At 38.1% G+C, this 72089-nt stretch overlaps 3 protein-coding genes across 3 annotated transcripts in view; all 3 read left to right on the top strand.

Annotated features, from left to right (window-relative positions):
• The window catches only part of LOC142440445 (olfactory receptor 2G2-like), a 9317-nt gene extending 3262 nt beyond the window's left edge, over positions 1 to 6055 (top strand). Inside the window, exon 2 of the mRNA XM_075542882.1 lies at positions 5903 to 6055. Coding sequence (XP_075398997.1) covers positions 5903 to 6055 — 153 coding nt within the window. The remainder of the gene's footprint in view (positions 1 to 5902) is intronic.
• Positions 6056 to 10925: 4870 nt separating this feature from the next.
• LOC142440444 (olfactory receptor 14L1-like) lies at positions 10926 to 15235 on the top strand. Its single transcript, XM_075542881.1, is given in 3 exon segments — positions 10926 to 10966; positions 14289 to 14969; positions 14971 to 15235. Coding segments are annotated over 3 exon segments (987 nt in total).
• A 28818-nt stretch (positions 15236 to 44053) lies between these two features.
• LOC142440442 (olfactory receptor 8U9-like) lies at positions 44054 to 44977 on the top strand. The gene has a single exon (XM_075542880.1). It carries the CDS (start codon positions 44054 to 44056, stop codon positions 44975 to 44977), a length of 924 nt encoding a protein of 307 aa, XP_075398995.1.
• The last annotated feature ends 27112 nt before the right edge of the window (positions 44978 to 72089 follow it).

The following is a 72089-nucleotide window of genomic DNA, read 5'->3' as shown; positions in this document are numbered from 1 at the left end:
TTGGTGTCTGTGCCTCAGCCTCTGGTGCCTCTTGGTCCCACCCTGGAATGTGCTTCACTAGTGAGTCTCTTTCCTTTATGGTTCAGGGGCTTTTTTTCTCCTCCCCTGTCCCCTGAGATGGTTCTTATAAAGAGAAGAATGGCTTTGGTGGAATTGTGGGTTTTGTCTTTCAACAGATCATACCTCCAAGAAACTAAGAGCGATGACTTGTTTCACACGCTCTAGTGAGGGGATTCAATCTCACCTTAATCCTGATCATTAGTGTAGCAGAGAACTCTCTCCAAAATGGGATGATAGCTATAGGCAGAGACACTAGAATCTGTAATACAGCAAAGGATTATTGTTCGATGGACCATAGTAAGTAATTGATTATAATTCACCTTCTTTCCAATAAGATTCTGACTTAACCTTTCAAGTTTCTGCTGTCAATTTAATTCCGCAGAGTCAATTATTTGTAAAATCATGATTTTCTAGGCTGATATGCTTTACCATTTAAGGTTAACTATTATTTGCTTCAAAGACCTTGGGGGACAATTTTTGTTTTTAAAGTTCAAAGTTTGAAGAACACCTCAGAGCCATAGTTTCCATCTTCACTGTGCCTGGCTGGTTCTAGAAGACTTAGATTACATTGACAATTTAGATTCTTTTCCATATTTCCCCACTTTTGTTCAGGATTCTTCTACAGAATATTTGTCAAACTGCTCAGCAATGACAGCTGAGTACTATCTACTTCTGGCCTAATACATTTGGAGGCAACCAGATACCCATTCATTTCTTCCACTTTCTGTGTATACTTCTTTCTTTTCTAGTCCAGGTAAATGGAAATAAAATTGTTGAATCTTGGATGACCATAAAAACGTTAAAATTAAAAAAATTTCCCATTAAAATTTAATCAGTGTTTTCAGTAAATACACTAATACATAGAGGCTTGTTTTCCATTACGTCCCCCTAACTGGTCTTTTATTTCCTATATTGGTAGTTTAAAGCCAGAGGCAATGCAGAGAAAAAGGACTGGCAATGTGTTTGCTTCCATAGAGATTGTATTAAAGAAAATCCTACAGAAGAGTTCTGCACTTGGCAACAGGGACAGGAAGGCAGAAGGTAGCAGACAGGCTTAGAAAACACAACTCGTCAAGGTGCCATGAATAGGTGACTCATCTCAAGATTGCAGATAAAAATTGGCAGATAAACAAAGAATGGAGCAAAGTATACTTAGCAAATGGTGATTAAAAAGAAAAGCAGGGCTTTCAATCCTAATCTTGGACAAACTTGATCTCAAGGTACCAGACATAGCAAGGTATCACGAGTGGCACTATATAATGCTCAAGGGAATAGCAGACTAAGAACCAGTGAGCATAATAAATACTTAGGCCACCAATGAGAGAACCACAAAACTTGTCAATCAAATGCTCCAAATGATGAAAAAAGAAATCACAGGCTCAACAATTTTAGTTGGTGACTTTAATACACTACTCTCTGGGAAAGATAGATCTCAGGGAAAGAAGCTTAACAACGAGGCTACAGATCTAAACATTATGATTAGACCACTTAACCTGATAGATATTTTCAGAGAGCTCTACCCAAATGTAAAAATTCACATTCTTTTCACGCTCACACAGCAAATACTCAAAGATAGACCACATGCTGGAACACAAGTAGAATATGTGTAAATCCAAGCACAGAGAGATCATACAGAATTCTCTGTTAAACTACTATGCCATAAGGCTGAAAAGGACAATGAAGAAAACAAGAGAAAACATTTGGAGAGTGAATAAGTCTCTATTGGAAAAGTTGTGGGCACTGGCCCAGATCAGAGATGAAATTAGGACATTTTTAGAAACCAATGAGAATGAAAATATCATGTACCAAAAACTTTGGGACACAGCAAAGGTAGTTATCAGAGGAAGTATGTTAGCAATACATGCACACAAGAAAAATGAAGAGAACCTTATGATCGATATGCTGACACAAAACTTACAGCAATTAGAATAGAGTAAATAGGCCAATCCTACTATTAGCAAAAGAAAAGAAATAATAAAAATCAGGGCTAATATTCATGAGAGGAAAAACAAGAAAACGATGGGAAAAATTAATGCAGCTAAAATTTGGTTCTTTGAAAGTATTAACAGAATCCATAGAGCACTGACAATCCCTTCCAAAGAAAGGAACAAATTTAAATATAAAGGATGCGGGATGAAACAGGAAACATACAAGGGACCCTAATGAAATCAATTGGATAAATACACAGTACTATGAAGGCCTGTACCCCAATGAATTCAACAATTTGGAAGACATGGGAAAATTTTGGGGGAAAACAATCCCTCCTTAGACTATCCCAGATGGATGCCAAAAACCTCAATAGGCCCATAGCAATAGAAGAAGTAGATAAGGCTATTAAGGGATTACCAACAAAAAAAAAACCCTGGCCTAGATAGCTTCACAGGAGAATTCTACCAAGCATTCAGGGAAAAACTGACACCAATCCTACACAAACTCTTTCAGAACATAGAAAAAGATGGCAAACTCCTGAACTATTTCTATGAAGCTAGAATAACTTTGATACCTAAACCAGACAAGGATCCCACAAGAATTGAGAACTACACACCCACATCCCTAAGGAAGAGCAATGCAAATATCCTTAACAAAATACTGGCCAATGTAATACAAAAGTATATAAAACAAATAATTCACCATGACCAAGTGGGATTCATACCAGGGATGCAAGGATGGTTCAACATATGAAAGACCATTAGTATTATTCACCACACTGACATGAAAAATTAAAAGAACTACATGATAATATTGATAGATGTAGAGAAAGCATTTGACAACATCCTACACCAATTCCTGTTTAAGGCAGTCAAGAAGATATGAATGGAAGGAAAATTCCTCAGTATAATACAAGTTATGTATGAAAAACCAAGAGCCAAGGTGGTGTTCAATAAAGAAAAGACAAAACAATCCCATGGAAAACGGGCATCAGAGAAGGATGCCCCTTGTTTCCACTCTTATTTAACATCGTACTGGAGGTCCCAGCTAACAACACACATCAAAGAACATACGTCAAACGTATTCATTTGGGGTCGGAAGAGGTGGAACTGTCCTTATTCACAGATGATATGATTTTATATATGGAAAATCTCCAAAGCTTCACAAGGGAAGTGCTGGAAGTGAGAGGGGAATATGGCAGAGTGACAGGATACAAGACCAACAAACAGAAGTCTATCGAACTGCTATACATATTGGACAAGATCAGTGAAGAGGGGTTCAAAAAGGTAGTACCCTTAATAATAGTCAAGCAAAAATTGAAATATATAGGGCTATACCTAACTAAAAAAAGATTTATACAAGGAAAACTACAGTATACTATTACAAGAAACCAAGAGTGACCTTAACAAATGGAAGAATATCACATGCTCCTGAATGGGAAGACTCAATATAGTAAATATGTCAGTTCTTCCCAAAGCACTATATAAGTTTATTGCTATCCCGATACAAATACCATCATCTTTCTTCAAAGAATTGGAAAAACTGATGACCAATTTCATATGGAGACGGAAGAAACCCAGAATTAGCAGAGAACTCCTCAAGAAGGACGACAAAGTGGGAGGGCTTGCTTTACCTGAATTTAGCACCTATTATATAGTCACAGTGGTCAAAACAGGGTGGTATTGGTATAACGACAGATACTTAGACAAATGGAAAAGACTGATAACCCTGAAATAAAATCATCAGCTTATAAGACAATTGATCTTTGATAAGGGTCCCAAAACTGTCCAATGGGTAGCAGAGGCCCTCTTCAACAAGTGGTGCTAGGAAAAATGGGTTTCTACCTGCAGAAAAATGAAGCAAGATCCTTACCTTACTCAATATACAAGAATAGACTCAAGGTGGATCACAGACCTTGAGATAAACCCCCAAACATTTAGGGTCATTGAGATACTTAAAGTTTATTGTGCCAACCTGGCCAATAAACACATGTGGGGTTAATTGAAGGCCGGAGAGATAAATGGCTCAGTGAGCCTCACCTTATCAGTTCTTGGGTCTCTTGCTTTCTGATCGCCAAACCAGGGTGTACCTGCCTTAGCCAGTTCCCTGCTTCAGTTCTCTGCAAGACATCCCTGAGGAAAAGCCACATGGACCTACCCTGATGCAGCCCTGGGTGCTGCAGCAGCCATGTGGAGACCCCTGGCAACACCGAGATGCTTACAAATTCACTGACTCGGCTTCCCTCTTGTAGTTGGCATCATTGCATGTGTTTCATGACATGGAGGAGGACTTTGTGGATTGGTGTCAGACATATGGGATAATGGTGGAATTGTGGGCTTGGGCAGCACTGGGTTTGGATGTGTTCTTAATGTGTCACTTACCTTTTTTTTTTTGGAAGAGAAGTATCTGTTTTATCATGATCATTGTGGCTTTAGGCATCTTCATTGAGAATATCTGGAAATTAGCATTTCTCCATAAAAATACAAGAAAATATTGGATGCTGAGAAAAATAAGGACAGAGATGGACCAATTGATTTGTGGATGATTGTGAAAGTAATGGTAGACACCGAGGCTCATGCCAAAGGAGCTAACAAATGATTGACTTTGAATCAATGATTGAAAAGAATGATCTGCACAAATCTCACAGAATGTATCGATCAGAAAACATACCAAAATCTCCCCATAGTTTAATTCAAAAACATGTAAAACTTTAGCACCTAGTAGAAATATGATAATATTAAATCATAAGGAGATTTTTGTGTATCAGCCCCACAATCAAACAGTCCAAGGGGAGGCTGTGTAATTGAGGGGTAAAGTTAAAGAGACATCAGACAAGATAAAGCATGCAATTGTTCACCTCTGGGATGGCCGTAATCTTAGCAGACAGGTCTGCACAGAGAGAGAAATTATGTTTCCAACCAAGACTTATATATTGTGCGCTTATCTTTTACATAAAACTCTCTCTCATACATATGAGTTTCTGTGGATTTGTTTCTTTAATGTACCTAGACTAACACATTCATCTATGAGGGGATTGGCATAAACTTTAGAATTTTGGCTCAGGGAATACATAGACTATTGGAAATAAAGAAGGACATAAGCACAGAGGAGGCACACATTGAAAAGTGGGATACACGGAAGATAAAACACCTATGTATTCTGCTAGCTACAAATAGAAAAAAAAAAAAACAAACTAATTGCCCACTGAGGAGGTAGGCAAAGGACCTGAATGGAAATTTCACCAGGGCAGAAATCTGATTGGCCAATAAACATATGAGAAATGTTCCAGATCATTAGCCATAAGTAAATGCAAATTAAAACAACTACGAGACACCACCCAATACCTTCAAACATAGCCCAATTCAAAATATCAGAAATTAACAAGTGTTGGAGGGGCTGTGGTGAGATAAGAACTCTGCTTCATTGTTGTTGGTGCAGTAGGCATGTACAGCCATTATGGAAATCAATTTGTCATATCTAAAACAGCCAGAAATCACACTACCAAAAGACCCAGAAACCACACCACCCCCACCTCACCCCATCACCCACCTCCTGGCCATATACTCAGAGGAGGCAAGACACAAACTGTGGCCAGACATCTGTTTTCCAATGCTCATTGAAGCACAGTTCACAATTTCAAGGAATTGACAACAACCCAAATTTCCATCAATAGACAAATGGATTAAAAACTGTGTTACAAACATATCATGGAGTATTACACATCCCTAAAAAGCAGTGATATATACATGAAGCTCATCACTACATGGGAAGAATTGGAGGAAAATATACTAAAAAAAGTAAGCGAAACATAAAAGGACAATTACAACATGAGTTTGTTGAGGTAAGTTTAAAAGTGAAAAAGGGGCATAAGCAAAATGCTACTATATAAATATATTCCTGGGGTGAGGCCCAGGTACTGTGGCAGGGGTCAAACCCAATTCATGAATGCATATGGCAGTCAATTAAAAAGGAGGAGAAAGAAAAAAAAAACATGAGTAGTTGGGGAACAGGGCATGAAGCCACACAAGGGGAAGGCATTCTTTATATCTCCACAGGAGGGGGATAGAGGAACCAAACTTCAACCCACTGCACCAAGATGTGAATGCAACATACTGGCACGAAGCAGGGAACCAATAGAGAGGTCTGAGGGGCCGGCTACAATCCCAACTACATGGATAGTGACACCCCCTACTCCACTTCAGAGGACAGCACTGAAGCTAAAGCTCAGGGAGACGGGTGCATCTGATCAGAGCACAGAGGAGCAAACCAAGAGGGAAAGGAACACATCGTGGCTCACCAAGCCCTGAGGATGATATTCCTGCTCAGAGCAGCCAATGCACGGAGAGGACCATAGGGCCAGCCCTGCCATGAGACAGGACATCCCTCACTGACTTACAGCACTACGGGGACAACACTGGAGATGCACTGTGGGAATTGTGCCTGATCTGATCCTATCACACCAGGGCAAATGCTAAAGGTGTGCAACAGAGCAGCAAGGAGAAAAAGCGATGAAGTCCCTGTGGAATACCAAAAGTAGACTTTGGGACCAGGATGTGGCACCCAATCAATCTCTACCGGAAAACACTCCTAAAGTTAAAACAAAACAAAACAAAAAAGCCTCTCTATAGGCTTTTCTTTTTTTATCGTTGTTTCTTTTCTTGTGTTGTTTTGTTTTCTTGTGTTGTTTTGTTCTGTCTTGTTTTTGTGCTTATTATTGTCTCTGCATGTCTATTTTGAGGAGAAAACAATAGAACCGATGGTTCCTGGGGGACATGGCAGAGGGAATGTTGTGGGAAAGGAAGGGGGGTGTCAACAAACCCAGTGACAAGGGAACAACAAGCGATCCAAAATCAATGATGAGGGCGGCATAGGATGCCTGGTGGGACTTGACCAAAGGCAATGTAGCCGAGAGAAAATACCGAAACCAGAATGAAGGCCGAACATGACAGTGGGACAAAAGGAAAGTAAAAGGAAATAGAGGAAGGACTAGGAGGCAAAGGACATTTATCAAGGTCTAAATAGAGGCATGTATATATGTAAATATATTTATATATAATGATAGGGAAGTAGATCTATGTAAATATATGTATATGTTAAGCATTAAGGTAGTGCACAGAAATTGGGCTTCTACTCAACGATTCCCTCAATGCAAGAACACTTTGTTCTAAGAATTCGGCATTCTGTGATGCTCACCTTCCAGACAAGGTCGCTGAATACAAAATGGGTGCATAATCAAATGTAAAAAAAGTTAAAAAAGCAAAAAAAAAAAATAAAGCAAAGGTATAGTGTCTGGATTGTTTAAGGCTTGACGATAAACAAGCAGCCATGTAGCTGAGAAGCATCAAACTCCACATGGAAGAAGCTCATCAGTTGTGTGATCATGAGGTGTCGATGGGATCAGGTATCAGGCATCAAAAGATCCAGAACAAAAAGTCATAATAATGTTACTGAGGGGGAGCGAGGAGTGGAGACTCAAAGCCTATCTGTAGACAATTGGACATCCCCTTACAGAACGGTCACAAGGAAGAAATGAGCCAGTCAGGGTGCAGTATAGCACCAATGAAACATACAACTTTCATCTCGTTCTTTAATGCCCCCCCACTATTATGACCCACATTCTACCTTACAAATCTGGCTATACCAGAGCACATACACTGGTACAGATAAAAAGAGCTGGAAACACAGGGAATGCAGGACAGATAAACCCCTCAGGACTAATAATGAGAGTCAGAATACCAGGTGGAGAAGGGAAATGTGAGGGGAGATAGGGGGAACTGATCACAATGATGTTCATATAACCCCCTCCCAAGGGGGATGGACAATAGAATAATGCGTAAAGGAAGACAGTGGTTGGTATAATAAATGAAAACAATATACAAATTATCAAGGCTTCATGAGGGAAGGAAGGTGGAGCAAGGGTAAATGAGCTGATATCAACAGCTCTGGTAGAAAGAAAAGGTTTTGAAAAAGATGACAGCATATGTACAAATGTGCTTGACACAATGAATGACTGTATGGATTGTGATAAGAGCGATATGAGCCCCAAACAAAATGATTATAAAAAAAAGAATTTGTTGTGGATCAAAAAGATGCAAACCTTTAAAGCAATAATCTTTTCTCTGCTTATTACAATGTTATTTATTGGTCCACTTTTGAAGATTTTTGTTTTCTTTCTATTGAGTTGTAATCCATGCTGAAGGTTCTAATTATTGAGTTTCTTTCAATATATATTTTGAATGTATAATTTACAAATCATATGGAATATCATCCAAGCATATTCTACTTACATAAAAATCTAGAAGTATGTATGTAATAATGCTCTTGAAATTGTAAAATGTAAGTGAAGATGATCGAAGTAGATCTAAATAACTGTAGAGGTATAACTTCATTATATTTAGGAAGAAATATAATGTTATAATTTTTCACAAAGTGTTCAATACCTAAAAACATAATCCTACTCAATATAGAAAAAGGAAAATAATGTAGAAAGCTGGAATTAGCAAGGGCTAGAAATTTGTAGATCTCCCTCCAGAGGAGATCATATATTTTCTCTTATATGATGACCAGATATTGTTATTTTTTTTGTTTGTCCTTACCAACCTACAAAAGTTGACATAGTATGGTATTGGCCTATGGGTTGACTGACAGTACCTCAAGAGAGAGTTCAGAAACAGATCCAAACAAATGTACACTTTTTAAAGTATTGAGGATTAGCCAAAAAGAAGTAACACTAATTATTTTGCAGGATAATTGCTTATCCATCTAGATAAAATACAAAAATTCAATACCTAGCTTTCAATTCATACTTTACATCATTCATAGAAATCAATTGTAGTTGGTTTGGCTCATAATCCTGTAAATCATTCAGAAATTTAGAGGTTTTTACATATAGTTTTTTAAAGATAAAACTCTAGAAGTCTTAGATTATATAGAATATTAGATTAATTTTTCAATATAGATGCATCTTAAACAGCAAAAGATAAAATGGAAATTAAAACAGAACCCACAAGTAACCAAATGACATGTTAACATTAAAATAGATTAAATAAAACAATTCTTTATTTTAATATAATAAAGATGAGAAAAGTAAACCACAAAGTGGAAAAAATATCTAAAATATATCCCAATAAAATTAATTTTCATAACATATATACGATTCCTACATAATAATTTTAAAATTTAAACAAAGAAAATATTTGAACAAAAAATGGAACTCAAAATGGTCATTCAATCTATTTGAAGAATGAAAAGGGAATGCGAACGTGTGAGAAAGTTGCTGGATCATAGTGAGAATATTTCAACGTAGACCCATGTTGGCCATTTTCACTATTAATAGCAAAGAAATACTGATATATGGTGAAATTTAAGAACAAGAATAGCAAAATAAAATTTTCAATTTAAAATTGCTTTTTTATATACTAAATAACGTTGGTTCAGGAAGGACAAGGTAAAGCAAGAATATAATCATGAGGTAAAATTATTAGAAATGAAATATTATGAATGACAGTCTAATCCCAGGAGCGCTAATTGATTTTATGGCTGTTTTCCAAATGCTCTACCTAATTGAACCTCTGAGTGTGTGGAGAATTAGACTGTTAAAGTAATTCCCTTTGTACTTTTTATCTTATGTCAGATTACAAAAAAAACAATAATGTTCTTGTGACCCATTGGGATTAATCAAAACTGCTTTGTAATGTGTTGTCAAAGGACATATTTGAAATAAAAATAATCTTGTCTTCAGAGACCTTAGAATTGGAAAAGTTTCTCTTGATATATCTTAGTTACTAACCACTATTCTATTACAATTACAAAGATTGTTAATCTTAGCTTAATTGAAACAACATGGGGTAGCTCCATGTTTATCTTTCTGTATCTGAAAGAAAATGAAGATATTTATAATTATGATTTAAGAATGTATTTATATGGGTGCATAAGAAAATGTGGTGAAGAAAGCAGATGGTGCCTGGCTATCAAAAGATATAGCATGTGGGGTCTTAAAGGCTTGAAGGTAAACAAGCTGCCATCTAGCTCAGAAGCAACAAAGCCCACATGGCAGAAGCACACCAGCCTGTGAGATCATGAGTTGTCAAAGGGATCAGGTATCAGGCATCATCAGACAAAAAATTTTACCATAGTGAATGAGGGAGGGGAGTGCAGAGTGGAGACCCAAAGCCCATTTGTAGGCCACTGAAGATCCCCTGGCAGAGGGGTCTCAGGGAACAGATGAGCCAGTCAGGGTGCAATGTAGCAATGATGAAAAATGCAACTGTCTAGTTTCTAAATGCTTCCACCCTACCCCCCCCCCCACACACACACTATCAAGATCCGAATTCTTCCTTGCAAGTCTGGCTAGACCAGAGGATGTACACTGGTACAGATAGGAACTGGAAACACAGGGAATGCAAGGTGGATGATCCCCTCAGGGCCAGTGATGTGAGTGGCGATACTGGGAGTGTAGAGGGAGGGTGGGTTGGAAAGGGGGAACTGGGATCTACATGTGACCTCCTCCCTGGGGGATGGACAATAGAAAAGTGGGTGAAGGGAGACTTCAGACAGGTCAAGATATGATAAAATAATAATTTATAAATTATCAAGGGTTTATGAAGGAGGGGGGAGCGGGAGGTGGGGGAAAATGAGACTCTGATGCCAGGGGCTTAAGTGAAGAGCAAATGTTTTGAGAATGATGAGGGCAATGAATGTATAAATGTGCTTTACAAAATTGATGTGTGTATGGATTGTGATGAGTTGTATGAGCCCCTAATAAAACGATTTAAAAAAAAAGAAAGCAAGAACAAAAAAAACCCAACAACTGGCACACAATAAGGATATAAAAATTAAATAAAAATATTACCTGATACGTACATTCAGGTAATTTGAAGTTCTTACTCAGAAAAATAAAGTGGAATTGGAAATTTTGAGCAAACTAAATTTGTTCAATGGCCAAGTTCAGCAGAAATCAGCCCATACCATGCAGTAAGTTTTAATTAAGTAGTATTACATAGCTCGGGGAAATAAAATTTTAAACACATTACTTTGTTCAACCAGAAACTGTATGAACAGAACCACATATCATTTTCTGTTCAAATTTAACTGAAAAGAATTATGAATTGTTTTAAACTGTGCACACAATTCTTCTGTGTAATAGTTGTCTTGGAATCTGGACATAAGGAAGTGCATTAAATATTGATAATACCAAGGAAAAAGAAAGGAATAGTGAAATGGTATGTATGAATTGTGATAAGAGTTGTATGAGCCCCTAATAAAACGATTAAAAAAAATGTCTGAATGCATCGTAGGAATTGGATGTGTCCATGTGCTTTTTCAGTGATGATATTACATGCTTTGAATGCACACTTGTGTTGTATAAAAGAGATGTTCTGTGCACTTTTGAACATATTTGCATTTATATTTTAAAATATTTTCAATTATGCAATTACATTATTTTTCTTCAAACTTGTATAATAGTACTCAGTTAAAAAGTCTCAGGAGAGATCTGTAATATCTGTCCACATAATTAGTGTTGACATTTTATCTGACTAAGAATCTCAACAAAAGGGAGAAAGAAAAATTAATTTTGTCAGTAGTACTTCATTGAACTGTTGTTAAAATAGTCTCCTCAAATGTGGTTAATTACTTTTCTTGTTCACGGACAGCATTTTCTCATCCACTTTTTTGAATCTATCTCTCTAACCCTAGGCTGTAGACAATTAGTGAGAACAAACAAAGGAAATAAGATTCTCCAGTCGACAGCCACCAACCACTCAATTGAATCTTTATTAGTTCTTTGCCTGTCTGTTGACTTACCCTGTAGAGACAAAAGGGTGAACTTGTTGAACCCTTTCTTTGAAAAATACATAAATATGATAGACAAATAACAGTGTAATACAGACAGTCAATGGTAGTATTTTTTAAAGAAGAAGCAACTGATTGATGAACACTGCCTGAAAGTTTTATTCAATAAATACTAATATGTAAAATTTCCAGGTTACTTTTTAAACCTGTAGTGGCCAGAAAGCAGCCATGACATTAGAGCGGCAAGCAGTGGAGGAAGAGTTGATCTATAACAGGTAGGAAGAAGGCTTTGGATGTGATGGAAATGTTTTGAGTCCAGATTGAGACAGTGGTTTCCTGCATGCATTACAGTTTCAAAAACTCAACAAATTGTTCAATTTAAATTAATACACTATCTTATGTAATCAGTAAGGGAAAAATATATTTGAGAATTTGGTTTAACACATTACATATATCTGGAGCTAAACAGAGATGTTGCCATTTTGCTAGAAGAAAAGTAAAGTACCGGGTGAAGTGGGAGCTAGATCTTAGGAAAGATTTGTCATTGAAATCCCTTACACATTTTAGATATTCTATGTTTTATGTCAGTGTTGAAACTACTCTGAAGACAAGGACGCACAGCAAAAACGATTAGACAGGCTTGGATCAGCAGTGTGTATTTCAACCAACCCACTCCCATACCGTGATCATACTGTGAAAAATCTTGCCCATTTATCTTGTCCTAGGTGGTTCTCCTTTTAACAAATGTTATTCTAAACATTATGTGGCAAAAATATGCAAAGATTAACTCAGATAAACCTTTCCTAACAGCCTCTTTTAACACCTTCAGGTGACCTTAGAGAGCTTCATCCACTATACCAGGTGGAGGCATGTAGAACTCTCCATCTTTATCCACCAAGACATCCTTCAGAATGTAGTAGGAATAAGCTTGGGAGACTGAGATTTTGGGTATCCTTTAACTGTGGTTCTAGATGGAGTACTGGTTGTAGATTTAGCCCACCTAAATAAGCCTATCTGGCCTGTGAGGACCAGTAGAAGGTAGACTCTTTGAAGTTCCACAACTAGTATACAAAGTGGACCTCAGAGGGAAGAGTCATTTTCTCTGTCCAGACAACCCTCGCAAGTAAGGGGATGCTCAAAAATAGATCTTCATCTGCTCCGGTGTTCTGTTAGTAAGTTGTTTTGGGGTGTAAAAGGAACCCCCAATTACAACTTAAAGAAGATACTTATTAAATCTTAAACAAGAAAAAGATGAGGGCGGCCATTAGCACAAGGTCAAATGGCACCCAAGAGTTTGCATGTATTTGAAGACTTACTGTTTACATTGAGAGACCTAAATACCTTTTGGAGTGTCTACATAGATTCAACTTCCATTTATTTCTCTCACCATTGAATTGCAATTGAAAGGTTTCCCCTGAGGCAGTGTTTCTTACCACTGTCCTAATAGTCAATCCATGGAGGGGAAGTTTCACACTGAGGGCCTCAACTAGGCATGTCTTGGGTGTTAATTGGGGTGCTATAACCCCATGATCATGAGTCATACATACCTTGACAAACATGACTAAAAGGCCATGAACCAATTTTATAAGCTTCCTATCTGTAATAGTATACCAATCCCAATCTGTAATAGTGTACCTATCCTCAGATAGGGCAGTACATGATGGTCTCATTCTCGATTCTGTAGTTCTGACTGAAACTGAGATAAATTGATCTCAGCACAGCTCACGATTTTGTGATAGTTTCTCTCTCTCTCTCTTTCTTTCTTTCTTTCTTTCTTTCTTTCTTTCTTTCTTTCTTTCTTCCTTTCTAAATGTCATATTTAGGTAGCCCAATGACTGTGAATCCTGGGAGGACATTATGGCCTCATGCTGCTTGTTTCCCTCATTTAGATAATTTTTCATTTTTTGTCTTGTTTATGATGTAATAAATGGATCTCTATAATTTATATTTGGCTTGGTGTCTCTTTTCCCTCTAAAACAGGCTATAATTGCTATTTTACCAAATAAATATGGTTAAGATTAAGGTTTCTTTTCCAGATCCATACACCACTTTGTCTTTACTTTACAAAGATTACAAAAAATGATGATAAACTTTGCAATTTTACACTATAAAGCAGAAGATGAAAGTAATATGTATAATATAAAAGTTGGGGAGTATTAGTATTTTATTCTCCATGTATACATGCAATCTTCCATTTTTTACTACTCTTATTATTGTTGATTATTTTATTCTTATTATCACTCCTCCTTTTACTTTTGTACTTTGGTTTAATTTCTTCTATATACATTTTATACCAGGGTACATTTATTAAGAATATACTCTGTAAAAAGTACCATATTATGCTAGTAAGATTCAGATTTATATAGATCACATTCATATTTGCATTTGAGTGATATCTTCTGTTTCACTGATTAATTTGCTTCAAAGATAGCAATTTAGCATATTTAGTAGTCACATTTAGCATATAGGTATCTAAATTTTTTCATCCCCTGTTCTTTTTATAGGAGAAATGGAATAACCACAAGTTATACAAACAGAACTGAAGTTACAGTATTTCTTCTTATGGGATTTTCAGACACTTTGGAAATTCAGATAATACATGCTCTTCTATTTTTATTGCTCTACCTGGCAGCTCTCATGGGGAATCTATTAACCATCATGCTTACCACTCTCGATGGTCACCTCCAAACCCCAATGTATTCCTTTTTGAGACATTTATCTTTCTTAGATTTATGCTATATCTCTGTCACGATTTCAAAATCTATTGTCAATTCCTTGACCCATAATACATTGATTTCTTCCTTTGGGTGTGCTCTGAAAGTCTTGTTTTTCATTGACTTGGCATCGGCTGAGATAGCCGTCCTGCCAGTGATGTCCTATGATTGCTATGCGGCCATCTGCCAGCCCTTACATTATGAAGTCATTATGAAGCAAAGTGCCGGTGTGAAGATGATGGTCATGTCCTGGCTCAGTGGCATGATCTGTGGGTTTATGCATGTGGTGGCAACATTCTCAGTGCCCTTTTGTGGGTCCAATGTAGTCCATCAAGTTTTTTGTGACAATCCACAGCTCTGAAGCCTCTTAAATTCCAAAGTAATCATCACTGAAATTGGAGTCATGGTTTTCATTACAAGTCTTATAATAGTCTGTTTTGTTTCCATTACTATCTTTTATGTGTCTATTTTTTCTAATGAAGATTCCTTCTAAAGAGGGTAGATCAAAAACTTTTTCTAACTGCATTACACATCTCCTGGTTCTAACACTCTTCACAATATCTGATAGCATTGGCTATGTTAAGCCAATTTCAAATTCTGCCTCAAAGTTAGATCTTCTCCTGTCTGTGTTCTACACGGTTGTACCCCCAACCCTGAATCCTATTATCTACAGCCTGAAGAACAAGGACATGAAGCAGCTCTTAAGGCAGTGTGGGAGGCTTCATGGTGAGTTTGACTAGAAATGACACAGAACCCACACACTTCTGTTTCTGATCAAGCGATGTGTTATCTTAATGAACTTCATTGATTGCTTAACTCTGTCCTGTTTTTACCCTGAAATGTAGCTGTCATCTACAGATGGTTTCCATGTCATTTTGATAGTGGCTACCTAATTGGTTCCAACTCATGGTAACCACATGTAAACATAGATAAACTTGGCCCAGACCTGTGGCATCCTCATGATCTTCAGTATGTTTGAGTCCATTCTTCTTACTCTGGTGTTAATCCATATCATTGAAGGTTTCCATCATTTCCAATGGTCTTCTTGTTTACCGCACATATCATTATGCATATAATTAGTGATGAATTGTCCTAAGTCAGTGGTTTGAACTTTCGCATTTTCATTTCTTATATTGATTTTATTTTCCTGCCAGACCATAACCTCCATAAAAACCAAACTCACTGCCATTGAATTGATGATGACTCATAGTTACCATATACAACAGGGTAGAATTAACTGCCCATGAGGAGTTCTGAGACTACAATTCCTTACAGGAGTAGAAAACTCCTCCTGTTTCACATGGAGCAGCTGGTATTTTCAAACTGCTGCCCTTGCAGTTAGTGACCCAACACATAACCACCACACCTCCAGGGCTTCTTAGTTGGGTGAAAACTACCCCAAGAGGCACTAAAAGATAATCTGGGTTGGGAGATATTAGAACTTGTACTTTCATTGTTGGGGTTCACTGTGACAAACTTGACTCACTGTGAAATGTAGTTTTTGGAAAAGAGGAATAAAAGGGAAAATGAGAAAGCTCTGGGTTTTGGATGGGATCACCAATACCCAGGGGTAGCTCTTGTGTTGCAATCTATTACCCAAAGCAGTTCTACTCCTGAAGAATTGGCTTGTTGGATGAATATGGAAATATGTAAGGATAAGGAAAGGCCAAACCATATACTTCCTTGGTTTGTGTTATCAATTGTAGCTGCAATGGAAGAGAAAAGGACTGTAGGGATGAGTTGTAGCACTGATTCATGTCCAGAGCCAGTTCACTCAGAACTATGACTGCTAGTCTCAGGGCCAACTCAGAAAGGGGAAAAAGCTGCTTGTGCAACAGGAAGTGCTCCTAAAACTCACAGTCACCACGGAGGTAATTCAGGAAGGGAAGAGGGAGAAGTAAGAAACTACTGAAACTGGTGTATGAAGTAAAGGAGTTGTTTCAGTTTGGTGACTGGTATCAGCTTCTTCTGGAGGAACTCTTCTAAAATAGTTTGTAAGAGTGGTGAATTACCGGTCAGTGTTTTTGGTTTTGAAAATTACTGAATGGAAGAGTATGTTTGGGTTGATGCAAGAACAGTCACAAATAATAATACTAGAGCCATTTACAAGTAAGGTTAACCTTGAAGGGACAGCCAGGGTAGTGGACTGGATGACATTTTCATGGAGACTTGTTTATCCTGAGAAAATGCCCCTGCCCTTCCTTAAGCAGTCACTGGAGCATTCCAGAGGAAGCAGCTAATGTGTTGCTATGGAAGCAATGCTAGAATGGCTTTATGGTGACTGGGATATTCTTTCAGTGACTATGTCCCTTACATAGGCCACAAATGGTACGAAAATCAAGAGAACCTTTTCTACATGGGCATCCATGTAACTTTCTACTATGAATCAAAGAAACAATCGTAGAAGCCGTGCTAGATTTGTTGGCATGGATTCCCCCCATGGAGTTTACAGATGCAAGAGCATAAGGGTAATTAATAGGAGAATGAAAAGGGAAAATTGTGAAAGAACTTATCCTATAGGAAAAAGAGTCTTAAGTGACTACTAAGAAATGGGATGAATACAGCATACATCAATAAAGCTGATAGAAAGGTTCTAATACAGCACTACAAGAAGTTAAGTGGACCAATGGAAACTTCTGCTCGCCCCTCAGCGTTCCTAAACTAAACCAAACCAAACTCACTGCCATTAGGTTGATAGTGACTCATAATGACCCTAGAGGACAGGATAGAAATGACCCTGTGATTTTCTGAGACTGAACACTCTCCCTAGGATCAGATGGTGGTTTCCACAACTGCTCATCTTGTGATCAGCAGCCCAGTGTGGAGAAACAAAAGCAGAAGGACTAAACAAATCCATCTATTCACCCAAGCTGAGAGGTATGTGATGCTAATCCCCACTTGGGACTTTGGGAAGTAGAGATTCAGCTAATTGATGAAAACAAGGATATATGAGGCAGCCATGGTCTTCTGGTCCAGTACCTAGTACAGGACCTGAGGCCAGATGAAGATATGTGGGTAAAATGGCCTTGTTAGGGCTCCTAAACACAGGAGCCCCAATCCCTAATTCTGCCCATAATAATAAGATTAGACTCGGGGATATGAAGATACAACAATTGATGGTACTAAATTGAAATTGGGATGAGAAATGGGAGATTTAAATTGATCTTGTATGAAGTCATTCCCTCTTCCTTTCCTGAATGTGGGGAAAGTATGTCTAATTAAGGAATGCTTCCTGTACCTGATACTGAAAAATGAAATATGCAAGTCTGCCCTTAGGCCAGTATTGGTTCTACATACTAAATGGAAACCACGAAATTGCTGTGATGCCCTTAGATTGCTAATCTGAAATAGTATATGATACCTGGTGGACAGAAGGAAATTAATGCTTTGATTAAAAACTGCTGTGGCAGTTACATAAACTCTTGTCAACTTGTGAAGGGGTGGAGTGTAACCCTCAATGAGGTTATAGCCATTGAGGCCTCTGTGTGGGCATGACCTTCTCCTGAGCATTCTGGGAACTCCTGTATTCTTCCTTGGAGGTGGGAGAATTCCGTCTTCATACTGGAAAGCCACATGGAGCTACCATGATGCAGCTAGAGCCCTGGAGCTGGAGGAGCCACGTGTAGACCCTTGCCAGCACTGAGATGCTTCCACGGCAACTGGATCCACAAGAGTTTTCACCTACCAGCCTGTGATCTTCTTGCATTCAGTGCCATTGCATGTGTTGTGTGAGTCTGAAGAGGAATTTATAGACTGTCATTGGACATATGGGCTAATATCGGACTTATGGACTTGGTCTGGACGGCTGGCGTGTTTTCTCAATATACAAATGCTCTTTTATATAAAGCTCTTTCTTATGCACATATGAGTGTCTATGAATTTGTTTCCTAGTCAACCGGGACTAACAAACCTGATAAATGCTGGAAATAGTATCTACAAATTCCCTGTGTAATAGTCCAGTTTGGTCTGTGAAAAAGGCAGGCAGCCAATGGCCTGAGCAGTGCATGTGTGCCCACACACAAGAGATTCCCACCTTCCACCTGCCAAGCAAACCTGACAGAGAGGGAAAGCCTGCCTATGGACTGCTTGGATCCCCACTAGCTGGGGAGATGTGGTTGAGGGTATTGGCCATCTTTATTGGCTGTGTTTAAGCACAACTGTATGATGTCATGAGCCCAGGTTTTGTGTCCAGGTTTGGTTTCCCTTGAGCTTAGGTTGTTCTTATTTGTATGTGCTCCATTTGGATCTTTCCATAGGTGTCTAATTAGTGTGCCTGATTTCTTCCAACACCTTTGATGGGGCCCTATGCAAGCATTGGGGAGCCGTTCCCTTTAGTCCTTATTCTGGCTACCTAACAATGTCAAATTGAGTTAATAGCTCATTAAAAATAGTGAACAGCATACAGTGGATGCTTTTAAAGAGAAGCACACTATTAACAGTGTGTGTGAGAAACTAGGAGTCCATAGGAAGTAACATCAATTTATAGAGGTACATGTGAAGAGCCTGCTTCCTGGAGACCTATATCCTCTTGCTTCCTCTTAACTCACAGGAAAAGGGAGGGTACTTCATTATAAGTACTTGACAACTAAGGGACAAAGGAGTAGGTGACTCTTGCCTCTTGCATGATAAAGACACAAGATAGCTTGATTGCTGTTTGAGACAAGGGACAAGGCTGCTTTTAAAGTAGTGAGAAGTCAGACATCTGTAAAAGACAGTTTTGCATCAGCATCTTTAAGGAAGGCAGTGGTGGGGAGAACTCTTTTTATCTGGATAATACATTTTAGGATTTATCTCTATCTTGGAACTGTAAAAATCTCTCGTTATAGCAGGTCTTCCAAGACCCATGTTTACTAGTGTAGATATTAGACTGGTCTAGGTTCTGTTTCCCAAAAGTGATGCATTTCATTGATGATATTACGTTAATATTAAGCATAGAAAAACAGGCTAGGTCAGATTTGAAACAGTGGTGGCTCATATGACCAATGAAGGCTTGTTAAGAAATCCAGCAAAAATCCAGGACCGTGCCCAAAGAGGGGAGTTCTAGGGACTAGCTGGGTTAGGGCCACTTGTGACATTTAGCAATCAACTAAGAACAAGATATACTACCTACCTCTAAGTTAAATAAGAAGCCCAGCATTTGGTTGATCTATTTGGATTTTTTGGGGGGGACTGATATTCTACTTCTGGGAATATTGCTAGTTCCATTCATAAAATTACTCGAAGGAAATGGAATTTGAATGGAGCAATAGCAGACTGTGTCCACAAGAAACAGTCTCACTCTCCTTGCCTTTAGGTCCTTAAGATTCACATTCAGACATGATTTCAGTGGTGTCTGCCACATGCATTTATGTGGACTGAAACTCATGGCAAAAAGAAAAGAATGCTGCCCTACAAAGGCCATTGCAATTCTGGACTAGGAAGCTTCCAGAAGCTGCAACAGGATGCACACAATTTGAAAGGCAATTGCTTGCCTGATCCTGGGCAAGAATGGATATGGCCTCAATGGCAGAAGGATATAAAAAAAACCCTGAGACCGAATATATCCATAATATCTTACATGATGGAGAAACAGTCAAATAAGGAAAATTGTGCTCAAAATAGTTCCATAATAAAATGGCAATAGCTCATAAAGGAACAAGCTGTTTGGAGAATGCAGAGTGGAATCCACCACATCCATGAACATGTTTCCCCCTTTACTGTAGGTCTTACATAGAACCATCTGAGGATCAGCCAGAACTTATTGCCGCATTGGTAGTGCTATGTGACCAAATTTCATCTGACCTGCAGGAGCCCACTTGGTCCGCAGATGCATGGATACATGTCAACTTGCACAGAGGTGGAGTTAGCCTGCCAATCAGACCATGACCAGTGAGGCCTCTGTGCAGGTATGGCCTTTTCTGAGGATTCTGGGAACTTCAGTAATCCTTCCTGAAAGGCAGGGCACACTCTCTCCTTGTTTCCCTGTGAGACATTCCTGTTCACAAGCCACATGGAGCTATGCCGATGGCACTAGAGCCCTGGAGCTGGAGGAGCCACATGGAGACCCACGCCAGAGCTGAGATGCTTCCACCACCACTGGTTCCAGAAGACTTTCCACCCACTGGCCTGTGATCTTCCTGAATTCAGTGTCATTGCATATGTTTTGTGAGTCTAAAGAGGAATTTATAGATTGGTATCAGACATATTGGATAATATTGGACTTATACACTTGACCTGTCATGGGCTTGGATGTTTTCTCAATATACAATTGCGCTTCTATATAAAGCTTTTTCTTATACACATATGAGTGTCTATGAATTTGTTTTTCTAGTCAACCTGGACTAACACACTCAGGAGCAGGAGTGCAGGGCCTGCAGTGTCAGCATAGGCAACAATCTTCCAAGGGCATCAAAGAAAGGAGGCTTAAGGTGGTGAAGGTGACAGAGCATGGAAGTAGGAATGGCAAAGGAGAGCAGGATGGCAGATACATGGGGATGGTCATATATAGAGTTCCAGTAGCCATTTTGTCAGAGCACATGATCACTGACATTTACTTGTGGACCTGGGTGAAGTAGGCCACAAGTTCACTGCCAGAGTGTCACCTCTGACTCACAGCAATTCCAAAGGGCAAGGTTGAAAGGTTGTGTGGACCTTCACATCCATAGCCTCCAAATCCATATGGGAGCAGAAGGCCTCGTTTCCCTCCTATGGAGATGCTGGTGGTTTCAAAATGCAACCCCTAAGGCCAAAACTTAGAAGTCCAGCACCAGGCTGTTCCACTGCCAGGGCTCCTCTGCTTAGGTGGTGAAAAGTGAGGTCTGAAACAAAGGAGTTGTGGAACTTACATAATCTAGTGTCAATTTGGGACTTGGAGGATTAAGAGTGAAGGGGTGGAGTCTAGTCTGTCAATCAGGTCATAGCCAATGAAGCCTCTGTGTGGGCTTGACCTTCTCCTGAGATTTCTGGGCACTCCTTATTTACTCCTTGGAGTTGGGAGACACACTTTCTCTTGGCTCACTCCCTGAATCTTTACTGAAAAGACACATGGAGCCATGCTAAAATGTGTAACTTTTGATATTTCAGAAGACTCCATCACTATTCAAAAGAGTGACTCAAACATAAGGCAGAACAAAACAAAATTCAGCCTCTATGCTGGTCTCTCATAGAAACCCACCAGACATGTTAAAAAGCATAACCATGATATTTTGCATAAAGGTTAGCTAGCTGGTATCAGAAATTCACATGAGGAATATAGGTCATCATTCCCACAGCTGCCATTGTCACCTTGCTGAGAAATGGGTGATGTTATGTGGATCAGTAACAATGCCACAATGTTCTCTTACTGAATCTCAATGGACACTTTTGTGTTTTTCTTTATTATACAGTCTTTAAAAAAACATTTTATTAGGGGCTCATACAACTCTTATCACAATCCATACATATACATACATCAATTGTATAAAGCACATCTGTACATTCTTTGCCTAATCATTTTCAAAGCATTTGTTCTCCACTTAAATGTATACAGTCTTTTAGATTATCTAAGTTTTGTATTAAACTCCCGTTCCAAGATTTTGTTATATCATTATTTTCCAATGATAAATTACTTCAGTGATGGTACCACATCACCATTTTTCCCCAATCACCCTTGTCATAATATTAAGAAATTATTTTTAATACTAAGAAACTATTAATCTAGTTGCTATTTCTATGGATTTATCTCACCTAAGATTCATATAAAGAAAATCATTAAAAACAAAACAAATAAACACCATTCACTAACAAAATACCACACAGATTAACTTCAATTTAAAGATATCAGAAAGTAATACAAACCTGAACAAGTTGAAAAGGGAAGACAAGTAGTAAGACGTAAAATTTTAACTTGATTTTACCTATAGTAATCCACTCTCCAAAGCACCTGTCCGGGGAGAAAACTATCACATCTTTGGGTAGTAGAACAAGGAATTGTAATGAAGGGTTAGTCCATGTTGGGGCTCTCTGAATGGATGTTGGGCTTTCACTGTCATTAATAGCTTTTTACAAACCAGGTACTCAGAATTCAGGCTTTCAAAGAGTCTCCCCCATCTGATGTTGGATTTTATTGTTAAACCTGTTTTGATCACATTGGCTGACGTGTTTCTTCCAGTTGACACCTAACTTAGATGGTGCTTGTTTCAATATAAGCCTTTAAAGGCCCTTTCTTATAGTTGAGCACACTCCAATTTCTTCATGACACTTTGCGATTGTAGCCATATTTTCAGTAATCACTTCATGAGGGCAAGTATTGAGCCTTGCCACATCATAAGAACTAATTGCTCTTAAATGAGGTCTTACTATTAAGTATAAGCTCAAAATCTATTTATATATCTATGATTTATTTATGTCTCTGCTTTACTTGAGAGAAAGGATTATCAGTTATTGGAGAAATAATATAAATAATTTCCATGGGACATTTGGTATTTTAAATAATAATATTAATTTAGCCAATGATATACAAGTTAAAATACTGTTGTGAAAAGGAAAGCATACATGTATACAAAAGTTTTTTTAGATTAAATTGCATGGATTGTTGATTTGTGCTTAATTAAAACCCTTAGTGAAAACTATCCGGTGACAATAAGTATAAATACAAATGGTGCTTTGTGTGAAATAGGTAAAAGGGCATTTTCAGTGTCATCAGGTGTTACTCAGACTTTAGTGAAGAAATAAAGCTTTATACTATAGATAGATCCCCACAACTTGTGTGCCCACTTTTCATACAGTGATGACTTGGGTGTTGCTGTGAGGCTGTAGCTATATCACGGGTATTTAAAATGCCAGCAGAGTCACCCATCAAAGCTTCCAAACTAAGAATAGACTATGAAGAAGGGATAGACTATCCAGGGAACTTAATCACAGAACACCAATAACCCTGAAAACAGAAAACCTAATGAACAATAGCAGAGCACTGCCAGAAATAATGGCAGAAGAATAGCCCCTCAGGTTGAGGAAGAGCTGACTTTTCTGAGCAGTGTCAATCGTAAAGACACACAGGGAGTGAAGTCTTCAGGAGAAAAGCCTTGTGGACCTCGGTTTGCTCACGGAAAAATCATGGCTTGTGGCTCGAAATGAGTAGAAACAGCTATGGAGATCAATTAATAACTGGAATTTGAAATGTACAAAGTATGAATCTAGGAAAATTAGAAGTTGTCAAAAATAAACGACATGCATAAAGATGGAAGTATGAGTGAGCTGAGATCACTGGTGTTGGCCATGTTGAATCAGAAAAACATATGGTTTACTATGCCAGGAAAGACACATTCAAGAGGAATCCATTGCATTAATTGTCCAAAAGCAAATTTCAAGTTCTGTCTTGAAGTGTAATGTTATCTGTGGCAGGAAAACATCCATTCGAATACAAAGAAATCCAGTCAATACAATTAATATTCTAATTTATGCATCAACCACTAGAGCTAGTGATGAAGAAACTGAAGAACTCTACCGGCATCTTTAGTCTGATATTGATCAAACAGACATCCAAGATGTATTGGGAAATATGACCATGGTAATAGAAAAGAAACCTTTTCCAACAAAAGTGATTTATACACTTCAACCTCAACAGGTGTAACACGCAGAAAATAAACTGTCTGCATTTGAGAGAAGACATGATGGAGAAGACCAGTTCAAATAAAAGCAAGTAGCTGACTGTGGAGTTGTCCATCAATCAATCATTTTAAAATTTAAAATAAAGTTAAAAAATAGAAGAAGTCCATAAGATTCAAAATATGACCTTTAGTGTATGCCACCTGAATTTTGAGACTAAGTCAAGAACAGATTGGATGCATTGAACACTAATGACAGAAGACCTGATGAGCTGTGGAATGACTTCAAACACATCATACCCAAAGAAGGCAAAAGGTCATTTAAAAGATAGGAACGATAGAAAAGATCAAAGTGGACGCCAGAAGAAACTCTGAAACTTGCTCTTAATGACAGAGTAGCAAAAGCAAATGGAAGAAATGATGAAGTAAAAGAACGGAATAGAAAATGTCAATGGGAAGAAGAGAAAGTCAGATATTATAAGGAGATGTGCAAAGACCTAGATTTAGAAAACTAGAAAGGAAGAACATTCTCAGCATACCTTAAACTGAAAGAACTGAGAATCCGTGGATTATAAATAATAAAATCCAAGAGTAGAGGCATTATTGTTATTAGATTTTATACTGTGAGAATCCAGTTTGCAGAAAACTGTGGATGGTGAAGCTTAAGCTTCTGGTAAACCCCTCTGACCAATCGCCAGGGATGGGACTAGCCTTGCTCTCAAAGTGCAGTGAAAAGTGCGCTAATGCAAAGCAGTAAGGTTACAATTTTACACCTTATTATTTTTCCTTTCTTTTGTCACATTATACAATTTGTCCTTGTTTTCATTATTTTCTGTAGTTTTTCATTGAGATTTGCATTTTATTTTGTTGTCTCTGTGTGTGTTTCTTTGTGTGAAAACCAGGATAGCTAAATGTATAAGCAATAACTGGATTAACAATTTCTTGGAGTTAAAAGCAGGGAAAGATGAGAGTAAATAAAGAACTTATAATAACAAATAAAAGCAAGAAGAAAATGTTCAAAAATTGATTGTAGAAATAATTGTGCAATAATTTTGGCATGTTTAACCCATTGAATTGTATGATATGTACATTATATGTCAATAAAATTGTTTAAAATTCCTCCAGTTCTTCCTATGCAGTGATGTACTTCATATGCTCATCACTGCTTTTAAGTGAAGTAAGCCAAGCACAAAAGGACAAGTACAACATGAGTCCACTGAGGTAAGCTTTAAAAACAAAATTATAAAAGGGGCATAGGGGATAATCTACTGTATACAAACACTCCTGGCGTGAGGACCAGGTAGTATGACAGTGGCCAGATAAATATGGGATACATGTGGTAGCCAAATAAAAAGGGGGTGGGGGAAGGAAACAAAAAGAAATGGGTAGGGGGGCACAGGGAACTAGCCCACCCAAGGGGAGGGTATTGTTTATATCTCCACCGGGAAAGAAGGCCTAGACTTCAACCCAGTGCTCCAAGATGTGAATGCAACATGATGGCACGGAGAAGGGAACCAGTGGAGAAGTCTGAGGGGCCCGCCCAAACCCCAACTACGTGGACACCCAGAAGAATTTATTTCAGAGGATAGCACTGAATCTGCAGCTCTGGGAGAGGGACATGTCTGATTAGAGCATACGTGAGCAAATGAAGGGGGAGGAAAAGAGAGTGGAGTATATCCTGGCCCACCAAACCTTCAGGACGATATTCATGTTCAGAGCAGCCAATCCACAGAGAAGACCAAATGGCCAGTCCCACTAAGAGACACAACATCCCTCACTGACCCACAGCCCTACTGGGGACAACACTGGAGACACAGTGTGGAATTGTACCCGATCTGATCTCACCACACTGAGGCAAAACACTAAGGGCATGGAACAGAACAGCAAGGGGAACAGAGCAACGGAGTCCCCAGGGAATACCAAAAATAGACTTTGGGGCCAGGGCATTGCACCCCAATCAGACTTGACCAGAAAACACTCCTAAAGGCCAACAAACATTCCTCAAACTAACGAGAAGGTGTTTTTTTTTTGTGTTGTGTGTTTGTTTGTTTTCGTCATTGGCTTGTTGTTGTTTTGTTTTATTTTGTTGCTTGGTTTTTCTCTGTCTTGTTTTTGTTTTTGTGCATGTTATTATCTCTTCAGGTCTGTCTAAATAAGATAGGTTGCATAAACAATCTGGAGGAGAAACAACAGGACCGACAGTCCTGGGGGACATTGGAGAGGGGTGGGGGTGAGGGGAAAGGAAGTGGTGTTAACAAACCCAGGGACAAAGGAACAACAAGTGATTCAAATCAGTCATGAGGAGGGTGTATGAGGCCTGGTAGAGTGTAACCAAGGGTAATGTAACCGAGAGGAATTAGTGAAACCCAAATGAAGGCTGAACATGATAGTGGGACAAGAGGAAAGTAAAAGGAAATAGAGGAAAGAGCTAGGAGGCACAGGGCATTTACAGAAGTTTAAATAAAGGCATTGACATATCAAATATAATTTTATATGTGGAAATAGATCTATGTGCATATATATATAGATTTAGTATTAAGGTAGAAGATGGATATTGGGCCTCCACTCAAGTACTCCCTAAATGCAAGAATACCTTGTTCTATTAAACTAGCATTTCATGATGCACACCTTCCTGACACGATTGCTGAAGACAAATAGGTGCATAAGCAAATGTGGTGAAGAAAGCTGATGGTGCCCGGCTGTCAAAAGATAAAGTGTCTGGGGTCTTAAAGGCTTGAAGGTAAACAAGCAGCCATCTAGCTCAAAAGCAACAAAGCTCACATGGAAGAAGCACACCAGTCTGTGTGATCACAAGGTGCCGAAGGGATCAGTTATCAGGCATCAAAGAACAAAAAATCATATCATTGTATGCTCACCTCACCAATACGATCACTGAAGACAAATGGGTACATAAATAAATGTGGAGAAGAAAGCTGATAGCGCCTGGCTATCAAAAAATATAGTGTCTGGGGCCTTAAAGGCTTGAAGGTAAACAAGTGGCCATCTAGCTCAGAAGCAACATGGAAGTATACCAGCTTGTGCTATCATGAGGTGTCAAAGGGATCAGGTATCAGGCATCATCAGAACAAAAAATCATATCATTTTGAATAAGGAGGATTGTGGGGTGGAGACCCAAAGCCCATCTCTAGGCAATTATACATCCCCTTATGGAAGCGTCTTGGGGAGGAGATGAGGCAGTCAGTGTAAAGTGTAGCAACGATGAAACATACAATTTTCCTCTTGTTCCTAAATGCTTTCTCCTTCTTCCCCCCGCCCCACTATCATGATCCCAATTCTACCTGAAAAATTTGGCTAGATGAGAGGATCTACACTGGTACAGATAGGAACTGGAAACACAGGGAATCTAGGACAGATGAACCCCTCAGGACCAATGGTGAGAGTGGTGATACCGGGAGGGTGGAGGGAAGGTGAGGGAGAAAAGGGGAACCCATTACAAGGATATTCATATAACCTCCGCCCTAGGGGGGGGGGAGCGGGGCAGACAACAGAAATATGGGTTAAGGGAGATGTTGGACAGTGTAAGATATGACAAAACAATAATTTATAAATTATCAAGTGTTCATATGGGATGGGGGAGCAGGGAGGGAGGGAGAAAAATGAGGAGCTGATGCCAGGGGCTTAAATGGAGAGCAAATGTTTTGAGAATGATGAGGGTAACGAATGTACAAATGTGCTCTATACAATTGATGTATGTCTGGTTTGTGATAAGAGTTGTATGATCCCCTAATAAAATGATTTTAAAATTAAAGAAATTAATTCCATCACATTTGTGGATGCTACAAATTGAAATCTATGGTGCCATCATTAGGGGGAGTTGCTATTGTGCAGTGTCTCCTGGTTCTAGGAGGTATCCATTGAAGGAGCTCCAAGTGCAAAGAACATGCTCCACTTCTGGCTCTTCTTTCTTTATGGTAGAAGGTCTGTGGTACTTACATAATCTCCTATCAACTTGAGGATAGTAAGAGTGAAGGGGTGGAGCTTACTGTCAATCAGATTGCACCTTGATGACCTCATTTGGAGTTGTGACAGAGATTAAACAGTTTACAGGAGGCCAGATCCACTCTATCTCTCCCTTCTCTTTCCTACTGAGGAGACACACTCAGGATCTAGATGAGCCACATGGGGATGCTTCCACTGCTACTGGATCCACAAGACTTTCTAACCACTGACCAGTGATCTTCCTGCATTCGGCATCATTGCATGTGCTGTGTGAGTCTCAAGAATGATTCATGGGATATTATTGGACTTATGGACTTGATCTGGATAGAGTTGGGATGTTTTATTGATGCACAATTGCTTCTTGAGATAAAGTTCTCTCTTAAAAATTGTTTAAATTAACACATATTTTCTTGGAAAGCACATGGTAGAATTTTGGAAGAACAATGACTTCTTCCTAGAAAATACCTTTTTCAAAACCTTTAATGGTGACTATACACATATTGCCAGATGCAATACATAGGAATCAAATGACTACATTTGTGCGAAGATTTGTGGGGTACATCCACTATCATAAACTAAAATGCTCAAAATCATCATCATCAACAACAAAATCTGGGGCTTATTGTGAAACAAATCATTCATTGCTGAAATGCAAGGTCAGGTTGATGATGATAAAAACACTAAAGCAAGTCCTCAGGAGCTAATATGACCTTGACCATTTACCATCTGAATTTAGAAAATATCTCAAGATAAGATTTGATGGACTGAATACTAATGGCAGAAGATCTGATGACATCAAGAATATACTACTTAAAGAAAACACAAGCTTCAAAAGATAAGGAAGAAATAAATTATTAAAATGGAAATCACAAGAAACTCTGAAACTTGCTTTTAACAAATTTAACCTTTCAAGTAGTTTAGAAAGTAGCTATCTCTCTAATCAACTGGGAAACATTCATTTTTGTGTCCAATGCAAAGAAAAGTGACCCAATAGAAAAAAAATTATTGAAAAATATCATTAATATCAAATCAAGTCAATTTTACTGAAAATAGTTCAGCAACAACAGTTGCAGCAGTATATAAACAGATATCAGAAATCAAAACAGAAGAAGACACAGTATAAAGGATATAATTGCTGACATTCTATGAATCTTGATTTAGAGTAGAGAATACCAGAGATATCTATTTATGATTTATTGTGTTTTATGGACTATGCAAAGTAATTGGAAGTAATAGGCAAGCAATTAATGAGGAATTTCATTCAATTAATCTGATCCACAAGCCCTCTTTAAACTGTTAAGGTGAAAAGATGTAACTTTAAGGACTAAGATGAACCTGACCCATGCCATAGTATTTTAAATGGTCTTATCTGCATGTGGCAGTTAGATAATAAATAAGGAAGACAACAAATAAGTTATGGATTTGAATTCTGGAATTTAGGATAATATTGAAAATATCATGGGCTCTCAGAAGACAAACAGAGCTCTTTTGGAGGAAGTATAGCTGGTAGGGATTGAGGCCAGATTCAGAGGAGGATGTGGAACAAGAGATATCATTGCTGATGTCAGATGGATCTTGACTAAAGCATTGACTACCCAGTTTGTGTTTTACTAACTATGCCAATGCATTTGACTGTGCAGATCATAACAAACTATAGATAGGCTCGAGAAGAATGGGAATGACAGAAACCTTCATTGTCCTCAGGCACACCTTGTGAATGGATCAAGCGGCAGTTACTCAAGCAGAACAAGGGGATACTGCAGAGCTTAAAAAGAGGGAAAAGTGTGTGACAGGGTTGTATCCTCTCACCATACTAATGCCATCTGTATGCTGAGCAAATAATCCGAGAAGCTAGATTATATGAAAAATGGGGAATCAGGATGGAAGAAGGCTTATTAACAGCCTGTCATATCAAATGACACAACCTTGCTTGCTGAAAGTGAGGAAGAGGACTTGCTGATTAAGATCAAGGATTACAACTCAATATCAAAAAGACCCAAATCTCCACAACTCTGGCAATAGGTAATATCATGATAAATGGAGAGAAGGTTGAAGTTGTCAAGGAGTCTGTCTTGCTTGGATCCACAATCAATGCCCATGGAAGCAGTAGTCAAGAGTTGAAACAACACATTGCATTGAGTAAACCTGCTGTACAAGGCTTCTTTAAAGCTTTGAAAAGGAAGGATGGTTCTTTGAGGAGTGAGGTGCATTTGACCTAGGCCATGGTATTTTTAATCAACTCCTGTCCATGTGAAAGTTTGGCATTGAGTAAGAATGGCTGAAGAAGAATCAATAAATTTGAATCATGGTGCTGGTGAGGAATATTGAAAATACCATGGACTGCCCAAAGGAATCAAGTCTGCCTTGGAAGAAGTACAACCAGAATGAGGTAAGGATGGTGAGACTTCATCATATATTTTGGACATATTGTGAAGTAAGGGTTATCAAAAAAGAGGAAGCCAGTCTTCTAAAGGAGATGGATCACTTTCTTATTATGATAAAGACTATGATTTACAGTGGGGATTGCAACTCCATGTAAAGAAAACAAACTCTCACACAACTGAATCAATAGATATGATAAACAGAGAAACGTTTGAAGTTGTCAGATCTTTCATTTTACTTGATTCCATAATTTACATTCATGGACGGTGCAATTGAGAAATCAAATGGCACATTACCTTGAACAAGTGTAATTCAAAAGACCTCTTAATTACTAAAAATCAAAGATATAACTTTGAGGATGAAGGTGTATTAACCTTTTCAATTGCCTCACATGCTTATGCAAGTTGGACTATAAAAAAAGAAGACCATGGAAGTATTGATGTATTTGAATTACGAAGCTGGTGAATAATATTTAAATTATGAGATAGTTTATTGTGCCAACCTGGCTGATAAACACAAGTGGAATTAATTGAAGAGCGGAGAGATAAATGGCTTGGTGAGCCTCACCTTTCTTATCTCTTGCTCTGCTCTTGATCATCAGACCAGTGAGAGGCTGCCTTGCTTGTTCTGTGCCTCAATTTAAAGGGTACACTACCTGTGGGATGCCTAGCTGGTAGACTGTGTCGCTGTAAGTCGAGGTCCCTTTAAGACCACAGGATTGGAATTTACATCTCTGCAGCTAGTGACTGGCTGACAGTTGGCAACCTGCCTGGCTGTTCGCTTCCTGTGCTGGGATAGCCTAGCTCTCTCTAAAGAGGACTACCTGACAGCCCTCAAGGCCCTCAAGACTTGAAGGACTGCCAGTGTCTCACAACTCTCTCATGGAAGTGAGTTGCACTGAGCCATTTGTACTGTTTTATAATTTAACTGTTCAGTTCTTGTATCTATCTGTATATAATTTGTTCATTTCTTGTGTTATATATCTATCTATCTTTATAAATATATATGTAAAAATTGTCAGCAATCTGGTTTGATCTCCCTAGAGAACCCTGTCTAATACAAATTACCATGGGATTTCAAGAAAACAGATCTTTCTTGCAGGATGTGCAACCATACCCTGTGTGTGTATTCCTGTTTTGGAATGTTGATTACATGCAAGTATTCTTGATGATGTTCCACATAATTCCTAGGCCCTCACTACTCAGGCTTATTTTTTTTTCTTTTTTTAATGATTGTTTCTCTAATACAGTAAGATTTTCCTGGGGCAAAATGATCACTTATAATAGTGAAGAAAACAAATTAATTCTGTATATACAATAAAGAGAAAAAAAGATATGGGAAATGATTCACGTACCATCAAAGTTTTGTCCGAAAGAACCTCAAGGTTCTAAAATAAAAGGCCAATAGAATGTATAAAAATCGTTGGAGGTTTAATCCTCTTTTTGCAACAGGAAAACTAAAAATTAACTATTGTTTTTCTAAAGGCCTTTGATAAAATTTTGTGGTAAAGACAAGAGTGTTTTTTGTTAATACAACAAGAGAATGATAACTTCTGCCTACAAAGCTTAGTCCTGGGGAGGATATTCTTAAAACAAACTTTCTAATTTCTTGTGTGTTTCTGCTTCAATCAGACCTATCTGCCTTTCCCATAGGCAAAGTAATCCCACTTATCTTCCCAAATTATTGGGGAGATTGAGTAGTACTGCTGCCCTGCCCTGTCTCCTCGGATCTGCCCCTTAGGAGTTCAGCGGTGACAACCACCTGTGTAAAGTACTCACTATGGTGTTTGAACAGTTTCCACATTTAGAATGGAACTGGAGCTCTGGCTGAAAGTCAAACAAATGTCTTTGGTTTCAGGCATTAAGTCAGTATTAATGACTTTGTTTTCAATTTTATTAATTTTTTATGTTGTCTTAACACCATTTCTTTGCCATTACAATGTGTTATGGATTTCTTAAAATTTTCTGGATATTATTTTGCTGTTTTGTATGGTTTAGAGTTTTCCTTTCATTCTGAAAATTTGTTCTTGCATTGTTTTCCTATATTCTTCAAGGGTTTTGTATGTATGTTCTTTGATTTTGTCTGTATCTTACTTGATCTCTTTCATTAATTACTAAAAGGATGTGAGTATTATTTTAAGGTGCAAAAGAGGTCCTTTCTCAAATATAATTTAAGGAGAATACTTATTGTCTTAAATGGACAAAGACAACACAAATACATAGACACATCATCCAGATGAGATGAGGGAGGTCATTAACATAAGGTCAAAATGGCATTTGGGCATTCATAGCCAGGATACTAGGTGAGCAGAGCATGAAACAATGGGGAGTTTTACAAATTCATGATTGCTGGCAGGTCAGTACATTACAGTTACATGTAAGGAACAGGACCACAACTGGGACACATACATTATGCTAGAAGGACTTACAAGACTGGTCCAGGGCCTTCTGCTCTTGACGGTCAGGGGATAACTGATAGTGCATGACTCTTGACCATGTAGCCCTCTGTGCTGGCCCCAGGATGGCGACCTCTATTAAGGACACAATTAGACAAGCCCCTATGGGACATTTCACCTCACTGTGTTGGCTGGAGAGGCATGGAGGTATTTACTGTCTCTGCCTGAGGGCAAAATTATCTATATTCATTGTTAATTTTCAGAAAGGATTCAATGGAGACTTAATGTATGGTGGACACTGCAAATGGATTTTCATCTGTAACTCATCTAATTTGTCACCTTTTGCAAACCAGGTTCTTAGAATCTAATAGAGTTCAAATCATCTTAATTCCTTACTAGGAATTCAATAGTAGTTTCCTCCTGAATACATTTCTAGCCCTGTATTTTGTTTAGTTTTTTAAGCCATCTTTCCTATTTGTATGTATGCTTTTAGAAGTTGTTGTCCCCAGATATGGTAACTTTATTAATTCCTTGATTGCATGTCAGTTTGCAAGGGGCTCTGGTGGCATATCTTAGGGGTGCGATCCGCAAGGTCAGTCGTTTGAGACCACCAGACACTCCAGGAGAGAAAGACAAGAAAGCAATGGGGGATTCTATTCAAAAACCTTAAAAGAATAAAAACCTGTCAACTAAGAATTCTATATCTACAAAATTGCCCATCAAATAAGAGGGAAAAATAAAATAATTTTCAGATAAGGAAAAACTAAAGAATTTGTGAAAACAAGACTAACTTTTTGAAAAATAATAAGGAAGTTCTTTGGACAGAGAATTAACAACAAGAGGCATCAACCTAAAATCATCATACAAAGCATCATTATTGAGAAATAATACTATTTAAGTAAATTAAAGTGAAACAAAATCATATTATTAAAAATAGGGATCCACTACAGAACATGGTGCAATGAACCGGTGAGTTGGAAAGGCTGACCTTGTCATTCTTAGTCCAGTGCATAAGCTCTGCTGCCACCAGAACTCCTATCAATTTGTCTAACTATTTCCATTTTCTCACAATTAATATTTTATATTACTCCTAGTAGTGGCACAGTGGGTTAAGAGTGATGCTGCTAACTATAAGGCTAGCAGTCGGAAGCCACTCGTCATCCCAGGGTAGAACGGTGAAGCTTTCTATATTTTAGAAACATTTCACGATCTTGAAAACCCACAGAGGCAGTTCTACTCCGTTCTATAGAATCACTAGAAGTCCGAATAGATTCGATGGCAGTGAATTGATATTTGGGGTATTTGTTGTTGTTGTTAAATTATGCTTTGGGGGTTGAAATCTGATGGACACATTGAGTTATAGTAATTTAAAAGAGAGAGAGAGAGAGAGAGAGAGAGAGAGAGAGAGAGAGAGAGAGAGAGAGAGAGAGAGAGAGAGAGAGAGAGAGAGAGAGAGAGAGAGAGAGAGAGAGAGAGAGAGACACTAGATTTACTGATGGATAAAGACTAGTAAAATCCCCAAGACTCAAGGGTCCCTTAGTCATGCTGCAGGTCTGGTACTGAACTCACCCCTGTGGCTCCAATTTCAGTCAAACAGTAATTCTAGGAGATGAAACTCCTTGAAATAATAAACCAAATGAGATCAAAAGGGCAGCATTTGTCCATGGACAAAACTCAGAAGGCAGCAAAGAATGAGGAATGGAAGTGGGAAACACATGAAGACTACCACCAACAACACAAATATGTGGGGTTTTGAAAGGAAAACTAATTTTCTCTATCAATCTTCACCCAACTCACATGAAAATGTTTAAAAAATATTTTTTCAACAATTTTCTTTTCAGATTTGCTTCTGTGTGATTATTCTCTTTCCCTTTGTGGTTTTCATCTCATACGCAAGACATTTGTAGGGAAATTTCATTATCTTTAATTTCATCTTTCTTTGACATATTGAAGTCCCATTATATGTTAAAAAACATTGTTTCTTACTCTCTTTTTTCTTATTTTTCGTTATCTGTTTCTCTTTGCTTCCTAATCCTCACTCAAAACAATTCTCAATTCAAAATCAAAATAATAGCTTCAAATTTATTTTTCATGCAAATCAATTGCCTTCTACTGTGTTGAATCTGCCTTTAAATTCATGTACTGGACTTTTAATTTGTTGAATTTTCATATGTATATTTTTCAAAGTATTATCCCCAATTTTCATTTTTTTAATTATGTCTCTTTATTATCTCAAATAATAAGTTTTTTTGGATTGAATGTCAGATCTTACACAAAAATATTTTAAGAGTCATAGTGGCACAGTGGTTAAGCCTAGAGATGTTAACCATGAGGTTGGTAATTCAAACCCACCAGTCGTTCCAAAGGAAAAACATGAGGTTGTCTGCTTTTGTAGAGATTTACAGTCTTGGAAACACAGAGTACTATTCTATGCTATCCTGTAGGGTTACAGTGAGCCAGAATTGATTCAGTGACAATGAACTTTTGATTATACAAATAATTTAAGTCCTAACAATAAAATACATTTTCAGGAAGGATTAATATTTGCTTCTGGGTGATAATTACATATTTTAGGAATTCTAGATAAATTCACTTCCATTTTAAAGATAAAAATACTATCAGCCAATTCCTAGCAAATATTTGGCTTAAAATGTTTCTTCTATATTGAGTTATAGTCAATTAATGTGGACCTTCTAGCCATAATTCCTTATGTGGCATATTGTAATTCTGGACTGTATATACCTGTATCCATATTCCCATTTTAGAGATACTTTCTACTACAATAATGGACAAGATTTGGATGGGAAAAAAACTCCATTAAAAGGGTGAATCACACCCTTTGTTTCCTTAGGGACATCTTTGGCTCTACAACAGTAGAGGGTGTGACTTAAGCCACCGTCCTTTGTTTTATTTGGATTGGGTATCAGTATATAACAAATACTGGCAACACCACAGAGTTCTAATGTACTTCATCTCACCTAGAAAGCTAAAATTCTACTTTCTGACTAAGCTCTGGTAGAAGCAAGAAAAGTTGGTATGTCCTGTTTTTTAAAAGTGTATGTTCTGCTTATAAACACTTTACATTTCTTTATATGTCATTATTGTTTTTTTACAATCATTTTATTGGGGGCTCTTGCAACTCTTGTTACAAACCGAACGTCAATTATATCCAACATATTTGTACATATAGTCCATCGTCTTTTCTAGATATTTACTTTCCATTGAGCCCTTGGATCAGCTCCTCTTTTTTATCCTCTCTCCGCTGCCCCCAACCCTCATGGCCCCCTCATTTTTGTAGATTGTTAATTATTTTCAAATCTCATTCTGACCACTGTCTCCCTTTCTTTTTGGTTCCTGTTGTTCTTCCTCCTGACGGTGGTGGGGGGGGGGAGGTGTGGTCATGTGCTATTCATTGCAGTCGGTGCCTACCGCCGCCCCCCCCAACTCACCCTGCCTCTCCTGTACCCTTTTGGTATCTCTAGTCCCATTCCTGTTCCTGGGCTCCATGTGTTGTGAGTTTTATCTCTGGCCTATCCCTACGTACATGTCCCCGTCTAGTCTAGAGTGGGAAGTGGCATTGGGGTCATGAGAGTGGGGGTGGGGGCTGGGGGGTGAGAAGGCCTCCAGGGAACAGAGGTATATTGTGTGACCCATTAGTGCTGTACTGTGCCCTGATTGACTCACCCCCTCCCTGTGACCACTCTGTGGGGGGATGCCCCACTGTCCATAGATGGGCTTTGGATTTCTACTCCAACCCCTCTCCATTCTCACTCATGCATTTTTGTTTGTTTGTTTACCATTTGTTGTGAATTTTCTGATACCCATTGCCCAGTCTTGACAACTCACGATAGCACTGGCTGGTGTGCTTCTTCCACGTGTGCTTGTTGCTTCACTATTGGATGGCCACTTGTTTAACTTCAAGCCTTTAAGACACCAGACACTATATCTTTTAATAGCCTGGCACCATGCTCTGTCTTCACCGCATCTGCTTATGTACGCATTTTTTCTTCAGCAATTGTTGGGTTGGGGGTGGGGGGGAGGGAGGCAGTGAGCATCACAGAATGCCAATTTGTTAGAACAAAGTGTTCCTGTATTGAGAGAAGGTATGAGCTGAGACCCAAGACATGTCTGCAGTTTCAGTGTATTGCCTTATAAATATAAGTACATAGGCCAATACCACTATTGTTATGGATTAATGTATTTGCATAAGTGCGCACCTCTGTTAATCTGCCTATCTATTCCTAGAGTTTACCTTTGTTTCTTTTTGTCTCCTCCTGCCCTGCCATCACTCGCCCCCTTCTTCCAGCTCTTTGTGCTTCCCCTTCACCTACTCGGTGTTGCTCTAATACTCACAAGATCTCTACCTTCTCCTAGATGCTGGTTCTGCTTCCCTATTTGTTCCCTTGTCCATGACGCCAACCGCTCACCACATCCTTCTCCCAACCTCCTTCTTCCCCCTCTACCTTCCAGGGCCATTGGCCTCATTGCCTCCCATGGCCCAACCCATATAATTAGCCAACCCATCCATGTCCTAGCCCAAACAATAAGAAAGGCTATGGTTGAAGAAAGAAAAGGGAAGAGAAAAAAATCAGAAAAAGAAAAAAGACCCTAGATAGGTCCAGCTCTATTTTCTGGTCCCCATGGGACCCTGTGCCTTGGCCCTGAGGGTGATCTGGGTGCTTCCCCTCCTTGCTCAAAGTCCACTCTTGGGACTCCTCAGGGGCTCTGTGGCTTGGTTTTACTCTGATTGCTGATCTCTTATGCTCCATTACCCCACTGTCTCCCCACCATGTGTCCCCATCATCGTCCCCTGTCACTGCATGCTTTTTAGGGGACAACATGTCTTGAGCTGTTGGTAGTCCCGCAGTCCTCTCTGTGCCCCAGCATCCCCATGCAGGGACCTCATCCTCTGGGCTTGGTGTGCCTATATGGAGTCTAGGCCGACTGCCCCTTTCTCTTTTTCCTTCTTGTATTTTGGACATTTTGGGCTCCTGGCTCTGGACCTTGCACTTGCCATGCCTCAGCCTGACCTTCAGATATGTATTGAACAGGACCCACTGCCATGTTAGATGTTTCTTCCAATTTCTGTGAGTTTCTATGGGATGTTGCAGTGGATGATAGTCCCAGTGTGGTAAGTGGGACTATACTCAAGGGAGAAGTCGGGGGGGCGGCGGGGAGAAGGGAGCAGAATAGCATCTTGGAAGGGTTGAACATTTAGGACACTTTTAATCTCCAATTCATTGAGATTAGTCTGGTTTTAATTCAAAATTAGTACCACAGCCCAGCCATCCAATGTTTGTCTATCCTTAAAATACAATCAGTTATTTCTGCTCATTATCTCAGCTGACTTTCCTGCCTAAAATGTACACTCAATTCAAGGAATCATGGTTGTGTATCATAGAATAACCTTAATAACTTGCATTCTTTCAGATCTTGGCCCTGCAATTTTCATGTGTTCAAGGTAATTAAACATATTTTGTTCACTTAAACTATTTCTATGTGACTCTGATCTAATGAAAAAAACAAAACAAACAAAAAACGCCTGTTTACCTGTTTTGGGTGCCTGATTAAGAAAGATGAACAATTTCTTCTGTATATTAGCTGTGACCTAACTAAGAAACCATTATATTTTCATATTCATGAGTGAGTTGTGTATAGGAAGAAACAAAAGAAAATAAATAAAAGGGAGTTAAGTAATACATTTTGCTGTAGTAACTGATGAACACTTTGAAAAAAATAGTCAAGTGTGTACACAATACAATAAAATTGGCTCATATTTAAATATTAAATGTTAAAATAGAGAAAATACATGAATAAATATGTATTTTAAATTATTTTATAGTATGTGATTAACTTCCAGAAACAATTTCTATCATGTGCAGAACTTGAACTTTTTTCTAATGATAAAGAGGAAATTTTCATACCCCCCTCTCTTCAGAGCCAGACACTGTTACTGTTTCAGTGTGCACACATCCAATTTATTTCTCTCTATATTTTTAAAATATTAAAATGATTACATATAATGTATTTCCATTACATTAGATATTTCTTACTCTTTTCTGATATAACAATATCTTTAAAATAAAATGTAGTCAATTGTTTTCAGTTGAAGCAATAGAAGCACAGATGCAAAACTAGGACACTTATGCACATAGACAGACAGATAGATAGAGAGATAGATAGATAAATAGAGAGATAGATAGATAAATAGATAGATAATAGATAATATAGATAGATAGAGAAATAGATAGAGAGATAGAGAGAAAGGTTTATATGGTGAGATGAATATAACAGCTAATTAGTCCACACAACAGTATAGAGGGCTCAGGTAACTAACTTTTGTGGAACAGTTACTATACTGAAAGTTCTTTAATTCACTGAGGAGGCTTCTGTCCAAGGTCAAGGAAGCTGACAGGAGAGTCTTCCCACAGGCAAGCCAGGCAGAGTATGTCCCCAAGCAGCTGATGGCAGGGTGGTTCAGCAATAGTCAACAACAGTAGCATGGGAGCTTAGTGAATCAGGCCCAGATGGGATATCAAACTTAAGCAATGCAGGGTGACAGGATCCATCAGCCTCAAGCTCAAGTGATGTACACACCAGCAGTATGGCTAAGTAGGTCGCAAAGGAGCTTCAAACTCTAGCGAGACAATCTACCGAATGGCTTGGTCCACAGGTAGTGTAGCACACAGGTTGAGGCAGAGAACTAGTTAACCAGCAGCACACTGGTCCAGTCTCCAGAGAGCAAGAGAGACAGGGGTCGACCTTGCAGAGCATTTTCTCTTTGCCATCCAAACAAACTACCACCTGATTAATCTCTACCCACATTTTTCTATTGGCCAGGTCAACAAAATAAACCTATCACAGATACTTTACTTTGAAATGACTTATAATTACAGATCAGTTTCTTAGATAAACTCTATATAGGTGAGTTACTTACTACATAATAAGCGAATTACTTACTACATAGATTTTTCACTTGGAAAGTCAGAAAACAGACAGGTCATGGGAATTCTTGACATGTTTCCTGACAAAGTACACTTAGCTACCAGTAATCCAATAGAGCCAATGAGTTCAAACAACCATATTGCCAGGTGCTCTTCACTTGTAATTTAACAGTTGTGACTCCTAAAAGTAAATGACAATTTAAAAGGAATTTGTATGCAGAGACAGGCTGAATGAATAAATACTGGGTCTCTTACATTACCTAACTGATAGTAGCTGAAAGTTGTGGACAATTTATCCCCATGGAGTTAATCTATACACTTGACTGGTCTAAGATCTAGGGAATAATCTTATCTGACGTCTGGGAATGCAGAGTTGCTTGGCTGCTAATAATAGGAACAGATTTGAAGTCCTATAAACTACTGGTAGAAATAGTGGGGAGTGTCAGTTGTGGTTTTTTGAAAAAAGAAAAAAAAAGGAAGTCTTAAATATTTCCTAAGTCATCCAGCAGTGCAGAGGAAGAACATTTGTTCCTTCAACCAAGGCTATGGTCTACCAACTTCAAAGGATTCTGAGTGAGTTTATCTCATGACTGATTTATTTGCTTCCATAAGTAAGTCTTTTCTTCCAGCTCTGGATTTTACCTTCAGTTTTTGTTCATAATGATTTCTTTTAACTCTAGGGATATCCTTGTTTTGAATAACATGGCCAGTCTATCCTGTTCTGGTCCAGATTGCTGTCTTTTTGTTCAATTTCAGATAATTTTTTATTCTATTATTCTTTTCTCTGTCTAGATCTACATGATAATTCAGTGCACTTCTTAGGTTAAACTATGAAGTGCACTTTTTTACTATAAATTTGTATATTTAAGAATCGTTTTATAGGTTCTGGAGAGGTTTATATTTTATAAGTAGCAAAATTAAATTTGCTCATCTGATTTGAAATTAAGTTATTAATTTCTGTTGTTGTTTGCAGATTGTGATGAACACATGAGGTAATATAAAGAAAACACCTTCAATTCATTTAAGTACTTATAATAACACCAATCTTCTTTGGCATTTTAAAAAAGACTTGTACATTGCTGAAATTGCTTTATTTGATCTGTGTATGTTTGTGAGGGAGAGATTAACTTTATAGGAAAGTGCAGGATTTTTAAATTAAGGAAAAGTAATTAGCACATTATTTTATGTACTTATTTTATTTTTCAGAAGAAAACGTAATAATGGTGCTTTTTTCAAAATACATAAAAACAACAAAATGCCCTATATTAAATTTGTATGAAAAAAATCTTTATAAAACATGTAAAAAACAAAAATTAGAATCTGAAGTGAGATTAAAACTATACATGATTGAAGTTTATGACTGGTAGGCCAGAAATGAGAAGTTCAGATATTCCAGATATTAATCAAATTATTAATATATGAATTTAGGTAGTGAATACAGTTTAAAAAATTGTTACATTCCTCTTTTAAATATTTCTAAAGACACATGTGCATCTCTAAGGCACTGATAGAACATTCTATTGAATATAAAAACAATCACAATTAAAAAAAAGTATTTGAATTATATTCTAGGAAGGGAAGGGAAAATTATTATTTTGGACAGGGATGAACAAGATATGAACTTTTCTTATTTTTCAATATAAACCTGACTTATTCACATAGTAAAGATTGAGTCTCTATTACACTATATTAACACAATGACTCATCTTTATCTTTCTACTAGATTTTATGTAAAGTCTTTCCATGTTATAATCTTACCTATTGTTCCATAAACACTTGTGAAGTATGTGCATTTTGAAATTATCATATTAAAGTAGCTAACATAAGATTGAACCAATAACACAATTATGCAGCTACTTATTCTGTCGTATTGAATTTATCCCTTATACAATTATAACAGTGTTTGCAGCAGCACACAGGACAAAAGGATAGCATAGTAGGGATTCAAATACAGGAATTTTGTGACAACAGGTTTTGGCAGCACATACTTTGACTTCAGAACAAACTGAATTAATGGTTTCAAGTAACAAAGCAATAAAATTTTATGATAAAATTAAAGTTTTCCAAGAATATATTTAAGTCAGAAATAGTTATCATAAAGGTTTTCTTCCTGTTCCTTAGAATAAAGAGGAAAGATATTTTTAAATATCATTGCTAAATGTGTGATGTTTTCCCTTAAATTAACTATATTTTATTACATGTACTATATATTTTAAGGCAAAATCTTCATAATGAAAATTAATTTGTTTCAAATAGAATTTAATTAACTTATAACATTGTAATCATTTCTATAGTGCACACTTGGTGACATATCTGAATTATATAACTGAAATGTTATTTAGGAGTGCTTGAGTGATGCACATAGTTAAAATGAGCAGCCATGAGTCAAAAGGTTGGGCTTTTGAATCCATTCAGAGGTGCCTGGGAAGAAAGGCCTGTTAATCTATTTCCAAACAAAAGGCAGTTATTGAACAACTCTATGAAGCATATTTCTGCTCTGGCACACATGGGATCCTCATGGATAGAATACACTTGATAGCAGCTGGAAAATGACAATATAATTTATACAAGTATAACTCAATGTGGCAACTTGAAATACTTCTTAAGTTTGTAATACATCCACAGATTTTTGCATATGCTAATTCACTGTATGTTACTGGCATGCCCTTCTCCATGATCCTGTCCCTTTCTCCTGTTGAAATATGTAACTTTTTCTTAAAAATTCTTTCTATTCTCCATAGTCCCACTTAATAACTTACTCCATTAATGCTCAGTTCCAAATATTTCACAATTTCCGTGGTGCTGCTCTTGGGTAAGCACTGGACGGTGACCACAGAATAGGCAATTCAGACTCCCCTGTTGTTTTGAGAGTGAAAGATGTGACTGTCCGCCTGCTTAAAGATTTACAGTTTTGGAAACCCAATGAGCTGCTTGCTATGAGTCAGAATTGATTCATTGATAATGTGTGTATGTGTGTAGGTATGCTTTGGAATTCTTCACTTGCAAATATATGCAATGCGTTTCAAAGGATTACACGTAAGTGAATATGTGTGCATATGTATGTATGTATGTATAAGTTGTATATTTCATCCAAGTTTTTGATGCTGCATATGATTTTCAAGTAACTCTGTTTCTTTTATTCCAAATGATATAGATCCACGGATTCTTTCATCCTCACGTCACTCCCCTATATTCCACACCCAGTTTCTCATGCTTACTTAAAACGGTGAGTCCCGTTAGGCCTTGCTATTTTCCAGGTGGAATGTAAGGGACGAACTCCTGGGTACTGAAGTGCTGCAGGTGAGACAGTCTGTGTACTGACACAAAACAATTATGTGCTTAATATTCCTGAGTTCTGTTTTACTAAGGTTTACTTGAGAAAAGCCTTATAACTTTTAAGATAATAATCCAGTAAGACTGTCACTCTTGGAGAGGCTTGGGTCCTGAAGATATACTTGGGTGTAGCAGAGGACACTGAATCAAATCCAGCCCAGGGTTGCTGTGTTTAATATCCCTGGTGGGGGTGTGGTTTATGCATTGAACTGTTAACTATGAGGTCAATAATCCAAACCCACCAGTCCCTCTTTAGGAGAAAGATGAGCCCTTTTGCTTTTGTAAAGATTTATAGCCCTAGAAACCCCCAAAGGCAGCTTGCTCTGCCCTAGGGGTTGCTATGAGTCCAAATCAACTCAGTAGTTGTAGGTTAGGGTTTTGGGTTTTGGTTTTCCTGTTTGACAGTGTGGGAAATGTTATGCTAAAATTAGGATCATTTACTTTTACTGAAAAATTTATAGAACTGGCTTACCCATGCTAGTAATCTCATATGGGCAGCCCCAATATGAATCCATTCCATCACAATTGATCCTGGAGTTTCAATTATGCACAGTATCTATTCAATCTTCCTGAGCATGAATTACATCCATTCCCATGCTTTTGTCCTAAACAGTATCTAGTCGATAAAGTACACAGAGCAATTGCTCAGTGAATGTTTATGAAATATATCCAACAATTTCATCTTTTGCATTAAGTAATGTGAGTTAGTTTGAAATGTGTAATTGAATGTGAGATGTATGTGCTTAGATATACAACAGTTTAAAGGTGACATGTTTAATTCCTCACTTGTCTCTGAAAAACCTGCTATGCCCAGAGTTAACAGAACAGCTGCAAGAGAGAAAGAGAAGCGAGTGGGACTCATGACCCGTGGTTGGAATCTACTTTGACTTTTGATCGCCTCTATGGATGGCTTCAGCATTGGGACCTTTGAACACAGCTTGAGCACTTGTTGATGTTTTGTGTCAATGACTTAATAAGGGGATGACAAATGACACCACGGTTACAGAATTTATTCTCAAGGGCTTCTCAGAAATGCTCGAACTGAGGCTTGTGAGCACTGCACTTATCCTTTCCATCTACCTCTTTGCCCTCTTGGGGAACATTTCCATCATCGCAGCTGTGACCAGGGACAGCCGCCTCCACACCCCCATGTACTTTTTCCTGAAGAACCTGTCCTTCTTGGACCTGTGCTATACCTCCGTCACTATCCCCAAGGCGTTGATCAACTCACTTATGGGCTCAGGAGTCATTTCCTTTTGGGAATGTGTGGCTCAGCTCTTCGCATTTGTAATGCTCTGTGCATCGGAGTGTTTTTTGCTTACGGCCATGGCGTATGACCGCTGTCTGGCCATCCACAGGCCCCTTCTCTATGGAATCATTATGAGTAGAAAGCTCTGTGCGGAGCTTGTTATTGTAGCCTGGTTGAGTGGGGCACTCTATGCCATCTTCCACACAGTCAATACCTTTTCCCTACAGTTCTGTGGGCCCAATGTCATTGATCACTTCTTCTGTGATAGCTCCCCTATCATGAGACTCTCCTGCAGTGATCCCCACGCAAACGAGGAAGTTGGATTTGCAGTGGGCGGGTGCATTATTCTTGGTGCCTGTGCCCTGACTATAATTTCCTATGCGTTCATCATCCACACCATTGCTCAGATCAACTCTGCAGATGGTCGTTGGAAGGCTTTCTCCACTTGTTCCTCTCATCTGGCCACTGTAATTCTGTTTTATGTCACTGGGAGCTTTGCTTACCTGAGACCTGCTTCCCATTATTCTCCCACACAAGGACGGCTAGTGTCTGTGTTTTACTCCATCCTCACACCCAGCCTGAACCCTGTTGTCTACTGTCTGAGAAATACAGATATGCAGGTAGCCCTGAAAAAACTATTTGTTCCATCTAAATAGACATGTTTCCCTTATTAACTATATTGCTCTCGATGTTACCTTGCAATATCTTTGCATTTTCAATTACTTTTTTGCAGCCCAGACACTTTTTGTTTCAAAAAACAATTACAAAAATGAGTATATACCATGGAATTAGTTTTGTTAATTATTGATGTTACAAAAAAAGGCTACCATATGCTGTCATTAACTTATTATTAAAATATGTATTTTAAGATTTCACAACCCTAAGGATATAATTTAGAGTTAACAGAAGAAATAACAAACATTCTTATCAGGGAAGGAAAATTAATTATATAAAAATTTGTTTTAAACATGTGTATTAAAATGCATGAAAGTACATACAGTAAGAAAAGTGAAACTTCACTCAATCGGGGAAAAAAGAAATAAAAATGCATGAAAATATATGTGAGTAATCAATATTTTTATTTAAAATTTTCTGTTTCATAATTTATGTCCAATATTCAGATTGATTGCAGACTTAAAGTTCCAATAGGAACCAATACTCAGAGGGATATTAGTCAACTTCCATTTTACCCTTTAACTTCAGAGGAGCATTTTACATCATCTTGACCCACTGTGTCTCTACAGGCAGTGGGAGCTTTGCTTGCAAAGGGGGACATGGATAGGGTTGGGTAGTGCTCACAGCTAAGATAAGGCCAGAGTAAGTTGGGGTTCTAATAAGTTGATCAAGAGTGCTTGGGAATTATCTAAGACTGATGTCGTTGTCCTTTAAAGAATTAGTGTCCACACTTAGCACAGTTATTTCTATTGGTTATCCACTGAAATGTGCCTATGTAAGAACATGCCAAAACAATTGGATGGTTCTCTGAGATTTAGCATGTGGCTGTGGGAATGGGAGAAACTTAGTCTTTTTTTTTAAGTCTTGGAATCAGACAAGTGCTACCAGTGTTTATATTGATCATTTTCCTCCTCATTAGTATAGTAGGTAAATAGTTCATGTCATTATTTATATTTACTAAAAAATTGACTTCATGTATACATAAATGATAAGAATTTTTAATGATAAAAATCAGGCCCACGTCTGTTTATTGACTTGTTTGTGATGAAGCACATAACCATACACACATACACATCACGGCACAAAAAATGCATAAAAGGATTGCTTAGATCTCTTAAAAATAGCATTCTGTAGTCCTAGCATTAAGTTTAACATCCCTGTGGCACAATGCTTAAGTACTTAGTGACTAAATGAAATGTCAGAAGTTCCCACCCACCAATTTTTCCATGCAAGAAAAGACATGGCAATCTGCTCTTAAAACGATAATGGCCTAAAAACAATAACAACAACAAAAAACCCTATGGAGAAATTCATCACTGTCTATAAGGTTCTTATGAGTCTGAATTGACTCAATCGCGCACAAGCACAGTATTAGCCTTGACAATGGTGGGGAGAATTGAAAATAGAGGGTAAGCCAAGAAGAGGAAGACCCTCATGAGGTGGAGTGACAGTGGCTAGAACAAGGGACTCAAGCAAAACACTTGTGAGGATGAAGAAGGGCTGGGCAGTATTTTCACTGTCATCCACCACCTTCTGTGCACCAAATGTTCAGAATTTAAATTCTAATTCCATTACCTCCTCTTATATTAGGCTTTATTAGTTAAAACCATTTATCCCACAAGCTGGTGTGCTTCCTCCATGTAGAATAGCTGACATCTAACTTAGATGGCTGTTTGTTTTAAGACAGTCATTTAAGACTCCAGACACTATTTTGTCTGATAGACAAGCACCATCTGAATTCTTCGTCACATTTTGCCTACACCCATAACTTTAGTGATCTCATGAGGTCAAGCATGGAGTAGGGCCACATCATAAGAACAACTTTTCTTAGATTAGAACTACAATTTGAGTGGGAGCTCAAAATCCATATATAAACTTATGGATTCTATTGACTGGATCATTAATTTAGTCAGGTGTATAGAAATAAAGACATTTTTATTCATTTAACACCAATGGCAGAAGACTTGATGAGCTGTGATATGACATTGAAAGCATCATTTATGAAGAAAGCAAAAGGTAATGAATGAGACAGGCAGGAAAAAAGGATCAAAGTGAATGTCAGAAAAGAATCCGAGACTTTCTATTGATTGTAGAGGAGCTAAGGCAACTGGAAGAAGGATGAAGTTAAAGAACTGACCAGAATATTTCAAGGGACAGCTCAATAAGACAAAGCGAAATATTATAATGAAATGTGCAAAGACCTAGAATTAGAAAACCCAAAGTGAAGAGTATTCTCAAAATACTTTAAACTGAAAGAACTCAAGCAAAAAAATCAAGCTTTGAATTGCAACACTGAAAGATTCTATGGGTAAAATAGCGAATGATATAGGAAGCATCCACAGAAATTGGAAAGAATATAGAGTCACTGTACCAAAAATACCTGGTCGTCATCTCGCCATTTCACGAGGTAGCATATGAGCAAGAACCAATGATATTGAAGGGAAAAGTCCAAGCCGCACTGAAAACATTAACTGAAAGCAAGGCTGCAGTAATTCAGGGATACCAACTAAAAGGTTTCTACAAAGGTGAAGCACTGGAAGCATTCACTGTCCAACCCAGGAAATTTGGAAGAAAGCCACGTGGCCAACTGACTAAAAGAGATCCATATTTTCACCCATTTTAAAGAAATGTGACCCAAAAGAATGTTCAAAATATAGGAAAATATAACTGCTATCTAATTCAAGTAAAATTTTGCTGAAGATCATCCAGCAGTATATTGATAGGGAGCTGTTAGTGGTTCAGGCAGAATTCAGAATAGGGTGTTATGTTAGACAGGGTTCTCTAGAGAAACAAAACTGGGGCACTAATGATTATTTATATATCATAATAAATAAACAGTTAATTAATTTATAAAGAAGTACAAATGACTCAGTGCCACTCACTTCCATGAGACAGCTAATACACTGGCAGTCCTTTAAGTCTTGAGGGTCACCGGGTAGTCCTCTGTAGAGAAATTCAGGCTATCCAGCCACAGGCAGAAAAGAGCAAGGCAGGTTACCAACAGTCAGCCAGATGACAGAGTCCAACAGTCCCCAGTTCAAGCGATGTATACTCCAGTAGTATGGCGAAGCAGGTCTTGAAGGAACCTCAAGGTACAGCTACACAGTCCATAGTTTAGGTATCCCACAGGTAGTGTAGCTTGCAAATTGAGGCACAGAAGAAGCAAGGCAGACACACACAGGCCGGATCATCAGAAAAGCAAGAGACAAGAGAGGCAAGGCTCACCGAGCCATTTATCTGTCTGCCCTTCAATTAATCCCACATGTATTCATTGACCATGTTAGCACAACAAACCTACCTATCACATTCATTGCTGACATCAGATGGATCTTGACTGAAACAGAGAATACCTGAAAGATGTTTACTTGTGTTTTATTGACTGTGCAAATGTATTGGACTCTGTAGATAATTATAAGTTATGAATATCTTTGAAAAGAATGGGGATTCCAGAACATTTGATTGTGCTCATGGGAAACCTGTAGATGGATCAAGAGACAGTTGTGTGAACATAACAAGGGCATATTGCATGGTTCAAAATCAGAAAACATGTGCATCAGGTTTGTACATTGAGCAAATACGTAGAGAAGCTGAATTAGGTAAAGAAGAATACAGCATCAGGATTGGAGAAGGGCAATATACAGATGGCACAACCTTGCTTGTTAAAAGTATGGAGGACTTGAAGCACTTGATAATGAAGATCAAGGATTGCAGTCTTCAGTATGAATTACAATGCAAGGTCAAGGAGACCAACATCCTCTTATGGACCAATAGCTTACAGCATCATCATACATGCATAAAAGGTGAGAGTTGTCAAGGATTTTGTCTTGCTTGAATCCACAATGAATGCACATGGAAGAATCAGTCAGGAGTTCAAATGACACATTTCATTGGGTATATCTACTGCACAAATCCTGCTTAAAGCAATGAAAAGCAAGGATGTTACTTTGAGGAAAAAAGTGCACTTGACTTAAACCATGATATTTCAATCACCACCTATGCATATGAAAGTTGACATTAAATAAGTAGGGCTGATTAATAATCAATGCATTTGAGTTATGGTACTAGGGAATAATATTTAAAGTACCGTGAACTGCCAAAATAACAAACAAACAGATGTGTCTTGGATGAAGTACAACCAAAATGCTCCTTAGAGGCAAGAATGGTGAGACTTTGTCTTCTACTTTCGACATCCCAGGGGTTACTAGTTGCAGGGGATTCACCTCATTCTTGGCAAATCACAGGGACGGTGAAAAAGAAGAGAGCACTGCAGCCAGCTGGGAGCTGCCTGAGCCACACCAGGAATAACTAAGAAAGACACAAAATTGAGTCATCAAGGAAAGGGAGAGTTTCTCAAGGGAAAGGAGACCTTCTGAGCTTCTCCACTGGCCAGTGTGTATTTGAATGCCTAAGGAGAAAGTTTACAAAGGCTCAAAGTCTGTACTAGGGCACACGGACTTCAGGCTCAAAGCATTCTTGTGATTCATGATTAGCATTCTTGCAGTAACATTCTCCTATGACCAACAAACATTCTCATTGATTAACAAACATTCTTATATACAAGCATATTTTGACCTCAGGAGTCTTGTGTCTGCAATAGGGAATCTTCTTATCACTCAATGTTTGCATCAAATTCCTGGGGCTTTCAAACCGGTAGATGCTTAATGTTTACTCACAGTTCTTGTACCCACACCATCCTCGCAAGGGGAACAGGACAGTGTTTCCTTACCGGGGAAAGCACTTGACAACATGGACTGACAAAATGGCCTCAAATGTAACAAGAATTGTGAGGATGGCTGGCTGGATTGTGTTTGGTTCTGTTGTACACAGGGTCACTATGAGTCAGAACCAATTCAGCAGCACCTAAGAATAATGACAACAGAAGTAGAATAATGTTTAGAAAAGGAAAGTATATATTTAAATGACAGCATTTTAAACCAAAATACATGGCTGTTGACTTGTAGAGAGTTAAAAACTTAAGTGATTGATATTATTATACAATGAGTGATATTACTTATACAACAACTACTTATCAAACAATTGATATTACTTATACAAACAACTATATTGGGGAAAATTTCAAGAATATTTATTCAAAAAGGCATGCCACCTAAACTGTCACATACCATAAAAAATGAAGAGAGGATGGAAATAGTAAATATATGTTATTCCCAAGTGACCACTCATTGAGCACCCTCAAAGCAAGAGATTCGAATCATAATCTAAATACTTATAAATCCAAAACTTCGGATATCAGTCATCTGCTGCTTCTTACACTGACCATTTGAACCACCAGTACAGGGACTATTTCCATTTCTTAAATCTTCTATATGTGATTTTAAGGTAGGGTTCACTTATGAGATTTCCAAATTGGATCCGTTTTTGTGTGACCTATGAATAGTGTGTGCACCTCAAAATGACGAGTCTAAAGTCACAATTGTATACAATGTGTGGCAGGAGTCACCAGGAGCTGAGTGGAAATTAGATCAAGTGTCCAATTAGGACCATTATACCAAGCACATTCTCCACTAGGGTGTCTATATCAGTAATGTTAAAAGTTAGTCTAATGGTAGGTTGCCTCACCTAGTTGACCCACCAACAGAAGTGTGATCACCTTGTCTGAGACAAATATCACACTTGTAGGCATGTCTGTTGATTTGGGGTGACCTTAGCACAATGTTATATGGCATGAACTGATTGGACATCTCCTCCCACCATCATGATGCTGAAGTAAGGCCTCCCTTTATAAAGTGATTTTTGAAATGTACAAATAATTGGATGATATATGGTGCATGAGCACTAGCCAGAACACTATTTCCTTGTTTGGGTGACTGGATTAGAAGATGACAAGAACTGAGGACAGAAGCTGGCTTTTGTTTAGTGTTTATCTTGATAGTAGTGACATCATACAACATCCATCCTTTTGTGACTGACTAACTTCATTCAGCCTTATGATTTCCAAGTTCATTCATGTCATGAAATGTTTAAAGATTTTATCACTGTTTTTGTGGAGATGCACAGTCTTCCACTGCATGTACATACCAGGGTTTTTATCCATTCTTCAACTGATAGGCATGTGGGCAGTTTCTAGCTTCTTGCTCATGTGAACTATCCTGCAATGAACATGGGAGAGCATACATCTGTTTGTGTTCTATCTTTTAATTCTTTGGGGTATATGCCCAGCAGAGGTAGGTCACTGGGTATTTCTCCACCACTTGTCTGTCAGTTTTTTGTACGGTGGTGGCTTGTGTGATGCTGCGTTGCTGGAAGCTGTGTCCCTGGTATATCAAATGCCAACAGGGTCAATCAAAGTGAATAGATTTCAGTGAAGCTTCCAGATTAAGAACAGACCATAAGACTCAACTGTGCACTTACGAGGAAGGTGGCACTGGAAATCTTACACACAGCTTTGGAATATTGTCAGATCCTGAAGGCCTAATGCATGGAAGAAGAACATTGTTGAAAAGATTGTTGGATGATGACCCGCCTACATTGAAAAGGCACTCAAAATGTGACTGAGGAGGAGTTGATTTCCATGCATGGAGTTGGCCATGTTGACATGAGTCAGGTAAATTCTGTAGGAAGGGAGCCTTCAAGATCTTCTGACTCAAGGTAAGGAGGAACTGCTGCTAAATCTGCTAATTATTAGAACTTGGAGTGTGAGAAGTAGGAACCTAGGAAAATTTCAAGTTGTCAAAATTTAAATGGAACACAGAAAGATTAATACTCTAGGCATTAGTGAACTGAAATGGACTGGTTTGGGCCATTTTGAATCAGAAAATTATATGATTTACTATGCCAGGAATAATACAATCAAGACGAATAGCATTGTATTCATTGAGAAAAGGACATTTCAAAATCAATCATGAAGCACAATGCTGTCTGTGATAGGATTATATTTATCTGTCTTCAAGGAAATCTAATCAACACAACTATATTCAAATTTATGCAACAACCAGAAAAACTAACGATGAAGAAATTGAAGCATTTTAGCACTGGCAACAGTTGGCAACTGGAAAGCACAAGTGGAAACAGAGAAAGGAGTCGTAGTTGAAAATATGGATTTGACGATAAAAATTAAGTTAAAAATCACATGATAGAATTTTGCTAAAATAACCACTTGTTCATAGCAAATACCTCTTTTTTTTTTCAAACACACAAAAGGCACCTAAACACAGAGACTTCTCCAGACTGAATAAACAGAAATCCCATTGACAACATCTGTGGGAAGAGATCTCAAATAGATCTGTAGAGATAATAGTATGCACCAAAAAACAAGGCATAGCAAGATAAGGTGACGAATGAGAACACAGTGATGACAGCAAGAAAGAAAACCAATGACCCATAAGAGAATAAATTAGTTAAAAAGAAAAAAAATTAAAAGAAAGAAAAACCTGTAAATAGATCAAGGTCTGATTTTTGAAATCTAGGCGTGTCCTCCAGTCAAGTCTGATGGGGTGCCATGCTCTGGACCCAGAGTCTATATCCTATGTACTCCATTGGTAGCTCCCTGCTCTGCTCTCCCCCTTGCTCTGCCACATGCCTTTAGTGTTTTGCCTTGATGTTGTCAGGTCAGTCCGGGCCAGTCCTGACACTGAGTCTCCAATGTTGTCCCCCATAGGACCCTGGATCAAAGAGGGACAGCATGTCTTAAAGACTTGCAGATAAACAAGCAGCCATCTAGCTCAGAAGCATCAAAGCCCACATGGAAGAAGCTCACCATCCAGTGTGAACACGAGGTATAGAAAGTACCAGGAATCAGACATCAAAGAACAGAAAAATCATATCAATGGGTGCCCACCTTCCAGATATGATCACTGCATACAAATGTGTGCATAAGCAAATGTGGTGAAGAAAGCTAATGGTGCCCAGCATCTGGGGTCTTAAAGGCTTGAAGATAAACAAGCAGCCATCGAGCTCAGAAGCAACAAAGCCCACATGGAAGAAGGACACCAGCCTGTGCAATAACGAGATGTCGAACAGATCAGGTATTAGGCATCAAAGAACAAGAAATCATATCATTGTAAATGAGGGTGAATGAAGAGTGGAGACCCAAAGCCCAACTGTAGGCAACTGTACACCCCCTTCCTGAAGGTTTGTGGGGAGGATATGAGCCAGTCAGGGTGCAGGGTAGCAATGATGAAACATATAATTTTCCTCTAGTTCTTAAATGTTTCCTCCCCCAATTATCATGATCCAAATTCTACCTTACATATCTGCCTAGACCAGAGGGTGTTCATTGGTACAGATAGGAACTGGAAACACAGGGGATCTAGGACAGATGAGTCCCTTAGGAACAGTGGTGAGAGAAGCAATGCCTGGAGGGTGGAGGGAAGGTCGGGTAGAAAGGGAGAACCGATTACAAGGATCTACATATGGCCTCCTCCCTGGAGGGTGGACAACAGAAGGGTGGGTGAAGGGAGATGTCAGACAGTGTAAGATATGACAAAATAATAATTTATGAATTATGGAAGGTTTATGAGGGAGGGGGGAGTGGGGGGAGTGGGGGAAATTGAGAAGCTGATATTAAGGGCTCAAGTAGAAAGAAACTGTTTTGAGAATGATGATGACAACAAATGTACAAATGTGCTTGTCGCAATGGATGAATGTATGGATTATGATAAGAATTATAAGAGCCCCCAATAAAATGATTTCTAAAAAAGCAAAGAAAAATGGAAGATATTCCTGAAAATGTATTTTCACATCTTCTATGATTTGTAGGATTAATGGAAAGTGAGTTTTAGAGCATATTTAAAAGTGTCAATCAGGTAAACTGTTTCATTTTTATCAAATACTTTTCAGATGTTTTTAATATCCAGAATACATCTGAATTTTGCAGAAGATTTTCAAGTGATTAAATTAAAATTTATGCATTTTAGAAGCTTGTTTGGAAAAGGGAAGAAACCATTTAAGTACATTATACTTAATCTATAAAGATAAGCAGATTGGCTGTTACCTTATAACCATAGGATATATAATTGATAAATGGGAGAGATGGCGCTGACATTTTGTTGTAGCTAATTTATAATCCTTGTTAATTACTGCCTATCATGCTGGTTGAGCATTTGTGTGTGCAATTTGTACATTTTAACATTGGTGAAAAAATGGAATAAGAGTACTGTTTCATTTAAGATATACAATGGAATAATATTAATGAAAATTATAAGTTAACTTTTCCCATGGAGTATACAAGGGGGTACCTCCCCCCAAAATGAATTTTTTTCAAAGCTATGAATTTAATTTTTTTTGCAAAACAACTTTATCACCTTAAAAGTACTCTCCATTACTCTTAATCCACTTGTCAAATCAGCAACTCCATTCTTGTAAACGTTTTCCAAACTCATTTGTTTGGATGGCTGACAGCACTTCCCTCATTTCTTCATTAGTTGCAGGCTATTTGTTTTTGTGGTAAGTTGAAACAGTAAAAACAATACACTTCATAAAAATATGGGGTCTTTGGTCACACATTTCAATTTTCTTATCCAACTAATTAATTGCTAACATTTTCACTGTTGTCTGTATTCTGCAGTGCATAGTATACAATCCTGTAATTGAAACAATACTTTAAAATTTACATTTTCTGCATTATATTAAATGTAGAACTACTTATCTAGAAAATAAATTTAGCATTTAATCTTCGATGAGAGAAGGCTAGGCAAATGAGAAAATCACTGGCAACCTTTGTTTGATATCCCAAAGGAATAATGAGAGTGAGCCAAATTTTCTCCTGCATGATAATTTTGAGAAATGCAACCTCCACTAATTCTTATATCATTATTGAAGAGTTCAGGAATCATTGCTCTATCATATTTAAGAAATAATTGATTCATGTTGAAGCATAAAATGTTTACTATCATTAAATATATTTTGGGTAAGTAGCATTGATATAAAATGTAGAAGTTATATTTTCCATACATTAAATGTGAAAGATGATTAAGATTTATTTTTGGCAATTAATTTGAGGAATTATTTTTAATAACAGAAAAATTTACCAAAACTCAGAGTTTCTTTGATATAGAGAATATGCTTAGATTTTGCTTGACTTTCCTGATACATTATTGATGTTTTGACACTTTAGATATGGTTTGCACTCAACTACTAGCCTGAACCCACTTATCAACACCAAAGGGAAGAGCCGGTGGTGCAGTGGGCTATACATTGAGCCAAAAGTTCAAAGCCATCCACTGCTGTGCAGGAGAAAGATGAATTTTTCTGTTTCTGTAAAGATTTAGGGTTTAGGAAAGCAAAAGGAACAGCTCTACTCTTTCCTATTGGGTCAGTATGAGCTGGAATCAACATAATGGCAAAGAGTTTGTTTATTTGAGTTCATCAGCACCAAAAGCCAAGAGTATTCTTTGGAGCATTTCTGCATGGGAGCATGTGGAATCATGAATTGGAATAACTTGATAACAACTGATTTAACTGGATTTTTGATTTACGTGTGCAATCACATGAGCATAAAATGTTTTCATTAATTTTATTCCACTGAATTGACTGTTATTGGCTAAATGACTGTATCACATATTTGATTAAACTCGCGCGCGTGTGTGTGTGTGTGCGTGTGTGTGTGTTTCTTTATTCTCATAACAAGGTTTGTGATCAACTCTGGGATTTGTATGTAAGACAAAATAAGTGGAATTTACAATCCTAGTTCAGGATGACATTGTGTAGTACTCTAATATAATCATAGGCTTGGAATTCAGATCTATATAACTATAGACGCAAAGACACACTAAGCCATTTAATTATACATTAGGGAATAAGGTTTTCATCTCTAGCAAACGATTATAATTTCCCCTCAGAAAGTACAAAATCGGCACTACTTACATGATGACTGTGTATTAATCTTTGGAACCTAGACACATTAGAGATTATTCTAATTCCTTATTACTGCTATTTCACTTTTACATTATATTTGGGATTCTTCAGTATTAATAGATTCTTTCCATCTCTGAATATTTGCTATTATACACTGTTGTAGAAGTAATATGCTGCAGAAAATGCAAGAAAATGATTTTTTTATTAAGAAAAATTGCCACCTTGATGCTGTTCTAAAGCCGAGAAGAAATTCTTAGATTCACTGCCTGTAAGTCAGAAGCTGTGATGCTCTCCTAATTGTTCCATGAACACGCAGGAGAGGGCGAAGAAGAACAACTGTGACCAAGACAAATGGTTGCCACTGGGGATCTGGGGCATACAGACTAGATTAACCCCAGAGGACTATCTAATGGAAAGATTTAAAAAAATGTTCTTTTATGATGCTCACAAGAAGATTGGTAGTTCATGACATAAACAGAGGATCGGCTATAAAATCAGTATAAGATTTAATAACCCTGAATCTAAAATAACAAATTAATCACACCAGAAAATGATACAATTTTCACATAAAATCAGATATATAGAGTAGTACATTTTTACAAGTAATAATGAATTGCTTGGTTTTTGTCAATTTTTTTTACTTCTATATTTGTGAATATATATACATAAATGAGAATAAATATTTACGATATGTGAAATAAATTAATATCTAATAGGTGATACCAGAACCCTTTTATTCCTCTATTATCTATGGTTTTAGTTTTATTAAAAATATATTTATTACCCTGTGGGATACACATAAATAACCAACATTTATTTATATGTTTAATTATAGTTATTTAGCTTTTAAATAATATCTAATGCTTTTAAAAAATATTGCAAGATTTTCAAGTGGTTTCTGCAGATGCAATTTATAATATAACATAATGTAATATAATATAATATAATAATAAATGATTTCATGTTGATTAACCATACCAAATTCTGTGTATATATATATTTTTCAACTTGCTACACTTCTGTTTATTTATAATTTTAAATTATCAACATAAAACATTAACTTTAATGATGCAATGTTCCAGCAACTGATAAAACAACCTCATGACAAATGCTATTATCACTCATTTTACAGTTGGGAAGATTTGAGCTATGGAAGCTATTACTACTCTTTAAACTCACCAGCCAAGGTGCCCAAACCAAACGGACTGCGCCGAGTCCATTCTGGTTTGTTTGGCTTCCCTTTAGAACAGCCAGTCTCACCTTTGTCTTCTCAGAGAAGCTGGTGGGTTGGAATCTCTGAGCCTGCGGTGAGCTGTCCCATGGTGACCACAATTTGGAGTCCTCCACCAACTCCAAAAATCACACTCAAGGCCAGCAGGTCAATACAAACGCTTAGCTCCCTGCTGTGGGCTTCCAATACTAACTTTTTTTACAGGAGTATAAAGCCCTGTCTTTCTCCCTCAGAGCTGTTGGTGGTTTCAAACTGCTGGCCATGTGACTCACATCCCTACTGGTAATTACTACACCAGCAGTGCATGATCAATCTAAAATTCAAGTCTTTCAAAGAGAGTTCGAGAATAGCATTTACAGCATCTGTCTATTGTTTGCGTTCTCAATGGAAGGAGCCCGCATGGTGCAGTTGTCAGGCTCTTTGCTGCAACCTGCCATGGTGATGCCTCCAACCGAGTAGAAGCTCCGCAGGAGAAAGAAGTGGGAATCTGCTTTCCTACAATTACAGCTTTGGAAACCCGTGGGATTGTTTTACTCAAACCTGTAAGTCAGAATCAACTTGACAGAAATGAGCTTTGTTTTTGTTGTTGTTATTCTTAATTTATAACTGCCTTCTTTTGGTTTAGGTTCAATTCCCTATTTGAGCATTATTATTTTAATGTAAGATGTCTTTTTAAATTTTTGTTTTGTTATTCTTGTGTTTATGTCATGATCTGTTTGAAAATTCATTCATATTCATAAGTGATTGAAAGAAAGTATATTTTTTTCCATCTTTAAAAAAAATTTAAATTGTGGGGTTTTTTGCCCCTAATGGTTAGACTATATCCACCTGATGATTTGGACTTATCAAGGTGATTGGAGAATCACAAAGTTGTATTTCTCTTTGATGTGCTTAAATAAATGGCATGTGATAAATTATAAAATATCCACTCTATCTTAGAAAGAAAAAATGCCTGATTTTGATACATTAAAGTTTCTAGGCTGCAATCTTTTGTGACTAACATTCTCCCTATTGCCTTGCCCTCTGGTTCTAGGATGTGAGGCTGCAGTAATTTCCAGCATGCCATCTGATCTGCAGATTGGCATTCACCATCCTCTCCATCCTGGTGAGCTAACAGACATCTCCAGCCTGCCCTTTGACCTACAGACTTTAGGATCATTGGCCCCTTCAGCCACATGAGCCATTTTCTCATTTGTATGAACCAGTTCCTCAAAATTGTGTGGTCATTTTCTTTTCTTTCTTTCTTTTTGTGGTCGTTTTCTTGAAGAAAATTTCTCTATTTATTTAAATAAGTTCACTGGCTTTGCTCTTGTAAAGAATTCAAATAAAGACAGGCTGATCCTGAACACTTCTTTCCCAATTATATCCCAGCCATTTCATTTTCATTTTTTTACTTGTAACAAAAGCACTTAGACTATGTTGCCATTGAAACAATTTAAAAGTATTTTGCTGTATACATATCATATATGAGGGCTTTCAAAAAGTTATATAAATGAAATGAAAAGATAATTATTTTCCAGGTATGTTTTGAAGCCCCATAGTGAGTTGCTGACTACTAGGTCAGCAGTTCGAAACTACTATCCACTCCTCAGGAGAAAGAGGAGGCTTTCTACTCCCATAAAGAGTTACAGTCGCAGAAAGTTATGGGGCAGCTCTACTCTGTCATAAAGGGCTGCTATGAGTCAGACTCCACTAGGTGTCAGGGAAAATTGTATTTCACCTGCCAATTATCCAATTCTTATTCTACAGTCAAATATTATTATTTTCAACCCTTTTTATTGAAGTGATAGTAAAACAATTATTCATGTGCTTTTCTTTAATTCTGAGTCAGAGCTTATTTTTATCCCAATGGAAATACAATAAAGATACAATAATCAAAATAATCTGCTGTTGGTACATTAATAAGTACATGAGCCAATGTTATTCAGGATTCTGTAATCATTCATATGTTTTTAAGCAAATATTTTTAAATAGGCATATAACCCATACATCATACAATTTAATCATTCAGTCATATTAAGAAGATTGGTGCAATCATCACCACAATCTCAGAACGTTTTCTTATCCCATTCACTGCTGTTAGTTACCCATTCCCCCTCCCCCTCCTTGTCCTTAGGCAATTATCAATCCAGTTACCATTTCCATAGATCTAGCCTAGATTTCATATATAAAGAAAATCATACAAAGCCTAAAGAGGAAGCAGGCAAACAAATAACAGCACCCCTCCCCCCAATAACTACTAAACAAAACACAGAAAAAAACACAACTAAAAAGCAGAAAATGTTAGAAATTGAAACAGGTTTAAATTAGACCATAAAAACAAAAACAAAACAAATGCTGCCTTGGAGTCCTTGCTGACTCGTAGCGACCCATTAGGACAGGGTGGAACTGCCCTGTGAGTTTCTGAGGCTGCACTGTTTACAGCCCTCTCTTTTCCCTGCAGAGTGGCTGGTGGCTTCAAACTGCTGACCTTGAGGATCACAGCCCAAGATGTACGCACTAAGCCACCAGGACTTCCTAAAATGGGTCAAAAGTGAGGTAAAATGGTAAGGTATTATAGTTTAATCTAACTGCATTTACCACAAAGAGCACTATAAAATGCTTTCTGTCTGATGGCAAGGCTGTTCACAACCTTGCTTATGGCTGAAGGGATTCCTGAAGGCTTAATCCATGTATGGACGCTGCAAATGGATTCTGGGCTTCCACGGTCATGCACAGCCTCCTGCAAACCAGCTGCTCACAATGTAAGCACTGATATCATTCATTCCATTAGACGTGGATTAATAGAATACAGTATATAACATTTTGATATAGATTATATAAATGTATATAGATTAGACAGAATATGATAACCTTGTAGATTTGATAGCCGGTTCCCATTGATTTAGTTGATTCTGACTCACAGGGATCATGTAAGACAGAGTGGAACTGATCTTCAGGCTTTCTGAGTCTGTAAATCTAGGCAGGAAGACAGTCTCCTCATCTTTCTCCTGAGGAGTATGTAGTGGTTTTGCAAAATTGGCCAGCACTTAAGCCGCTGTGCTACTAGGGCTCATTCTACACCTGATCTCAGAGATTAGGTTTTTTTTTTTTTTGAGCTGTATGAACTCAGTGTGGGGGCCTTCCCTTATCTTAGTCTCACAGTCAAAGAAAAACAGTTTTTCCAGTTCATTTGCATAAACATAATCTTCTTCCAAATATTTGAAAAACACTGGAAAACCAATTCCTTACCCTCTCCTAAAAAAACATCAAAGCAGACTCTAACACAGACTCTGAAACTTGCTTTTCAAGATAGAGTAACTCACTTCCATTGAGTTGATGACAACTATGTTGTTAGGTGCCGTCAAGCTGGTTCTGACCCATAGCAACCCTATGCACAACCATGTGAAACACTGCAGCATCCTCATCATTGTTCCCATGCATGAACCTGTTGTTGTAGTCATTGTGTCAATCTATTTTGTGGAGGGCCTGTTTTTGGACACCCTTCCACTTTATCTAGCTTGATGTCTTTCTCCAGGGACTGGTCTCTCCTGACCATATATCCAAAGTATATAAGACAACACACTATTGTTTCTGCATCATCCTGGCAATTGTTCCGAGGCCTGAGTCCATTGTGGCAGCTACTGTGTCAATCCACCTCCTGGAGTTCCTGCTTCTTCTTCCTTTGCTTCTCTATCAGGCATGGCGTCCTTCTCCAGGGACTTGTCTTTCCTGAAAAATTGTCCAAAGTCTGTAAGAGGATTTATTTGTCCTTTTCACAGTCCGTGGTTGCTTTCAATATTCTGTATCAATTGTGGTGACGCTATAAAACAGGGTATAACTTCTCCTTTGGGCTTCCTGGACTCTTTATTGCAATTGAAAGTCTCATTTCCCCCTCTTGGAGCTTCTGGTGGTCTCAAACTATTGACCTTGTGGTTAGCAGCCCTACCATCACTACTGTGCCACCAGGGTTCCTCAAGGTAGAGTAGCTAAGGGGCAAATTGAGGAAATGTTGAAGTAAAGTAGCTGAACACAAAATAACAAAAGGCACTTGTAGAAGACAAAGTAAAATATTATAAAGACATGTGCGAAGACCTAGAGTTAGAAATCCACAAATGTAGAACATCTTCAGCATATAAACTGAAAGAACATTGAAAAATTCAGGCTGGATGCCAATTGAAATGTTTTAAGCTGTTGAAGCATTGGAAGCACTCATTCATCTATATCAAGAAATCTGGAAGACAGTTACTGTGGTAGTTACATAATCTGGTGTCAATTTGAGGATCAAGAGTGAAGGGGTGGGGTTTAGCCTGTCAATCAGATAGCAGCTTGATGACCTCATTTCGAGGTGTTAAGGAGATAACTCATTGGAGGCAGGACACAAGCTCATGACCAGAGAGACATTCTTGTTGAGAAATCACATGGAGACCTGCTGATGGCAGTCAGAGTCTTGGAGCTGAAGAAACCAGGTGCAGACCCCTGCCAGCGCTGAGATGGTTCTTTCGCCATTGGATCCACAAGACTTTTTACCCACTGGCCTGTGATCTTCCTGTATTCTGTGTCATTGTATGTGTTTCTTGAGTCTGAAGAGAAATGTATAGAGTGGTACTGGACACATGGGCTAATATCAGACTTAAGGGGTTAAACTGGACTGGGCTGGGATGTTTTCTCAATGTTCAATTGCTCTTGTATATAAACTTCTTTCTTATACACATATGCGTGTCTATGAATTTTGTTTCTTTAGTCTACCCAGATTAACACAGTTACCTAAGCAATTTACTGGAAGAGATACATATTTGTGCCCATTCCAAAGAGAGATAACCCAACAATGGGGGAAAATATAAAGCAATATCATTTACATCACCTGCAAGTAAATTTTTGCCAAAGATCATTCAACAATGGTTGCTGCAGTACATTGACAGGGAGCTTCCAGAAACTCAGACTGGATTCATAATAAGGGATATCATTGCAGATGTCAGATGGATGTTAGCTGAACGCAGATAATACCAGAAAGATGTTTACAGGTGTTCGGCTCTGTGGATTTCCACAAACCATGGATGGGCTTGAGAAGACTGGGAATTCCAGAACACTTCATTGTTCTCGTGCAGAATCTGTACTTGAATCAAGAGGCAGTTGAGTGAACAGAATAAGGGAATGCATGATTTAAAAACTCGAAAAGGCATGCATCAGGCTTCTATCCTCTTACCATTCTTATTCAATTTGTATGTGGAGCAATTAATCAGGTGGACTAAATGAAGAAGTTGAAGTCAAGATTGGAGGAAGGTTTATGAACAACTTGTAATAGGCAGAAGACACACACTTGCTGCTGAAAGTAAGGAGCGCTTGTTGATAAAGAAAAGACTAAAGCCTTGAATGGGGGTTACAGCTCAATGTAAAGAAAACCAAAATGTCTGCAACTGGACCTATAGTGAGTGTCAATAAATACGGAACGGATGAAAGTTGTCTAGGACTTCATTTTGCTTGTATCCACAATCAATGCTCATAGAAGCAACGGTCAAGAAATCAGGTAACATATTGCATTGACCCCACCTGTTACAACAGACCTCTTTAAGTGATCAAAACCCCACAATGCTCCTTTGAGGACCTAGGGGCACAGGATCCAAGTTGCGGTATTTGCAATTGCTTCATATTCATGAGAAAGTTGAATGATGAATAAGGAAGACTGGAAATAGATGCATTAAAATGTTTCTGCTCTCCCCAATGCCTTCGTCTCCCCACCGTTTTTCTTGCCCCCCACCCACCGCTCCTCTTATGTTGGTATGCTGCATGCATCATTGGGCTTGATCTGTTCCCTGCCTGTGTGCCTGTCCTCAATCCATAAATTACGCATTAGACAGTTTTCCTTCTGATCCCACTGTGTTGATTGGACCTACGTCAGTAGACACATTTTGTACTTGTCCTTTTGTGCTTGGCTAACTTCACTTAGTATAATTCCCTCCAACTCGTCCCATTAGACAATGTGCTTCATGTGTTTGTCACTGTTTTTTAGGGATGCGTAGTACTCCACTGTGGGTAGGTGCCAGATATTTCTAATCCACTTATCTATCAATGGAAATTTAGGTTGTTTCCTGGTCTTCGCGATTGTGAATTGTGCCGCAATAGACTGGTCACGGCCTATTTCTTACTTCTTTTAGGTAAATGCTCAATAGGGGGATTGCTGGTTCTTAAAGTAGCTTAATTTCCATTTGCTTTAGATATCGCCAGATCACGTTTCATAGTGGTTGTACGTATCTACAAGACTACCAGCTGTGGATGAGAGTTCCTTTCTCGCCATATCCCCTCCAACATTTGTCGTTCTCTGATTTTTTGAATTGGGTTTTAGGTGTGTTAGGTGATATCTCATAGTTTTTTTTAATTTGCATTTCTCTGATGGCTAATGATCATGAACATTTTCTCATATGTTTATTGGCCATTTGGGTTTCCTCCTTGGTGAAACTTCTGTTCGTGTTCTTTGTCTACTTCCTCAGAGGGCTCTCTGTTTTTTTCTTGTTTCAGACTTTTAGGGTATTGTACATTGTAGTAATGAGCCTTTTTCTGATGTATCATTGCTAAAGATCTTCTCCCAGTCTGTGGGGTCTCTTATTACTCTCTTGATGAAGTCTTTCAATGCACACAGGTGTTTTATCCTTAGTATATCCCATTTGTCAAGTTTAGCTTCTTATGTGTATGTGTCCTTCCCTATTTCGGTTAGCCTATATATCCCCTGTTCCAAAGTTCTCAGGTTTTTTCCTATTCCTTCATTGATGGCCCTAATAATCTGGGGTTTTACCTTGAGGTCTGTGATTCACTTTGAGTTTGTACTTGTGCATGGGGTGAGGTAAGGGTTTTGCTTCCATTTCCTTCATGTAGATATCCATTTTTCCCAGTACCACTTGTTGAAGAGGGTATCCACTTCCTATTTGATATAGCATCCAGGGCTTAAAGGTGTAAAGTTAAACAAGCAGTAAGGAATCAACAAAGTCCACATGGAAGAAACACAGCAACCTTTGTGGTCACGATGTATCGATGGGATCAGGTATCAGGCATAAGAAGGCTCAAAACAAACAAAAGTTTCAAAGTGAACAAGGGAGGTTAGAATGGAGACCCAAAGCCCATATGGAGACAATTGAACATCCTCTAACAAAAGGGTAACAAGGATGGGAAGAGCCATCCAGGGTGCAGTGTAGGACTGCTGAAACACACAACATTCCTCTAGTTCTTCAGTGCTTCCTTTACCCCACTATCATGACCCCAGTTCTATCTTAAAAATCTGGCTAGACAAGTGTATGTACACGGCATGTACACTGGTACAGATAAAAGCTCTCAACACACAGGACAGATAAATCCCTCACGACCAAGAATGAGGGTAGTGATACTATTCTCAATATTAGTTTTGAGAATAGGAGAAAAATGGGAGAAGTGTGAGAAAGGGGGAATTGATCACAATGATTGAAGTACAACTCCCCACCCCATCTCCACCAGAAATTTGGGTAAAGAGAAACAGCGGATGGTGTACAATATCAAAATAAATATAATTTATAAATTTCCAAGGGTTCAAGAAGGTGGTAGAGTGGAGAAGGGAGGGGAAAAAAGAGGAGCTGATACTAAGGGCTCAACTAGAAAGAAAATGTTTTGGAAATGATGACAGCAACATATGTACAAATATGCTTGATGCATTGGATATATGGATTTCTATAAGAACTGTAAGAGCCCCCAATAAAATGATTTATTAAAAAATTGTTTCTTACATACAACTTTCCTCTAGTTCCTAAATTCTTCCACCCCCACCCACTATCATGATCCCAATTCTACCTTACCAATCTGACTAGACCAGAAGATGTACACTGGTACAGATAGATACTGGAAACACAAGGAATCCAGGATGAATGATCCCTTCAGGACCAGTGCTGAGAGTGGCAATACTGGGAGGTGGAGGGAGGGTAGGATTGAATGGCGGAACTGATTACAGGGACCTACATATAACCTCATCCTGGGAGATGGACAACACAAAAGTGGGTGAAGGGAGACATCGGACAGTGTAAGATATGACAAAATAATAATTTATAAATGATCAAGGGTTCATGAGGGAGTGGGGAGTTGGGAGGGAGATAGAAAATCAGGAGTTGATGCCAGGGGCTTAAGTGGAGAGCAAATGTTTGAGAATGATGAGGGTAATGAATATATGAATGTGGTTTACACAATTGATGTGTGCATGGATTGTGATAAGAGTTGTATGTGCCTCCAATGAAATGATTTAAAAATATTGTTTCTGTTATTGAGGAATTTATAAAGTATCATGGATTACCTGAAAAGTAAACAAATGGAGCAAGTACAGCTAGAATCAAGGATGATGAGCCTTCATCACATAAACTTTGGACATATTATCAGAAGACACTAGTCCTTGGAAAAGGACATCATGCTTGCTAAAGTAGAAAATTAGCAAGATGAGGAAGACAATGAGATGGATTGCACAATGGATGCAAAAATGGGCTCAAAAGAATAATTGTGATGATCCTTTGGAATAGGTAGTAAGTTGGGTTTTTTACTGGTTTACCTGTTATTTTTATGAGTGGGAACTGACTGAAAGGCACTTATTGTGTTAGTCTGGTAGACTAGAGAGACAAATTAATAGAAACTCATATGTGTATAAGAAACAGTTTTATATAAAGGGGAATTGTATATTTAAAAAGCATCCCAATCCAGTCCAGTCCAAGAACGTATGGCTGATATTAGCCCATATGTCCAATACCAATCCATAAAGTCCTCTTCAGACTCACGAACACACGCAAGGATGCTGAATGTGGGATAGCCACAGGCCAGTGGGCAGAACGTCTTTGGATCAAGTGGTATTGTAAGCATCTCAGCTTTGGCAGGGGTCTGTATGTGGCTTCTCTTGCTCAGGCCCTATTGCTGTTCTATGTGTCTTGTCAACTACAAATTCTCCCAGGGAGTGAGCAGAGAGAGAGAGAAGTGTCTCCTATCTCCAAGGAGGAAAACCCAGCAGTTCCCAAAATTCTCAGGAGGTCAGACCCCTACAGAGGTCTTATCAGCTGTCTCTGGGTTGACAGGCTAGACTCCACCCTTATACTCTTAATCCTCAAAATGACACCAGATTAGGTAACTACCACACCAAACAACAACAGCACATGTCTGGGAAGATGCTGTCTGATAAAGGGTCCTCCTCGAGTAGGTGTTGCACAGAGAACGAGAATGGCAGTGTGGTTCATTTAAACAAGAGGAGACTAGGATGATTTCAGCTCAAGCCCTTCAGTTTTCTCCAGCCTTCTAAGCTGAGGCTTTCACATTATAGAAAAGAACCAACCCATTTCCACTGTGTCAGGTACAAATTTCTCACCTACAGTTGCTCCTAGCACAGCAAGAGTGTTGTTATTTCAATTGCTTCATATACATGTGAAAGTCGGACAATGAATAGGGAAGGCTGGAGAATGGATGCGTCCACTGAGTTTGGTTGTAATTAGTCACACACTAATGATAACTGAAATATGTACATAAGCTTGAGCTTCATAACCAGTAATCGAGTGAATTTCTGTTAGTATGAAGTTGTGTAAAAACTTCAAGAAGATAATACTACTTTTCCAAAATAATTATTAGGACAATTTAAAGCAATTTATACACCTTTGATAGCCTTTTCAATAGCTTTAAAAAATTTTACTAGTGGTCTTTATGAAACTGTTTGGGTGAGAGGTAAACCCAGAGGGGTGGATTCAGTTCCAACCTTGAAGGCTCTCTACTCACATCCATAGGGGTTCCACCATTCTTTATAGGACCAGTAAATGTAGTTTTGTGCTTTTGGATTTTTTTCACCAATTTTCCATTTTCCAGGACTCTCTGAGGTTTTATGTAGAGTAGTTGATAGTGCTAACTACGCACTGTCTTATTCTTCTGGTCCAAGGGCCAAGGGGTCTTTGATTCAGATGAGCCATTAGTCCTTTGGACTAATTGCTTCCTTGAGTCTGATGTTATTCTCTCTTCTTCAAATGGAAAGATACCAATGGTTGAATATTGGAAGGTCACTCACTAGGTTCTAAGACCCCATTATGATTTCACAAGAACACTGTAATTGTGAAAGGTTATTTGGCATTGAAATTCAGTATAAATTTTAGAATGAACATTAAGCCTCTATATAAATTTAGATTTATAGGGCTGTAAATCTTCCTATAATCAGGAAGCAAAATGTCATATCTTTCTCCTGTGCAGTGATGTGGTGAATTTGAACCAATGACTTCTTGGTTAGCAATTGACCTTTTTTACCACTATGCTACCAGGGAAGCTTTATCATTTGTGGGTTAGCTGTACTTTTTAAAATGATGACTTTTGACTGTAGGACCAGAACATATTCTTCCTTTAATTGGGAATTTTTTTTGTAAAGTTCTGTGTAAAGACAGTTTTGAGAAGCTTATTTTTAAGTATTACCTTTATACTTTGTGAATTCAATTTTTAGAAATTTCTTTTTGCTGTTATTCTCATCACTTTTAATTTTTAAAATTTACTATTGTGAGTTAATGCATATATCATATCATTCCATAGTTCAATTACATCAAGGAAAATTGTTCAATTGCTACCACAGTCAGTTTCAAAATATTATTTTTCTTACTAGACTCCTCCTGGACATCGTCTTCCCATCACTGCCATTGTACCTAACCCCCATGCCTCTTAAACCCTTATTCTACATGCTGTTCCTATAGGTTCATAAATCCTGGGATTCATATACTGAAAAACAGAAAAATATGTAACATAACTTCAAGATGGTGACCCCAATGACAACACCTTGGAGATAAACCCCAATATGAAAAACAAAAATAAAACAAAATTACAGAAAATGTTGAAAACCTGATCAGATCCAGTGTGATACAGAGGGGGATCAAATGGAAAGTTTTTACTGTTGAAGTCAAATTTATTGCTTTGCTCGTCCACATTCATCTCTCCAATGCACCCTGTTTAGTAACTACTTTCCTCCCAGAGGGAGGGACAGAGGGAGCTCACTGGAGGCTTATTTCTTTGTAGTTCCTAGAAACTTATCTTAGGCTCTCACTCTCATCCATAGCCTTCTGCAAACCAGGTTGTCAAATTTAGGCTCTGATACTAATCTCTCCTTTGACTGCAGATTATATGATTTATAATTCTTTGGTGACTGATGATGGTGCGTTTCTTCCATATGGATTTAGTTGACATCTCCTTTAGAGGGCTGCTTGTTTGGAGACAAGCCTTGAAGACCACAGATGCTATTTTATCTAATAGGGGGATACCATTATAGCACCCGTATCTTCTGTGTTCTTTTCTAAAATAATTTTTTCTTATTGATTTTGTCTTATGAATACAATTATTTTATACTGAATTTTATGCATTATAATAGTTCATGTGCCTAATTTAAACTTCCTTCTATAGACATAATCAGTATATTTTTCCCCCTCCCCAAATTTTTTGCAAATAAACATAATTCACTTGTTTTGTTATTATAACGGGACATCCAGAAAAAAGGTGTGTATTAGCACAATCATGTCTTATTCTTCAATTACGATAAAAACAACAAAGCATTCTGCAATTATGCATAACTCTTATATCTTGTATTACACATGGATGTTTTCACAGGAAAGATATCTCTATTATTCTTTTATCATGAACATGTTTTTACATAGGAATTGCTATTAATTTTATGAAATATATTTTTATTCTACAGAGACACTTTTTGTCCTTTCTTCTCCTGAATATTTTTTAGAATTCAATAATGGCTTGTTTTTTCTACATAGACTCCTTTAAATGACAGATTTGATTTATTTAATAAATGAAGAACCATTTCATTCTCATCTTCTATTTGGCAATTTTAATAATTGTATTTTAAAAGAATATTTTAGTCTATCAAAATCTTGTTTTTATAGCATTTCTAATTATATCATCTTTCTATACTTTTCTAGACCCTATTCATAGCTGAGGTATATTCCTAAGAATGTACCAAACAAAATCAGTTGTCGGCAAGTCAATCCAACTCAAAACTACCTGATGTCTTACATTTGAGAAGGGAGGCTCTTAGTAGATTGTCCAGCCTTTCTGGTTTGGTGCTGCTGGATGTACAAACTACTTATACAGGGATATCCTGTCATTCTTGACCACTGTCATCAAGCACAAGGATATGCTTATCAATTACTACATAGACAACAACAAGAACCGTGCTGCTCCCAAGTCTACTCTGACCCTTGGAGTCTCGCAAGCACAGGGTAGAAGTGCACTGGTTGGTTTTGAGACTATAATGCTTCTTCTTTCTCCCATGGAGCTGCTGGGTGGTAGTTTCAAACTGATGATCTAGGTAGTAGCAGCCCAATGACTAACCCAGACACTCACTGCAATGGAGTGGATTCCAATTCAGAGTGACCCTGTAAGACAGGGTAGAAGTGCCCCTCTGAGTTTCTGAAAGTGTAATGCCTTCAAGTCCGTTCTGGCTCACGGTGACCTTAAGAACAACAGAAGAAAACAGTCCTGGCCCTCAGGGCAATTGTTCCTGAGTCGAGCCCATCGCTGCTGCCACAGTGTCAATTGATCTGGTTGAGAGCTTTCCTCTTTTTCTCTAGCCCTTTACCCAATCCAGGGATTAGTCTCTCCTCACAATATGTAAACAGTAAATAAGAAGTAGCGCTTTCCAGGAGTAGAAAGCCCCATAATTCTTTTCCCCAATAGTTTTATTGGCACATAATTTTCATATCATATGACTGAATAGTTTAATCGTTCAGTCATATCATATCAAGGGGAATTGTACAACCAGCAACATATCTTCTTTAAAGGATCTCCCTTATATCACTTACCATACGCGCCTTGTCTAGAACATAAACTTATGATCACCTCTAATTGCAACACCAGCTGCGTGCGATATGCAGTTGACACAACTTTGCTGAAAGTGAGGAGGTCTTGCTGCACTTGCTGATGAAGATCAAGGATGACAGCCTTCAGTGTGGATTTTGCCTCAACTGGGCCATTAGGGAACATTATCGTAAATGGAGAGAGATTGAATGTATAGACTGATAGTCATTTTGTAGAGAATGTATAGACTGATAGTCATTTTGTAGAGGTATTTACTTGGCCTAAGTTGTCAAGGATTTTGTTTTGCTTGATCCACAATCAATGAACTTGGAAGTGGCAGTCAAGAGAGTATACAATGCTGAGCATTGGGTAAATCTGCTACACAAGATCTCTTAAAGTGTTGAAGGGCAGGAATGTTACTGTGAGAAGTGAGTGTGCCTAACCCAATCCATGGTATTTTCAATCATGCCATATGGATGTGAGAGTGGGGCATTGAATAAGGGACACTTACGAAGAATTGTTGCATTCGAATTACGGTGCTGGTGAAGAATATTGAAAGTACCTTGGGCTGCCAAAAAGAACAAACCAATCAGTCTTGGAAGAAGTACGGCCAGTCTGGTCATTAGAGGCAAGGATGGCGGAACTGTGTCTCCTGTACTTCAGACATGTTGTCAGGAGAGACCAGTCCCTGGAACAAGGACATTATGGTTGGTAAAGGAGAGGGAAAGCTAAAAGGAGGATGACCCTTACCATGAGGATTGACACACTGGCTGCAACAATAGACTCACCATTCTGTTCAGTGGAAGGTGCAGGGCCCAGCACGGTTTCATTCTGTCCTTCCTGGGATATTCTGAGGCAAAACCGACTCAAAAGCACCTAACAACAGCAATTGCATTGCAGTATTTTGTGAATCCAAAAGTCATGGGTGGTAAATCACAGCACTCGTGACAAATATCCATTGAACAGAGAATACCTTCATCCTCACAGTCATTCTAGAAAGGAACTTCCTTGGGCCTGGTGGCTGGAGTCCAGGAAAAATGATTTAGGAGAAGAAATACCCTCTCACCACATATATATACCCTAAATTGTCTACTTATGTGGAAATCTGAAAAAGGAAAGGGAAAAATTACCTGATAAATTATAAAATTATCCGAGAATTCTGGGGTCTTGGTGAATAACTATAGGGAGTCTGAATACCCAAGGCCAGATGTTCATTTCAAGATAAGTAATGTAGGGAACAGATTTTAGGTACTTCTGCCTGCTCTGTAATGAAATATGAAAACTACTATTTATTACTGAAGAAACATAAAGGTCCAAATTGTCTTCTCATTTTTAAAGTTGCAAACTGGGTACAATTATTTGAATTGTGGCTATATAGTGACTATAACAACTAAGTTGTACTATTTTATAAAAATAATTTTTATAACACATTAGAAAAACAAATTTTAAGTATTTTTAAAGTCTATATTGCTATCTTCTTAAACTAATTTTTCCAAAGGGAAACCATATTTTTAACCTGTTTTTGTAATGCTGTTAAGCATATATTGTTCAACAAGTGACCCCATTCTGTCAATACCGATTTGCTAATATTGGTTAAAAATGTGTTCCATTAATATTTCTGGTTTTATTTTATATGTATCTAAAATTTATGTTACCATGGCAAGTATACTGCTGATGCTAACTAGTCTAAAACTATAGTATTTTAAAGACAGGCTGACATTTTGTGAAAATTTTAAAGTACATACCGTATATACTCATGAAAAAGCCGAATTTTTCAGCATATTTCTAATGCACTTTTCATGGTAAAATTAGGTGCCTCAGCTAATATTCGGGTCGGCTTATACTCGAGTATATATGGTATGTTTGTGAACCAAAGAAGCATGGTCTGTCTTCAAACCAATACAGGTATGTTTAATTTGATGTATAGCTTTCCATGTTAAGCATTTTCCCCAGTACTGCTTTTATGTCCTTGTTCCTAAGACTGTATATAATGGGATTCAATAAGGGAGGCAGCACAATGTAAAATACAGACAAAATGAGATCTAGAACTGACTCTGCGTCAGAGGGTGGTTTAAGGTAGTCCAAGGAAGCAGTTAGAATAAACAAGGTTACAACGAATAGGTGAGGAATGCTAGTGGACAGGGCTTTGTTTCTTCCTTCTGAAGAGGAGATTCTTCGAACAGTGGAGAAAATATGGACATAGGAATACATTATGGACACAAAACAAACTATTGTAATACTCAAAGAAAGTGCGATGA

The sequence above is a fragment of the Tenrec ecaudatus genome, chromosome 2, assembly GCF_050624435.1.
Source record: "Tenrec ecaudatus isolate mTenEca1 chromosome 2, mTenEca1.hap1, whole genome shotgun sequence".
Taxonomy (NCBI): domain Eukaryota; kingdom Metazoa; phylum Chordata; class Mammalia; order Afrosoricida; family Tenrecidae; genus Tenrec; species Tenrec ecaudatus.
Note: the sequence above shows the minus strand (reverse complement) of the source record. Positions and strands in the feature narration are given on the sequence as shown.

What these genes read in the sequence shown, in the direction of transcription:
- LOC142440442 (XM_075542880.1), top strand. Translation starts at nt 44,054, where the DNA reads ATGACAAATGACACCACGGTTACAGAATTTATTCTCAAGGGCTTCTCA.